Genomic DNA, 72,089 nt, shown 5'->3' with positions numbered 1-72,089 from the left:
GAGAAGAAATTCAAAGCTGAATGAAACCCGAACTTCATGGGTAAAAAAACGTCTAGAAGGAGAGACACTGGAAGTTCACAAGTTAGTAAGTGATTACACATTTTGTAGAGCCTATGAAAGTTCAGAGCAACAAGATCACTCCCAGCTCTGTGGATCAGAGACAGGAACGTGTGTAAGCCAAACTTTGATTCATGGGCAGAATTTAGAAAATTAAAGATAGTGCAGTTTAAGCAATTCCAGAGGGCGGTTAAAGTATGGACAAAGGTACACAATGAATAAATTAAAGGGGGAAAAAATAGTTTTCCTAAAGTACAATCTACTTTGAGACAATAAGCTTTGGAAGAAAATATCAAACTGAAACCAGACTGTGGAAGATGTTGAAAGTCATCCAAAGAGGTTTACACATAGTTTAGGAAGTAACAGAGAGACGTGTAAGGTCTTAGGACAGAAAATAATGAGATCTTATCTGTTTTCAGTAAGACTCTTCTAAGATATATAGGATGGGTTGGAAAGAATCTGGAGATAGCATCACAGTCAGTGAAGACAGATGTGTTAGTTTAGTTGGTTACTTGGGTCATGTTGGCAGACTTGGGAGCTATACGTAAATGTGAGTGATGACTAAATGAGATCTGATAATATATTATCTTCATGTGATATAACATTAATAATAACTATAAAGTTTACATCTGAGAGACTGACAGTATAGTATAGGCATAAGCAAAAATTGAAGATCAGTGATAGAAGATGGTAAGTGAGGAATTCATTTTTGACACATTGAATTTGATGAGCTGAGGGATAGCCAGAATGGAGGTATGTAACAACTGGCAATTTGGCTTTGAGATTTATTTTGGTAATTAATTGGGTGATTATAATACAGCAGATTGTATTGATTCCTATATATATAGTAATAGCTAATACTTATAGTGGACGTATACAGTTTGGCTATACCACCAAGGCCACTTAAAGTAGAGCACATGGGGCCCTGGGTAAATAGGAGTTCCGCATTCTTGTTTAATCTGGCTGCATGTAGCAGTGCAAACTTGACACAATTTACTTTCTTCCTTGCTCCTGGATCAAAAAGCTACAGGTGATCTGATAAAAAATTTATTATTTTAAATAAATGTGGATGTGTTTAAACTGATTTTTTTCAGCTTTATTGAGTTATAATAGACAAATAGGAATTGTATACATTTAAAATGTACAACTTCGTGTTTTGATATAGGTATACATTGTGAAATGATCACCACAATTAAGCTAATTACCATAGCCACCATCACACAGTTACCTTTTTCTTTCTTTGTGTGTCTGTGTGCTGAGAACGTTTAAAGTCTACCCTCTCAGCAAGTTGTAAGAACACTTTACAGACTATAGTCACCATGCTATACATGAGCTCGCCAGAACAAATTCATCTTACATAACTGAAACTTTGTACCTTTTGACCAACATCTCCCCATTTACCCCTGGTGTCCACCCCTGGCAACCACCATTCTACTCACTGCTTCTATGAGTTTGACTATTTCAGATTCCATATATAAATGAAATCAGATAGTATTTGTCTTTCTGTGTCTGACTTATTCACTTAGCTCAATGCCATCAAGGTTCATCTATACTGTCACAAATCCAGGATTTCCTTCTTTGTTAAATAAATATACTGGAATATCATTCAGCCATATATATATATTTTTTCACATTTATATATTTATATATATATATATATATAAATATATATATATATATATATATATATATACACACACACACATATATCATCCATCAACAGACGTAACAGACATTTAGGTTGTTTCCAATGCTTGATTATTGCCACTAATGCTGCAGTGAACATCAGAGTGCAGATATCTCTCTGAGATCAAGATTTCATGCCCTTTGGATATATATCTGGATTAAATGATAGTTGTATTTTTAATTTTTTGAGGAACCTCCATACAGTTTTTCATAGTGCCTGTACCAGTTTATATATCCATCAACAGTGTACAAGGGTTCCCTTTTCTCCACATCCTCATCAACACCTGGTATCTTTTGTTTTTGATAATAGCCATCCTAACAGGTGTGAGGTGATAGCTCACTGTGGTTCTGATTTTCATTTTCCTGTTCATTAGTGATGTTGAGCACCCTTTCATGTACCTGTTGACCATTTATATGTCTTCTTTTGAGAAATGTCAATGCATGTCCTTTGCCCATGTTTTAGATCAGGTTACTTTATCTGTTATTGAGTTGTATGAGTATGTATGTATGTATGTATTTATGCCGCACCGCATGATATGTGGTATCTTAGTTCCCCAACCAGGGATCAAATCCATGCCCCCTGCAGTGGAAGTGTGGAGTCTTAATCACTGGACCACCAGGGAAGTCCCTGTATGAGTTTTCAATATATTTTGGATATTAACCCCTTATTAGATATATGATTTGTAAATATTTTCTCCTATCCTGTAGGTTGCCTTTTAGTTCTGTTCATTGTTTTCTTTGATGTCCAGAAGCTTTTTAGTTTTATGCAATCCCATTTGTCTATTTTTGCTTTTGTTGCCTGTGCTTTTGGTGTCATATCCAAGAAATCACTGCCAATACCAAAGTTAAGAAGCTTTTCTTTTTGTTTTTCTAGTAGTTTCATAGTTTCGGGTCTTGTGTCTAAGTCTTTAATCCATCGAGTTGATACTTGTATATCTGGTGTGAGACAATGGTCCAATTTTATTCTTTTGTATGTTAATATATACTGTTCAGAAAATCAGACATACTTAAATACCTAATAAGTGGCATAGTAAGAGTAGCTATGAAAAATTAAGTTACAGGTACTTGATAAATACCTGAAATCATTAAACTGATAGGTTAATCATTAAATTCCATGAAATCATTACATTCATAGGCTCAAAAATTACAATGATGTAGGAAAAAATGAAAATAATAATGAAAAATATTTACTATTTTAGACTTTAAAAAATGGATATAAAATTGTTTCTAATTTTTGTTAAAAAATGACAGATTGAAAATATATTTATTGCTTCTCCCTCAAGAGACCATTTTGAAATAATATTAAAAGAATAAACATTGCATATATCCACAATAACAAAGATATTTGGAGAAGGGTCTTGAGTAAAAAAGATTTTTTTTTTTAATTTGGAAAACTCATATGTTGCAAGAAAAATGATCATGCATCAGGGCAGATGAAGCAGAATCTTAGACTAAAGCTTCGCAGTGGGGGAAAAAGGCCAAATATAGAAATAGAAATATAAAATATTTACATAAATATAAATCTCAAGATGTTCATAATATACTTGGTAAATGAAAGTCCAGAAAAAAAAAAAGAAAAAAAAACTTTAAAAGAAGAAATTATTGGAAAATAATGAAAGAAAATCTTCCAGATCTGAAGAACATAAAGCTCCACACTGAAATGATTCATCATGTGTCCAGCTTATTCGGTGAATGAAACAGAACCACACTAAGTAACAGCATCAAACTACTTCATGAATCCAGCAATAAAAACGTAAAGAAATGAGAATTATATGGTATCAGTCATCAGCAACATTTGATGGAAGCAGACTATGTAGCAATACTATCAAAATTACAGGGGAAAATGTTTTTCAACCTAAATTCTATCCCAGCCAAACTATCAATCATATATCCATAGGCAAAAAAAAAAAAAAAAATCCTACATCTAAACTTCCACTTTATATAAAAATGCACTCTAAATTGATCATAGAATTAAATGTAAAACATAAAAGTCTAAATTGTTTAGAATATAATAGGAGAAAATGTTTGAAACCTAGGACTTGGGGGAAAATTCTTAGAAACAACACCAAAAGCACATCCATAAAAGAAAAACAACATTAATAAATTGGACTCCACTAAAATCAAAAACTTTTGCTCTGTGAAAGACCCTAGTAAGAGGCTGAAATATTATTAGGAAATAATATCTGGAAGCTACATATTTGACAAAGGACTCATATCTGATATACATAATTCTCAACATTCAACAGTTTTTAAAAAATAAATAGTGGTCCAATTAGGAAATGGGCAAGACACATGCAGAGGTACTTCATTGAACAGGATATACAGATTGTAAATAAGCACATGAAAGGATGCACAACACTACTAGCTATTAGAGAATTAAAATTAAGACCATGATGAGTTATCACTACATACCTATTAGAACAGATAAAATAAAAAACAGTGACAAAACTAAAAGCAAGTGAGGATACAAAAATACTAGATAGCTCATATATTGCAGGTGGAAAATAAAATATTTCTCTGGAAATATTTTGCCTATTTCTTTTAAAAATATGTGTGTACATATGTATATACATGTATATGTAAATGTACACATCTGTACACATATATATATACACATGCACTTACCATATGACCCAGCAGTTGCAATCCTCAGCATTTATTCCAAATAAATGAAAGCTTATGTCCACACAAAAACCTGCACACAAATGTTCATAACAGTTCTATTTATAATAGACCAACAACTCTAAACAATCAGTATGTCCCTCAATAGGTGAATGGTTAAGCAAACGGTGGCACATCCATACTATGGAATACTACTCATCAATAAAAAGGAACACATAACAGAAGAACGTGGGTGGGTCTCAAGGACATTTTCTATGTGAAAATAACCAGTCATCACAGGTCACATGCTGTATGATTTCATATAAGTATGATAATGTAACATTATCAAAAAACAAAAAAGAGAGATGAAAGCAGATTGCTAATTCCCAGGGATTAGAGATGATGCAGAGGGGAGGACTATAAAGGGGAAGCATGAGGGAGGTCATTGAGGTTCTGTGTCTTGATGGCAATGGTCATTACGTGAATCTACATGTGATAAATGACAGAACACACATGTACCAATGTCAATTTGCTGGCTCTGACATTGTTTTATAATTATGTAAGATGCAAGCAGTGGGGACGACTGAGTGAAGGGTATATGGGACCTCTCTGTCCTACCTTTATAATATCCTGTGAATCTATAATTGTGTCAGAATAAAAAACTTTTTAAAAAGTAAAATAAAACATACTGTATGGTTTAAAATATAACTCAAAATTATATCATTAGTCGCGTGGAAGGAGTGAACTACTTTAACATATGGCTCCCTGAACACATTGTGGTTATAAAAAGATGGACTTCCTGTATATATAGCATTGTCTTTGGGTCTGCATGCCCTTTGCTAATCTAGGCTCTATTTTAAAACAGAGAACTGCTCATCAGAAGTGTAGTAGAAGACATATTTAGATTTAGAGACATCTGAGCTTCAATCCAAGATCCAGCCGTTATTAATTTAAGAAATTTACTACTTGTGTAGTCATAAGTAAAAATATTAATGTATGTTCTGAGCTTCAGTTTATAATCTTTAAAGCTCAGATAATCAATAGTGATTGTGTCGTTTTGAGGTCCAGATAAAACACAATTTATGAAGTGATTTCTACCAACAGTCTCCCATTTTAGTTTTCGAATTGAATGTTGGGAAAAACCGACATTTTTTCATAGAACAATGAGTATAACCTACTTGTATGATCGTATCATGAAAGGTCACCTAACATTTGTTTTTTTCTAATTTAGAAACTTTATCAAATAAAGAGAACAAGTGATGTCTAATTTATGCTGGAATATATGTAGGAAACTTAGGACTGACCCCACCAAAAAAAAATCAGGGAAATGCTGACAAGGGAGGAGATGTTGGAATAAAGAATGAGTTGCAAAATTCGGAACAGACACGAGATAATATATGGTACTTGTGGGTGTGTGTGTTTAGTTTACTAAGAGACCCCATGTAACTAAGGCATTAAATGTGTGAAATCATACTCTTAAAATTGTAAAAGAATACGTGCTCTATATCCACCCCCTTCACTTCCTTTCCCTTGTCCCACCAAGTTTGAGTTGATGCTAGGTTAGTGCTTCTTTTAAAATAAATCATAATCACTACTCCACTTATGTCATTGCAAAACTTGAAAGCCTGCCTAATAAGTCTGCATAACTCTTATTTTAAAGTTGTATTTCATATACTCTTCCAATTATATATTTATTACCATATCTGGGCCTACAAATAAGAGTATTCAGATATGATCCTGAACAAAACTGCTCATTGTATAATTCCCACAGACACAGCTTCCATTAAATAGTAATATCATAGGTCATCAGAATAATGCTTGATACTTTTGTTCCTTTAAACTTACGACAAATACCTTCACAGCAAAGGGTGAATATAATTTGAGATTTTAAATTACATGCAAGGAAAGAACATAGGTTTTGGAATCACTTAAGCCCATGTTTAGGTCCTTACCCCATTGCTTAAATCAAATGACTTTTGGAAAGAAAGAACTGAATTTTTAGCTTGTTTTCTCACACATAGAATGAGAATCTTAGAACTTGTTTAAGAATAAACTTGAACACCCTGTGTAAAGCTATATACACTATCTGGCATACAGTAGAGGCTTACTAATGGCAATCACTATCATTAATTATTTTATTTATTAACTGCCTCCTCATTGTTATTTGTGGGTTCTTTAATATTTTCAGTATGTCCCTTAGATTTACACATGGTTTCCTACCATATCCATCTCACTTCATTCTTTTTACAAATATTCAGGGAGCATTCTTAGAGGGCAAGGCACTATGCCATGTTCTGTGAGATGTACAAAACTTTATCTCTGCCTCAGACAAGAAAATAAGACTGGGACACAGAGTGTGACAAGTAGGAAACAGGATACTAGTAGCGTCGCAGTGCTACCAACTGAAGGTGAATGATAGGATGGTTCTTTGGAGAATACCAAAGGCTTCTACGTAAAGGCAAATTTTAAGCTATGCTTTAGTGATATTTCAGAAGACAAAAAATGGATAGAGAATTCCAAGTAGAAAAAAATTCCATGAAGAATAGAATGGATAGACTGCAGAGGCACCCTCAGGGAATACAGGAAATCAGTTTGCCTGAGGGGAAAAAAAAGTCTGTGTTTTAGAGAAATGGTTTACATACTGCCATGCTAAGGATTCTGGACTTACTGGATAAGCAAAGGGAAACCAGTGCTCTGGGAAGTATACTCATTGTAATATCATCTAGGTTAACAACTCCGTATAATATCCTTTTGTGTAAAGCATACTGTCTAAAAATCAATTGATTGAAAATTAATGTACATATGACATTTCTGAATTTCCTGTAGCCTTACATTTCCTGTAAGTAAAGCCTAAGCACCAATGATCAGAAGATTAAAAGGCTCAAGTAGTCAAAGTGATAAATTCAATGGAAGACATTGCTACTGTCTGATTCCCAGCAGTGCACACATTTGATGACTTCCTGCCTACTTTATAATATTGAAAAGAGAGTTCTTCCAGCAGTAATCTGCAAATTAAGAGCAACACATTCAGCCTGTCAAAAAATTAAATGGTTGAATATCATGAAGTACTTAGTCAGATATTTTACTAATACTTGCCACAAAGAGTGAGTAGCTTTTCATTGTCTTTTTTTTCCTTCTCCATTCTAGGAAAGGAAATTTTCCATTCTAGGAAAGGAAACTTTTTTTTAACATTTAAAAGTTAAAATATATATGGATATATATACGCATATATATATATGTATATACACACACACACATAGAGTATTCGTGAAGGCAAATTATTTTGCAAGGGGAAATATGTGATTAAGAAAAAAAATAAAAATAATCTTTTTATGTATTGAGGAAGAAACCTGATTGGCTTGGTGAGAATTTTATTTGCCATTTTCCTTTTTTTTTCTGGATAACTGATAAGTAGGATGGGTCAAGTCATCCCTAGTAGGAATTTGAATCTGGCTGAAATAAGAGAATTAAATAAACTTTAATTTATATCATGGCTTAGATAATTGATTCTAGTAATATATTATAAAAGAAATGAAACCATTGTCTTATAAAATAGTACAGGATATTGTATGCTATGCTTGAAATGTATTTGGATGTAACAGAGTTTCAGTTTAGACATACATAGCCCAAATTTGTGTTTCATCCTTTCTTTTTTAGAAATTAGTGCCCTCAGATACAAGGAGTACCTTAGCAACTTCTTTCTATTGTATATTTTAAAATTAAAATGTACAGAGAATTATTCTTCTCATTATGTCAAAATTCCGCTACCCAGACTGTGGTACTCCCTACTAAAATGTCTTGAATATTTTGTTAGGCCACAAAAAGTGAACAAAATATTTTTAGCCAAAGATGTACGTAGATTCCAGTTGAAATATTCTTTTTAAAACTATAATGCTTAGTTTTATTAATATCTCCCATGACTGCTATCCTGCCCTACCTATTTTTGTATTGAATACTAAACTCTATCAGATAGTGAGCAAAGGGAAGTTTAGCTCATTGGAAAAGTCAGATGCTGTGTGTACAAGATGGCAACACAGAAATTTGAAACACGAAGGTAAAAAAAGTCATTTCAATGGTTACTTTTCTCTGTGTTGTCAGCTAAAGAAAACTCACAAGGAATCAATTAATAACAGATATTATGAAGACTATGAGATTATAATGTGGCAGTCAATACTTTTTACCAAAGAAAAAAGAGAAGCTGATCTTTCGATTTGGAGAATACATTTAGCTTTACTCATTTCTATCATATATTCAAATTTAATTCTAAGTAATTAATTTAGGTATATGAATCCATTAAAATGTAAAATGGTATTTAACTTTTAAAACATAAAAGACCATTTTGCTTGCTTCAAAAGCTTGTAAACTTCTAAATATTTCACTTTATCGAGGCAGATGTTTCTTTGACTATCTCAGTGACTTGGTATTCTAAGATAACAAAAAAGTACACTTAGGACATACAATCATGAGATGTGACTAGCAAGTAATGTGACTGATTTGTCAACAAGCATACTAAGAACGAAATATCCAAACGAGCGTTACATTTCAAAGCAGCCACTATGGGAGATCAGACACATTTCAGTGGTGCTGCCACTGAGCAGCACATTTCAAACTTCTCCTTTAGAATGTTCTCAGAAATAATTTATGAAGCATACAAAGCTCAGGCTCATTGCTTTATAAATTGCACCTCATATAGCAGCGATTTGAAGCAAAGCAGAATTGAAATATGTAATTTTCTCTTCTCTTTTATTTACAAAAAGAAACAAATGTTAAATTATTAAGCCCCCAAATAAACTGCTTTCATAAGCCTATTATTTAAATCTAGAAAGACAATTGTAAAAATAATAATAAAAATCATGATCCTTCTTTTCCCCTTAGAATTTGAATAGGGACATAATATGGACCCGTAATCAGTGCCTCACTCATGAACCTCAAGCTTGATGGTACTTCTTGTTCTTCCAGTGACCACCTTGGCAAATTCTGGTATTTTATTTCCCCTCATTCTTCTCGACCTCTCTTTATCATCTGACATTCTTGATCATCCTTGTTTCGCCCCAACATGCTGTGAACAGTGTTCTTAAAGGAAATTCCATACCACTCTGTGTCCTTAGTCTTTCTCTGACTTACTGTGCTGTGTCCTCTTCCCCCGTTCATGTAAGCGTTGCTCTACATACAGAGTTACAAACATACTTAAATATTTATTGACTAAATAAACAGTTAAGCCCTCGGTTCTCTGCTCTGTTTTTCTGTGCTGTTTCCCTTGTTAAACGAAATGTTACATGTTTAACTGTCACCGCTTCTCAGATATCAAGTCCCACTCCTCAAGCTCGCTCCATCCATATCACTTTCTAGATATGCAACCTTGATCAGGTTACTTAACCTGAGTCTCAGTTTCCTCATGGGCAAAATGAGGATGAAACTCTTGTCTACCTCCCAGAATTATGACCAGAGAAGGAACACCTAGGAAGTTTCTGATACATTTCAAGGGTTCAATTATTTCAACTGTTATTGTTTTTTCCCCTAATACTTCATGACATCCTCACTTGGATGTCACACAATCAATTCAGCATATTTTTAAAAAATATAAACATCATCTAGAACTTGCACCAAAATAAAATGTTATTCTTTCACTTAAATTATGCAAGTACTAGAATTAAATTCTTATTTAATTATTTTTCTCCTACCTTTAGTAGTGAAGGGTAGACAGCAATAGTTTTCTTAAGTTAATAGAGAGGCTTCATACAGATGTAAATGCTCTGTGTTGTCTTGGGGTATGCTGTCAAAATGCTGTGACCTCCAACTGACAGGAAAGTTCATCAAAACTGTGTCAACATACTGTGTACCCCTAAACTTTCTTATCCTACTGACTTCCCTAAACTTGCTTTTCTTTTGTGATTACCGTGATCACACGTGGGAACACCATTCTTTCGGGCATTGGGTTTGAAATCTGGTCCTTTGACCCTCTCTGTCCCATCCCTTCTTCACAGGCACCACACTACTGATGCTCACTCTTCCATCCCTCCACGATCGCCCTTGTCCAAACCCTTGGCATCTCATTCATAGACCACTACGCTATACTTCTAACTCGCCCACCTGCCTTTATCCTCACATTCTATCAATTCATTCCACATACACTCATCATGTTAATTTTCCAAAATCAGTTTCATACTGTCTGAATAAAGTTTTATCATGCACATCATTTTGTACACCTAATACAATTTATTATACAATGTAAACACTCAAATTTGTACAATAAATCTCATCTCCTTACACAGAAACCCCCATTGATTGCATGATGGTAGTATTGCCCTAAGAGTCCCATACTGCATCTTAACTATAGTTCTGTGAATGTCAAGTAAGGGCAAAGGATATGAAACGAACATATACAAATACCATATGTAAGACGCCTTGGCTTAGTATATTTTCAGTTTAGTCTCACACAGTAACCTGTGATAAAGGTACTATCTCCATTTCAGTAGCAAAGAAGCTCAGAGACATCAAGATTACTGTTCAGCAGGAAGGAACCACACTTAGATATGAAGTCACTGTTCTGGCCTCAAAATGTATGCCTATTTTATTCCATTCCTACCTTCTTTTAAGCAGTGTTTTAAAGACAGAATTCCTTGGATACATTAGTTTCCTATTGCTTCTGTAACAAACGACCACAAATTGAGAGGTTTAGAACAATACAAATTTGTTATCTTAGAGTCCAGGAGGTCAGAAACCCAAAATCAGTTTTCCTGGACTAAAATCAAAGTGTTGGCAGAGCTGGTTGCTTCTGGAGGCTCTGAGAGGAAAATCTGTTTCACTGCCTTTTTCAGCTTCTAGAGGTTACTTGTATTCCTTGGCTCTTGCCCCCTCCTCACATCACACCAATCTCTTGCTTCTGTCCTCACATATTTTATGACTGGTTTGAACCCTCCTGCCCCTCTCTTGTAAGGAGTCTTGTTATCACCCTAGGCCCATCTGGCTAATCTAGAATCATTGACCTCCTTTTGCCATGTAGGGTCACATACTCACAGGTTCCAGGCATTAGGACATGGACCTCTTTGGGGGCCATCATTCAGCCTATCACACTAGGCATGAGCTCTGATAAGGGAGCCGAAATCCCCTGAAACCAAGAGCTGGTGATAATTAGATGTCCTAGCAATACCTATACATGGCAATCTTTTGTGAAGAGGTATTGAACATAATCAAGAATCATTTACCTAAGAAGACAATTTATTTACTCACCTGCTCATTTATTCTGAACTTTCAGGTTGGTAAATAAAATTCAATTTTGTTCTTCCCGAACAATTAAAAGAAGCTTGAGAGAAACGGGAAGGACACATTATATAACAATTGTACGTGTGGAAGGACTTATGAGAAAGAGTATACTTGCAACTGCATCGAACTCAAAATAGAAATGTCAATTTTTTTAAGTTTAAATGTAAAATCAGCCTACTCCTGACTCATATTTCTTACAGACTTAGCATGTTTTTTTACCATGAGGGTCTTTAAATTTGGACAGTTTATTTTTCAAAATGTAGTGTGTTCAAGCATATATTATAAAGTTAGTACTTCATTATTCCCCATCAGCAAAACAACAATTCTAAATATGTTTAATGATTCTGTTTTTGCATATCATAAGAACATTACTTAATGGTGCTTGAATTAACCAAATAAATGGAACTAACTGATGGCATCCCTTCTTAATGATACTGACTTTTTAGGCCATCTCTTCTGCTTCGATCAGTCTCATTAGCCCAGGGCCACTTGCCTATGACGTGCCCTCTGGCATTTCTGTAGGCTCAACGAAATGGGGATGCTTCCATGCTAACTCAGGGACAAGCAGCTTTTCTGTGGTCTTCTGACTATTTTTTTTTTTTTTAGGATTTTTTTGATGTGGACCTTTTATTTTTTTAAAGTCTTTACTGAATTTGTTACAATATTGCTTCTGTTTGATGTTTCGGTTTTTTGGCCGTGAGGCATGTGGGATCTTAGCTCCCGGACCAGGGATCGAACCCGCACTCCCTGCACTGGAAAGTGAAGTCTTAACCACTGGACCACCAGGGAAGTCCCTGACTCCTTTATTTCTTCTACCCTGAAAATCGTCAGTCTTTCAGGAGTGTTTAATTTACATTAAGGGTCATAAATATACACTGGTAGAATTTTGCTACCAAAGAACTCTGTCATATTGACATAAAAGCTTGATGAAGCATGTACAAAACTTTTACTACAAATAAAAATACCAATATAAGTCCTTTATCTTGATAAACATATTTAAGTATTATTATCTCAAACATCAGCACTGTATAAAGAAATATTGGCACAAAATGCATGGTTAAAATAAATTGAGAAATGCATGTTACTAAACTATAATAAATCCACAATTTTTTAAAAAGTGTGATGCCTTGTGTTAGAGTATTTTAGTCCGTGAATAAAGCTGTAAAAATCCTTAAACATATATACTTAAAATAAGAGTACTAAAAAAGAAAGTCTTCCTCAGACTTTCTGAAAATCAAAGAACAAAAGAAAATGACCTTTTAGACAGATTAAAGACCTAAAGGTGAATATTGAATTATATCTATATGTTTTTTCCTGAGTTGATTTAACCTCATGTGAACAACAGTTGTCTTGTAAACGGATGTACACGAACTTTAGAAACCAAACTTTCAAATGGAATTCATTTCAGTTATGCCACAGACTTGAGGTAATGTCACACTTATTCCAAGAGTTATTTGTTACTTAGAAGTTTAAGTGTTCTGACCAGTGAAAAGTTAACAGCAAAATGAAAAAAGCTGAGAATAGCATGATTTAAAGAATGCCAATCTGTAACCCCGGGGATAGGTATTTGCATACTAATTGTAATGTTCCTGCTGTCACATTCCCTTCAGCTTGAAGATCAGTCAGAAGGAGAAATTCAGCATCATCTGTGACAGACAGAGAGTGGAACAAAAAATGCCAATGAAGTGAGTTGCTGTTTAAAGCTATTTTTGTCTCAGAAGATGTACAAATGAAAACACTTGAGTCTTCATTAGTCTCGATGTTTTGTTTCCTTCATTTATGATAAATATGCTAATTGTTGTCTTTCCTCCTGATTTATTTTTTTCTCCTTTCTCCACTGATTTCTTCTTCTTTTCTAAAATCTGTCCACAATGCATGGCTTGCCTGTACAGTTAATTCTTTATACTTGTTAAGATAAAGAAAGGCTACAAAGTGGAGAAAACCCACTGAGCTCCCTTTATGTGAAGCTTTCCCAAATTATTAAATGTTCAGGTTAAAGACGTAAGATATATATGATCCTTGCAAAAACTATTCGTTGTTGCAACATGGATTGAGAAATTTGAACATAGATATTAACTGCTGGGTAAGGCAGCAGCTGTCACTTCCAAGGAGCACGCGGGCTCCTTGCGTGAATCTCTCGCTCTCCAGCAAACCGCTAATTGAGTGTGGAGAGCTCAGTTGTCAGAGCCCACATTTTTAAGTGCAATACAACTGGTTCTAGCGGGCACAATTAGCAAGATAACTAGTAGCTTTCACGCAGTTCCCATCTGGCCCGGCTCTTCTCCGGACACATAATATGGGGACTGCTGGCCTTGATGGCACTCGTTTAATGAAGGAAATCAGCCAAAGCCCCATGAAACACTAAGTGTGATTTTGGCTCCAGATAACACAAGTGAATTTTCATGGCAAGTCAAGTCATACACACACACAAAAATTATCCCGACTACGCACCACAATTTTACAGGAAATATATGCGAATACACAATGGAGAAGAGCCAGACAAAATCTTTGTAAAGTTCCAACTAAAATCCAAATAAAAGGGAAAAAAAGAAAAGTGAGAGAGAGAGAGAGAGAGAGAGGAGGGAGGGAGAAATACACTGTCCATTTATTTAAGGTAGCACTTGTCAAGTAAATTCAACCCAGTCAGTCCATTTTTAAATCAGCCACCCCTTCTATCCCCCAATTTTAATTCAATAGATTTTTCTTAACATTTATATAGTTGCGTTTCTAAAAATTTTAAACCTCTTTGTCAGTCACATCTAACATAAGAAATGTCCTATTTTTGTTTGATAATGCACAAAATTGAAGAATCACTGTCTTCTGAAAACTTTCTATTGAGTAGAAATTACTACAATTTAACTGTTATTTAGAGGAAATATTTGTGTGGCGTGTAATAAACTCTATTACAGGAAAAACACCCTAAAATTTATTTGAAACATTTATTACAGATGTTCCAAAACATGAACAAAGTATAAGCATATGTATATTGACTCATCCATTCCAGGAAGAATTGTAAAAAGAGTTTGGGTTACAAGCAGATACACCTGTGTTTGAACTCTAACTGCCTATTAATATATGTGTGATATTACACCAGTTATTAACTTCTGTGTCTTCTTACTCATTGGTAACATGGGATTAAAACAGACTGTCATTTTGAAGATCAAATGAGGTAAAGTATGTGACATGATTAGCACAATGTGGTATAGACTGTAAACATTCAGTACATTGCTTTTCATTTTAGTGCTATTATAAAAATTGTCTTTCAGTTTATTCATATATAGAAATCACTCTTCCAAAGAATTACAATCAACCTCAAATTTAAAAATTTGAACAGCAAATTAATACTGTTTCTTAAAATAGTTGCATCTCACCTAACTTCTGAAAAATGAATACTGCCTTACAACCAACCCTTCCATCATATCAGGTAGTCAAAATTGAACCTCTCAAGTCAAATTAGAAATCTATTAGAAGACAGTGAGCTGAGGGCATTCCAGGCATTGTCACACACCAGCAGGGGTATTTCTTCAGAGGGTTGAAGGACAACTTTTTCCTTTACAACAATGTCAGTATTTGGTGGACCTTAAATATTACTAGTCTATCCTAGTATCTCCACTGATATTCTATATCTATAGAATATCTATAATATTTTAGTATATCTCCCTAATTCAAAACATTAGGAATTTTCTTTTGTCCTTGGTTCTACACCATCTCCCAGACTTTGCTCTCTTTTTTCTGTTTTTTCTGCTTCCCTACATTAATGATGACACTAAGAATAGCTACCACTCATTTGAACACTTCCATTTCAAAAAAACTCCTTTACATCCAACAAGTCCTTCACTGAATATTCCTTTTGCTTTTGGCTTAAGCAAACTCTGGCTCTCCCTGAAGGACACGGCTTGCTTTGATGCCTTCAGAATGGATGTTGTCCATTTCCTCCAATTTCACACGCTCAGGATTGAGGGTGAGGTCCCTGGTCTGTCGCTGCCTAGTGATGCTTTTGCGTCATTTCTCCCCTTTCCTCACCCAAAACACACTTTGAAGTTAATACAATTCAACTACACCTTTAGTAACCTTCTTATCACGGTCATCTACCAGCATCTTGAAAGCCACTGCACTGCTTCCATTGAAGGCTTTAACGCCTGCCACTATTTGGGGTTTGGCCATTCAGTCATTATTTATTTACATGTCCAACAAATATTTCTTGAACCAGACACACTGTTCTTGGCGCTGGATAATAACATATTTTCCTGTCATCAGACAACTTACATACAAATGGGGGAGTACATGTTCATTCTTGAACGATTCTGCCTAGATTCTATTTCTCAGGGTTTTTCTTTGATGGCTGTTCCTTATTCAAAATGGGTGTACTGTGTGGCCAGACTAGGGATCAAAACTCTCTGCCCTCTTCATTAACATACATTCCACAGGTACCAAGTAGAAATTTGAGTACCATGCTAACCACCAAATTTCAATCTACAAATACACACAACATTTTAAACATGTGCGTTTTAAGCAATCATATAATTTTAGCACTATTTGATAGAATTCCTAATATTTGACAGAAGACCTAATATTTGACTCATATGAAATATAATGTAAGCATTTTACAGTAACAGTTTTCATAGTGCACACAAGCTCTTCTACAGAAAATTAGATCTTATGTCGGGTCCCATTCTGCATTTATGAAAGACGGAAATGCAACCTAAATCTTTTAAAATGTCCATTTGAATGAAAAAAAACACCATTTCAAAATGGCTTCACAGGAAACCTTGTGTCCCCAAGATTTAGTAGATCAAGGGAGACAGGAAAATCAGCTGCCTGCTATTGGGGAAGAAAGTAAAAGAAATGGGAGATAGGAAATATAAGTAATGGGAGATAGCAAGATGAGTTCCCCGTCAACATAGCCTCCCCGTGTAGCCTCTACAAGGACAGACATTACTATCTGAAAATATAACTAAAACTGCAATAGCAGAAGGGAGCAGAGTCACTCCTAACACAAATGATGAAAACTGCAGCAAATCACACAAAGTAATAGAATAAAAAAGCTTAGAGATCGAGTCACACTAGCATATTTAAGATTAGTCACCTTGATATGCAAATGTAAAAGTTTATAAGAATGACTGGGTGGGAGACTCTATTTTATTATCAATCATTTTAACAGAAACCTTCAATTAGACCATTCCTTTCCATAACGAAGTCATTTGCACGTCACAGCTACATTATCCAAAATTTTTCTTCTGGGTAGCCGATGCTTTCTATAGATGGGGGCTTATTTCATCAGGATCTTTGTTTATTAAGGGGAATAATGCATGATATATTTACATCTCAGAAAGTTTATATCTCAAATCTGATTTATTATTTCTACAGCACATCCCCAAAAGTATACCTTCTTTAGAAGACTTAAGTCAATAAATTTTTTGACTGCTTTGGAAAAGATATTACTCTGTCCTGACTGATTCCTAGACTTAAATAAATCAACCCAGAACTGGAAGCATACCAGTCTAAAGAGAAATAAAGGCTGTCTCAGAGTAGGGTAAAGACTTCTCAAAATACTATAAATAAACATTTTTAAAATCATCACATGTTAGAAATCCTTAATCAAAACTTCAAAAAAACTTTTTTAAGATGCATAATTATGAAATGGACAATTTTGTACACTGTGAAAACTTAGAAAATAGTTCATTCATCATTATTGCTATCATGATAACTCTTCAGGAATAGACTAGTGTAATGCCGCATAGATTAACAATTAATATAGCTGAGAAGAAATTCACGAGGCTATGTAGAACAATGAGCGATCTCTCTCGTGCCTTTATTAGAATTCAAGGATTTGTAAGTACTATTAACACTGTTGGCTAGATTAATAATTTGCTGATGTCAAATTACATCCCACTTTGCTTTGCTATTGTTCTCTACTGTGGAAAACATTATATAACTCTTGTTGACCTTTTGCAGTTTAATTCATGAAGCAAAGCTCATTTAAATGATATAATTCAACAAATACACATAACTCAAATATTACTATAGGTTATAGAAGAAAAAGATCACAATGCTATTGTCAAGGGTAGATGCTGTTTCCACAGGTCACCAACTACAGAAACAACAGTGTGGTCTGAAAATATGGACACACTTTTAACCAACCAAGGTAAGATCCAACTAATAATAGGTTTAAAAATACCATGATTAAAATAAAATCATTCAATTCTGAAAGTTGTAGTCATGTTATACACTATGAGTTTGATCAATATTTGAAGAATGAGATTCCCAAAAGTCACACAAATTTATACAGGCCCAAAGTTTAAATGGAATTAGGTTGGGTCCAAAATAAGACAAGATGATAGAAATTCCAAACGTTAAAACAAAAAGAAAATCCCAAATAGGAAGTGATAAAGTTGTCATTTTCTTAGACTCATTATCATTTGATGTACATCATGACTACCTTTGTTACAAATTGAAAGACACATACAGACTATTGAAAAGTTGAAAATTTAAATAAATCACTTGTTTTTCATGTCCTGCAGGCTAAAATAAAGTTTTTTAAGTATCAATATTTATTTCAATTGAGTTCTTACTTTAGTGAATACAAAAACATATTTAAATGTGTGTGTATATATTAATATGTACATTTTGGATATATATTTGTAATTAATATGATGGCTTAATAAGGTAATTTTGGTCAATTATAAATAAAACATCCAAGAATTTAATACAAAATAGTCATTTACAAAGATATGTAGAATTCTGCTTTTGTTATACATAATCCTGCTTTGCAGTATTTCTGTTTCATATGGGATAGAAATGACATTATAGAGACATACATAGAAAATGTCTGAAATGCAGTATTGTTTGTTCTAATCAAATGGCATTTCCAGTTTAAATTTATAAAGTAAATATCAGAATATTAGAAAAGTTTAAAACATGGTAAAGCTGAATAAATTCTTCATGGCTGTTTATTTATATACACAATTAGACTGAAATAGATGAAATTACACTTTCATTTTGTGATTCTCAAATAACTAATTCCCAAAGCACAGACATAAAATAATCCACAATACACCTAGAATCCAACTAAGGACATATATTAAAGATGTCAGGGATATGGAATTGCATTTTTGTAAGCTCCGAATGGCATGTCTCTTTTTTCCTTAAACACGTAACCAGCGGGACAGATCAGGTTTGCTAAGAGCCTCAGGAAGGTATCTCTGTGGGTAGAGAGTTGGCTGGGACGGCACCGCAGAACAGAGACATGGAAGGTGTTAGATGAAGGCAAATGCTTCCACCTGCAAACCTCCAGGGATTTTTGTACCTCATGCCCACATAAAGCAGAAAAGTCATAGATTCATCTGCAAAGCTGTTTGGTTTTTGCTTTTTATGAAACCAGAGAAATAGCTCCCATGCTTTTTCATGCTTTAAACGGTTAAACGACTTACCATATGACCTCCTTGTCTTGTGACCTGAGGATATGTCTCGCATGTATTAGTGTGGCTTCCGCCACCTATTGCTGACCTATTCTACCCATCAGCCCCTGTTGTGCCTAAGCAGTAGCCATTCCCCCCTGTAGAGAGTCCTCAGATGACATGATAGTGATTGTATGTACCATATTATTCCAAAGTCACTCGACAGCCTATGAACATTCAAATTGTACGTATAGAGTAGACGAGTAGGTCAACAATAGTGTGTCCAAGACAGAGATAACTAGCCCCAGTTTTAGTTGTTTATTCTGTTCCCTTGTGTCCAAACAGAGCAATAGGAGGAGAAAAGAAGGAAATGGTTGTTACTTTGATGTAGCCTTTCATTAAAATAGCAGGAGGGAAGAAAATAACAATAGTTTTTTGATCTCTAACTTCCTGTCTCTGGGATGCATTTAGATAACCCTCATTGGGAAAAAGCTTCATATGCCTTAATGACACACAAATAAAATAGTGCCAGGCGTGAATCTACAATATTCTTTCAGTATTATTGCTTAATCGCCTATATAAAATAGATTGTAGTCTAAATTCTGTTTAGACCTGTCAAATTCACCATTGTTTGGACCTCATGGAAAATTTTAACTGTGTTACTAAGAGGATTTTTATAACCCAAATATGTGTCACAGAATCTCAGAAGCTTCTCAGATGTATTTTTAAATGCAAGAAATGTGCAGTTAATTGAATTTTTTATAGTGCTCACATACTAACAACATCCACACTCTCCAATATTTCTACTGAGAATTTTCATTGGTACCTGACAACCCTTTGCAGTGACCTGTTATTTCAACTCTATTTCAAATAATTAAAAACTTGTCAAATCTATTTTTAATAGTGTTTTTAGACACTTTAATCTTGCTCCATGAAGCCCTTTTCTATTTTCTCTCACTAACCTTCACTTTCCTTCCAACCTGCAGCAACCTATGAACAGCTAACTTAGGCCCCTTTTCCATACAGTTTTCTCTGATATTTTCTTTTTTGCTGGTCAATTTTTCCTTTCCCCCGATTCTCCATCAATTTATTTCTCCCTGCTTTGCGACCTGAAGGGTCAGCCCTTCAGCACGCAGTCAGGGAGGAGCGGCTTTGAGCGCAGGCACGGGGGCCCCCATGGCAGGTGGAGGAGGAACCCACCAACGCGTAGGAAGGCAAATCCCTCTGAGCGACAAATGCGCCAAAGGGTGTTTCCTCCTCGGAGAAACACAGTCTCACTTATGATCAGACGCTGCCATCAGAAGGCGTCAACTGAAACTGAGTAACACGAACTGAAAGGACTGGCTTAGTTCAGGCAACTCTGGGAATTTGACAGTAATCTTTCTAACCTGCTACCTCTGTAGAGGCCCACTCGTAACCATCCTCGGCCTTAAAGGATTTATTAGAAGCATTACCTTCCCGAAGAAGCTCTAGGTGTGCCAAAGAAGATTTCGGGGCACATTTTAATGTGGAAACTAGAGAAAGGAAGAGTCTAAACAGGTGGTCACAAACTTTATTTATGAATGCAAGGAATAATAAATGTGTAAATTTGGCTGAAAATAAGATAACGGGAAGAGGTGGGACCTATGGGAATCCCAGACTTCAAGCACTACCTGTTATTATTCAATTTAAAAATGCTAATTGTAGAAATGCAGATATAAATATTTTATGTTTATGACTACTGATCCAAAATAAAGTTTTCTAAAGTTAAAAACTAAAATATATAAATGTTATATTTAGAGGGATGATAAATATTTGCCACTGAATCCTCAAATGCCCACCCTACACAACGTACTTGTTTTGGTCATATGACTGCACTGTGTGATATACAAATTTTTTCTCATATATCTTATAGCTGGTCTAGATGCTTTTCGAACATTCCTAAAATCAGAGTTCAGCGAAGAAAACACTGAGTTCTGGCTTGCCTGTGAAGACTTTAAGAAAACAGAAAGTGCAGAAAAAATTGCTTCCAAAGCCAAGATGATTTATTCTGAATTCATTGAAGCTGATGCCCCTAAAGAGGTGAGTGAAATATTCCACAATAGTGAATATTTATCTGCTAACAAATCTGCTCCCAATTGAAAGGCGCGAAGTCCATCTCGAGGGAAATTAAATTGTCACTATGTATTCAAACAGAAAATGTTGGTAAATTCGAAACGAAGTTCCTTACCGTGATCCTCTGGCACTGATTCAGCAAATATTTTTAAGCACCTTCTACGTGCTTAAAGGTTTCTGTTTTCTGAGCACAACACGCAGCCTCTTAAAAATAGTCTAATATGTCAAAAATTAACAGCTCTACAGAAATCCTACTTAAATGTGCTGCTGGATTTCAAAGTCACCTTCATTTTCCCTTTTGTAAACCACGGACGTCAATTTGGAATAAAATTTTTCAAATCAAAAAGGTATGTATGTGAGGGAAAAAACAACGACTAACCAACAGTGTAAATTCTTTATATTTACTACTTTGGAGACCCACAAACAGCATACAATAATGTCTTCCCTTCCAAAAGAGGGGTTTGCTTACCTTTATTTCGTTGATGGGTGTTGGGCTGCACCCCGCTGGCCTACGAGGCCTGCACTTGCCCAGCTTCAAGACCGAAGAAAGAGCCCGGAGTCAGCGAAAGAGTCATCAATGGTTTAATGGATGGCGGAGCTTAAATGTCTGAAGCACGGTCCTGGAGCAACACCCCACCATGTGTGGTGGACGGCGGGCAGGACGTGGCGGCCGACGTCGCAGGGGAGTCGGGGGGAATAGGGAGGTTCCCATTTATAGGGGGAATTGCCATCAGCTGGGCTCATCGGTTACCAGGGAAACCAGCCGAGGGGCAGGGCCCTCTTAGCCCCTCTGGCTAAGTACCTTCTCCAGGCAGAGGTCTTCCCTTATTAAACTATCAAAGGGGAGCCATTCTGATATAAAGATTAGATCACTAGCTGGGGCTGAGGGGCAAGTATGTAGAAAGGGCTTTAGAGAGAAACCTGCAATGACTCCAAGAATAGACCCCATAAAGTGTTTTATGTGTGTAACATCTCATTTATATTTGACTTCATTTCCAGAACCAAACCATGATCATCTCTGCGCACCCCCTTAATGTTTAACTACATATATATTTTAAAACTTCTTTGATTCCTCACTAAGTATAACATATGCAGAGAGTTTTAACGCATAAGCAGCAAACAGGAACCTATATGAAACTACTAGCACCAAACATAAACCACTAGCACAAGTCATCATCTTTCCCTACAGAGTTGAAATACTGATATCCTCCTAAGTGACAGTTACTACATTTTCTAATCCAAAATTAAAATTCATGGTATGAGAAGTTATTGTACTAGTGAGAACAGAGGACAGCATAGATGAAATGCAAACATTTCCGAAAATCTAGGGCATAAAGTTGCCGTATCAACAGTTCAAGTTTTAGATGGACATTAATTACTGTAGCATATATTGGTAAAGTATAACATCACAGACATGTGAAACAATTGAAGCTTAGCCTGAAATTCAGAGGGGGAAAGAGAAAAGAACATAACTCCTGTGGAGCTATTTCAACATTCATTTCCCAGTCACTATCTAAAAATCAATAAATAATTCCGGAAAACTGAAAATGTATTATATAAGATTTGTCAAGTTGATTAATGTCTCATTCCCTAAAAGGCTTTGAAATCATCTCTAGAGGTATCCTATTTATTGTGGTATTGGTTTGAAAGCCAGATGTTTTTCTTCTTTATGAATCCATCTACTGAATGATTATTTTAAGATAACATTCTCAAATATTATGTATAAAAAATCTTCTAGTAAGAAATGTAATCTTTTAATTATAGCTGGATTCAAAGTTACAATATATAATAAATTCTCAATTTGGACAAAATAGTTTTGTTTTTTTTCCTAATCGTCCCTTCCAAAATAAATTTATATGGTAATAATTTTTAAAAAATAGTACAGTTACTATTTTAGGATATAAAACTTTCATACTTTTTAATAATTTGTCCATCTAATTAATTTTTACTACATAAAATATAATTAAATTTATGGCTGCTTTTCAAATAATAGATTATACTGTCTCCTTGACGTGTCCAAAAAGGTTATTATTGGGTATGACAAAATTCTCATTGAAGACAAAGAAGTGTGTATATACATTTGCAACAGTCATTATCTTTCTAATTATTTGCCATTAATTATTTCCAATTCCAATTACTAAAGTGCATTTGTCTCTTATATACCAATTGCAGTCTTCAAGGTATCTCTCTATAGTCCATCAGTTATACGTTAAATATAATACGACTGTTAGTATGATTCATTAAAGGAATTTTTTTTTGAGTGCCTGTTCCCACAATGAAGTCACAGAGTAGAAGGGGAGATTGACATGTGATAAAAAACAGTCAAATACACAATAAGCAATTTAATAATTTAAATAATTAAAGTTTGTTATTAGCACAGTGGGAAAGAGCGATTAAGTCTATCTTGAGAATTTAGGGACCGATTTGCCGGGTGGTTCACATATGAAAAAGGTTATGTCATTAAAAATAAGAAATATTTATCAAGAGAGCAAATGAAAAAAGAATATTTCAAACTGAGGGCACAGTGTGTCGCCTGGATGTACAAAGCTCCCTAGCGTTTTCCAGAAATCACAAGCATTTTGATATTGCTAACGAGAAGCAGGGGGATAAGGCCAGACAGGCAGCAGTAGAGATAAAGAGAGGGTGGGAAGTAGCTTAGATTTATCTAGTAGGCGGGCTTCACATGACAAAGTGATATATTTGATATGGAGGTTGGAAAATATGATTTTCCTAAGTGGAAAATTAATTCAAGAATGAGATTCACATGAAAGTATTCTCCATTTTTCTATATTCAATTATAGTTGTAAAACTGACTCTCATAAAGAATCAAAATTATAACCAATTTCCTTGGTAGAAAACCCTAAAACAGAGAACAATGACAAGGTCACGTTATCCAGATGTCTATTAAATCCCATTTAGTTTCTTTTCAACTTTTTATGTCTTTATTTCCTCATCTATAAAATTACAAGCATGACAATAATTTTTAATTGATGCAAATAGACAATTTACAATTAGACTATACTAAATTTACTAAATGATCCCTGTCTATAAATTGATGTTACTAATGGTTCTCAGTTTCCTATTCTAATACACAAAACTGCACACAAAAATTGAAATTTCAGGTCTCTATGAGAGATGATAATAATCGCAGTGAACCTCATGCCCTCTCCCTTACAGTGTTACCATCTCTCTGGTTTCTACACTAATCATGTGATGCAGTGGAAAACCTAAAGGTTAGAGATACAGATTCAAATCCTGTAATCTTGTGGTGATCTATTTCACCCCTTTGAGCCTTAGTTTCCACGTCTAAAAACATATCTATGAAAAAGCATGTAGCCACCACACAGGAGAGATGAAAATGATGAATGAGATCAAGCGTCTAGTGTTTACATGGGGCAGAACAGTTTTTAAAAAGTTTTAATCCTTTTTTTTTTTTTTAGTTGGAGTATAGTTGCTTTACAATGTTGTGTTAGCTCCTACTGTTAATCCCTTTTTTCTTTACACAAGTCACTATAAGTGCTACTGAATCTACCTGAAAACATCCATTAACTAACTTCAAAGAACACTTGAGGAAAAGCCACTTTAAAAGACTTGATAAATGTATATACGTGAACACAAATTAGAAAAACATGACAGCAAATCATTAGTTTCAGATAGAAAGAGCTATTCATTGAATGGATTGTACCTAAATATTTTCAGAAGGTACTGCAGGAAAAAAAAAATAAGTGTGAGCCAGATATTTTGACTAAGTGATTTGAAAATGAGAAAATTATTAGATAAGCAATATATATTTTAAAGTGCCCTTACTTTGCACGCAGTAAGAACTTGTGAGTGGCAAAGAAAAAAAATTCTTAAACTTGTATTTATTCTTCCTTCAATTTGGACCACTAATTTCATAATATTTGGAAATTTTCAGAAAAATATTACTTGGTTTCAAAAGAATGTAAATCTTCAAAAAATTGAAATAATATTTTTATATTCAGCTAAGACACTGACATATTTTAAATATTTATGTTTTATTTATATCATTTATATACATTATGTTTGTATCATCACTCCCTTATATTAGAAAGAAAATTGGTCAGGATGGAAAATATGTGATTAAAGAGAAAACTATGTTGATTGTCATTCTGTGAGATTAGAAAATATTCCAAATCATACTACACTGTAATGTTTAAAACTTATATAAATTCAACTTCATAGTATGACCAATCCAGGAACAAATACATTGGCAGTTTCTTAAGTAAAAAATGTTAGTACAAAATATTTAATTCCTAAATGTATTTATTAAAAGTGAGGACATCATAACATGAAACAGAAGAAACTATAGTCATAAAGGAAAAGATGTCTTAATGGGTTGTGCAGGACACTTTTTAAAATACCTGTGTCTGGATTTTTTGCTTTTATTTTTATTGTAGTACAATGTTATTTATTAACTCGTATTTTTATTTCACATCAATAGGTGCTTATTCTGTGCCTACGATTCACCTTCATAAGATAAATTCCCTCCATTGGAAGGGAAGCTGGGTCTAGGCAAGAGAACAGGTAATAAACACAGAAGTATAATGCAATGTTTTGTGTGAATGAGGCAGCTCGATAAGGAAATGCAAGAAAATAAAACAGGTTGAAACTATGGTTTGGCTCAAAAGAAACTTTCAACCTAATTGGGTTAAAAAATGAAATTTCTAGAACTGATTTCTAGAACTAAATTAAGTTCTAATTTCTAGAACTTTGCTATTCTTTTCTAAGAAAAAAATAGCAAAGCAACAAATGATTAAGTGCAAAAAAAAAAAAAGAAAAGTAACAGGTGAAATTGTTTGCATTATACCTAAAAGGATATAATGATTGAATAGTTCTGAGGCAGGATATTGAGATAAGGCCTTTATTTTAAATGAGCTTAGTTTTAAACCGAGTCTTGAGGGAAGAGACAGATATATGAATTCTTGGTAGAGAGAAGCCCATGGGCATCTAGAGGCGTTTCCTGATATTACTGGAATGGCAATTTTGTATCCTCCATTTTGTATTCCTATTTTCTTTGCATTTTTTAAGTGTCACTTCCACAACGTGCTGATGTTATTTTGAGTCTTGGTCCTTCCCCACAAGTTGGTGCTTGCCAGCAGTGCCCCCCAACTAGTGAATCACCTCCAGATAAAATGCTTGCTTGTTTATTAATTTCCTAAGTTTTTGTACACTAATCAATAGATAGGTGTCTATTACATACCAAGCACCTTGCTGGTGCCACTAAGAAAAAGACAGTCTCTGAATAAATAAAGGTAACCATCTTGGTGGGAAAACTGTAGTTAAAAAAGATAATTACAATAAACTTTCATGAGTGTTGCGATAGGGAAATACAGGGGATGTGGTCGCATGCAACAGGAAAATCCAAGTCTAAGGGATCAGGAAATGTACCTCAAAAGAAGTTAATTAGTAAGCTTTGGTCAGAAATTTGAGTGTAGACAGAAACAAGACAAAATGGGAGGAGGGAAGGATGATAGTAGTGGAAGTGGAGGTCAACTAAAGGACCCACTGGTGCCTAGAAGGCTAGTCCAGTAGTGAAAGAAGCCTAGTACTGGGTGCCTCGGAGTATAAGTGCAGGCAAGAGCATCTCCTGCAACCCAGTGATTTCTGCTCCGTATTTATTTCACCTTAAACTAAAGGGATCTCTTAAAAAGGAAGAGAGAGAGAGACAGAGAGAGAGAGAGAGAGAGAGAGAGAAAGAAAGAGGAGGAGGAGGAGGAAAAGGGGGAGGGAGAGGGGGAAAGAAAGAAAAGCAGAGCTAAAGAAACCATAAGCCACATCTGTCCAGGGCTTTTACATGGACTATCTGATTTGATCACCATGTTCACTGCCTTAGGGAGGCATTACAATCATCTACCTTATACAGGTGAAAAATGAACTGAGCCTTAGAATGAAAATGATGGGTCCTACAGTCATTAAGGTACACAGCTCATGAGGACGGAGGTCTTCTGCCCAGGCTTTTACATGTTAAATTCCTTTCTTAGATCTACTACTTATTTTCAATGTTCATGACACAGACTGGGAACCTTGGTGTTTATGCTAAAGGCAAAAGCATAAAATTATCTTGTCACACAGAGTCTATCTTCCTTTCTATCAAAAGCTGTATTTCTCTTCTCATATTCCCTCTAATTTGTATAACTTCTTAAACTATAAAGCGAAAAATAGTGGCAGGAATATTTCTTCTAATAACCGGAAGTATCATTTTGGCCCTCTGAAAGAATGATTGCTGCATTTCAACTCAAAAACAAAATGCTCAGCCGTTTTTTTTTTAATTGAAGTATAGGTGGTTTACACTGCTATGTCAGTTTCTGCTGTACAGCAAAGTGAATCAGCCACAGGTATATATATAACCCCTCTTTTTTTGGATTTCCTTCCTATTTGGTCACCACAGAGCACTGAGTAGAGTTCCCCATGCTGTACAGTCACTTCTCATTAGTTACCTATTTTATACATAGTAGTGTGTATATGTCAGTCCCAGTCTCTCAATTCACCCCATCCCCCCTTCCCCCCTTGGTATCCACACTTTTTTTCTCTACGTCTGTGTCTCTATTTCTGCTTTGCAAATAAGATCATCTGTGCCATTTTTCTAGATTCCACATATATGCATTAATATATGATATTTGTTTTTCTTTTTCTGACTTACTTTACTCGGTATGACAGTCTCAAAGTCCATCCACGTCTCTGCAAATGACACAGTTTTGTTCCTTTTTATGGCTGAGTAATATTCCATTGTATATATGTACCACATCTTCTTTATCCATTCCTCTGTTGATGGACATTTAGGTTGCTTCCATGTCCTGGCTATTGCTTTTTGAATTTGCACACGTCCCTGAGCCACTTAAATTAATCTTGGATTAGCATGATGGGGTTGGTGAAGGACACAAGTCAATCTGACTCTCTTTCAGCTGCTCCAGATAACATTTGCTATCTACATCTATTTTTAACAATCCATATCCATCACGCTTTTATATGTTATGATCACATACATTTGGTTATTTTTTCCATTTCTCTTGTCCAATTTAAGGTATTAGTACTGCCTCCCAACTCGTGTCACTTATTTCTGTCTTTAAAACCAATCATAACAAAAAGATACAGTCCTGTACAGGATGGATTCCTTCTCGATGTTACAAACTTGGCTATTCTCAACTTTAATAGCCGCCCTTGAGAATATATTTCAGGATATTCGTGCGCCTTTAATGATGCCAAAAACGAAGTAATACTAGAGGTTTTAGTGGTGATTAAACAGAATTATGTAACCAAAAACATGATTATAGGCGGCTTTAATTTGAATAGTAATTTTTAAGCTCTGTTGTGAATGAGGTCTAGGAAGCTGCCTGCCCTATTTGAGCAAGGCGTTTTACATATGCATGCACACACTCTTTGCATAATGACAGTCTCCTGCTACACTATACATTCTAAATGAGGAAAAGTCTATCTCATTTGAATGTGAGAGCTCAACTGAGAACTTTTCATTCAAATTATGTAAAAATATATAAAGCACAGTTCAGGGTCACAAGAGAGCCAAAAGGTACAGTTTAAAATGCATTCTTCCTGCTAAAATAATTTGTTGGAAGCCAAAAGAATTTAAAACTGCTGGTATAGAAATGAGGAATTGGCTTGCATAACTTGCAGTTATCAAAATCACCTGAGTATTAAAATATCCCTGGCTCATTATAATAAAAACGTTTTTAAACAACCATCACAAACACCAGTCAGAAGGTAGTCATTTTAATGCAATGGATTGTTGTCAATGTCAGCTGTGTCTAGGCCTTTTCAAAACTGACAGGATTTAAAAGCTGCTAAACAGTTGCGATGACATCTCAGCTGTCATTCCATGAGAATCACAAGCCTAAGTCTTGTTTTCTGAGATTGGCAGTGCAGTGGTCTCAGATAGCTAAGATAATTCATGACCTTTTGAAAAATAAGCAAATTAAAGGTATTTCTCAGTATCCTTGAAACTTAAGTGTATCCATAGAAACAAAATGCAAGTGATTATTCACATCGGTAAATAATATAGATATAACTGTGTTTATTTCATCAGTCGATACGACATTCAGCCCATGCTCTGGACCTACGCATCTGAGATACTCAGCCAAGTCTAAGCTTCCCTGCAATTCCCAAGCAGCTCAGGAGGGACTCAAGACCACACAGTTGGAAGGTCTGCATCTCTAGAGGGTTACCACCTGATAAGATGCCTGCCTTCAATCTACGCCAAGATTAACATCTCCTCTGTTCTTACTTTTTGAGGTAGAAATTGATACGACAACTCAGCCAAAAGTCAAATTTGAGGTGAATGCAAAGTTGGGGGTGCAGTTCGCAGACATGCCTTCAAAAGTGATTATATTAAAGGAATGTATGTGTCAAAATATATATTAGGCCTAATATTTTCACTTTTGTCCTGATACTGAAATTTCAGGGAAGTCAAGAAGAAAAGACAAGGCACTTTGGGTAGACTATTCTCAAACCTCACCCGGATTGACTCCTCAGGATCATTTAACAACAGCGATCACCCTCTCTTAATTGAAATACTATCCTCAGTTGGCTTCTAGGACTCAATTTCTTCTTCTCTTACTGACTACTCTTTTTTTTTTAAATAAATTTATTTATTTTCATTTTTACTTATTTTTGGCTGCATTGGGTCTTCGTTGCTGCGCGCGGGCTTTCTCTAGTTGTGGCGAGCGGGAGCTACTCTTCATTGTGGTGTGCGGGCTTCTCATTGCAGTGGCTTCTCGTTGTGGAGCAAGGGATCTAGGTGCGCAGGCTTCAGTAGTTGTGGCATGTGGGCTCTGTAGCTGTGGCGTGCAGGCTCAGTAGTTGTGGCACATGGGCTTAGCTGCTCCGTGGCATGTGGGATCTTCCCGGACCAGGGCTTGAACCCGTGTCCCCTGCATTGTCAGGCGGATTCGTAACCACTGCGCCACCAGGGAAGCCCTCACTACTCTTTAACAACTTCTTTTGCTGTTGCTACTCATAACCCAGCACACACTATCATGAGAGGAGGCGGTTCTCCTCTATTACCTGCTTACATTTACTCTCCCGGTGATCTCTTCCAGCCCTCTGGCTTTAAGAGGGCATCTCAAACTTAAACACAAATCTGAGTCCTAATTTTCTTCTCAAAACTTTCTTCTACCTGAGTCTCTCCATCTCGGTTAATGGCAACTCCATTCTTTTTGCTCTGGCTAAATAGCTGATAGTCATCCTTGGTTCTTCTCTTCTGCTTACATGCCTTATCCAACCCATCAACACTTTGTCATCTCATTCTTCAGAATATTTCTAAAATCGAGTCATTCTTAAAGATTTTGTTCCTCATCCCAGCTCATAAATATTCAATCACAAGTTCCATCTATTCTACTTTCTAAATATCTTTGAAATCTATGCATTTCCCTCCATTCTCTGTGACACGACCCAGCCTAATCCACCATGATTGACCACTGGAATTTCTGGTATGACTTCCTAACTTTTCTTCCCTTTATCCACACCTAGTTGTTATACCACATAGCAGCCAGTGATATGTTTTTTCAAACATGTGTTTATTATCAGTACCGTACTTAAAATTCTCCTCATTGCTCTCAGGTTAATTAAAAATTATTTAACAAGACCTATAGAAGTCTATGTGGTCTGGACCTTCATGCCTTTCCAGACTGTTGCCCTTTTCCTCCTGAAAACCCACTGGGCTTCTTCCAGTTTTCTCTCCCATGTCCAAGTCCCTTCCTTAAACTTATATACCCATAATAATACCTTGATGATCAGCTTACAATCTCATTTCTTTCAAAAAGCTTCTTTTTCAGAAGGTATATTTTCCCCTTTGGATTACTTTCTCAAAATCTGTCTTCTTGACTGACTTTCAACGTAATCATCTTTATATGATCAGATCTTAGCGTAATTCCTAAGCACCCATTCAGTGAAATACTTTAAATGAATAAATTACAGAAATGACTAGCAAAAAACAACTACTTTTTCAGATGAGGTGGGGTTTTTTTCCCCAGAAAAATAGGGATGATAATACTATCCATCTTACAGGTGTGTGTGTGACATAAAGTAGCCATATAAAGACTTAGCACAACAGTAGTACTATCTGATGAATGTTAACTATTATTATTTACAGTTAAAGTAATCATCTTTAAACATTCTTAGGATTATTTTAGAGATAATGACATCGCTTAAATATTTTAAAATGGGAGAAGACAAAGTCACCAAGGAAAAAAACCCAGGAAGAGAAGACTTGGCCCAGAACTTAGATAATGCATATCTGCTCTGCTCATATTTTGAGGGACATGTAGAGAAAAAAGAATTAGTGAAAAAAATAGGGAAAAGATAGCAGATAGAAGACAGGTAAATTCCATGCCACAGGCTACTGAATTCCCTTTGTAGTGACAAATCTCTCTCTGATTATCAGATTGAATACTTAACATTAATAGAAGCCATTGTATCCAAATCTGTTTAAGCAAGAAGTCAAATTTCTTAAGATTTTTACATCAAAATAATGTATGATGATAAGGAAATTATAGTGACTTTCCGTCTGTGATCAGGGAAGGCTTCTTGGAGGATATTCAACTTAAGCTGAATCCTAAGGGATTTAGGATAATCTGTACAGAATAAAACTGTGGAGGCAAGAGGGATTTTAGATGGTGAAACAGCATAAACGAGGGCTTTAGATACAAAATTCACTTTTGGAACAGAAAGTAGACCAACTTTGTGGATATCACCAAAGATAAGTAGGAGATGATTTCAAAACAACACTTTGAAGTCCAGGTATGAGGAAGCTCAAATGCCAGGGTAAAATGTTTAAATTTTATGTTATAGAAAGTAATGCCTTGTCAGCTGAACATTCATACAATGAAAGTGATATTTTGGTGAAATTGATATAGTAATGCTGTCCACCGTGTGTAGAAGGGGAGGTATCAGGTAAGAAGTAGATTCCATGGTTTAGGGAAGAGATTACGTTATAAAAGGTTAAACTGGAGGGATAGGAGTGAGAATGAAAAACAGCATTGTGGAATTACAAAATAAACGGTGAATAAGGAAAGCATATATATATACACACACACACACACACACAGAGGGAGAGAGAGAGAGAAAGAGAAAGAGAGAGTGAGGGAGAGAGATCAGAGGGTAAAAGAGGTGGCAGAGATGATTCTTATGTTTCCAGCTTGAACAATTTGGAGAAAAATAATGACATTTATACAAACACGTGGGTGTGATATTTTGTCACTGACATTAAACTGAATTGCCAAGACACAGCTTCGAAAGACTACTGATTATCCCCTGGGAATAGTGTCTCTGCGAATCACTTAGCTATCAATAGCTGATGTTGGCAGCTTCTTGGTAGGAAAACAGGCAAATCAGAAAAGTGAGAGGGGTAAGTCAGAAGTACAAGCTTAGTATATCTGAACAAATAATATTAATTATCAGTATTATATTGAAATGGAATAGTCCTGCTTAAAATTTTACCATGATTTTTAACAAATGTAGAAGCTTTTTTCACTTTGTTTATACAATATGCATTTACTGAATCCTTACCCTGTGCAAGGCATAGTGAGGGGCAGGCAAAATGTAAATCTTATCTAAGTAACCCAAAGTCCTTTCAGAGGTCAGAAAAGGGGAAAAATCTACAAGTAAACCTCACAAGGTAGGTGCTATTTGAATGTAGTCTTAAGGACATAAAAGATTGTGAAAGACTTAGGTGAGAAGGAGTGATTTTCAGCTAGACTGGGATGGTATGGGAAAATATTCATCCGTAACAAAATATAAGAAATTTGAGGGGCAGTGTCTACCTTAGTGGGGATACAGGGCACACGGAGAGGAGAAAAATGTATAGGTTTGGACCATATTGTATAGGTCATGAATGCCAAGATCGAGGCTTTGGGCTTTTTAAGTAGGGAATGAGGAGCTACTGAAGGTGTTCAGTTTGATTAAAATAATAAGGCAGCACTCTGCACCAGGCACACACTGGCCCTGCTATCAGTGAAAACTCATCCAATGACTGAATGCCTAAAGGAGTTAACTTGCTATATTACCTCTATGGGGGATATAAAGTTCAACAAATTGCAGACGACACCATTAAAGAATGAACAGCATAGCTGAAGGAGGAAACGGGCAATATATATTCTCATATCCCCACAACACAAGATAGGATTTATGAAACAGATTATACTAGATGTTCAGAAACCACTACAAGATCTTGGTAATACCCACTACTCATTGATTCCGTCCATGAGGCAGGCACTATACTAGATTCATGACATGTTATCATGCCACCTCCCCGCTCAGAACACTTCAGTGTCTTCCCATTGCTTCTAGTAGACAGAACCCCTTACCAAAGCACATAAGCCCCCCAAGACTTGGCCTGGACCTCCTCTCCCAACCTGGTCACAGGAACTTTTTTCTCACACCCTGCACCCCTGCCATGCAGGTACGAGGCTCTTCAAACACAACCAATTCTTTCTTGCCTCAGGGATTCTGTATTTGTTTATTCTGCCAGAAATGGTCTTCCCCAGATTCTTAGAGAACCTGCTTCTTCTCATCCTTCAAGTGTAAATATAAAATAATACTATTTATAGTATTAGTATAAGACTACATAGAAAGTATATAGTATTTTCTCCAAATATAGAAAGCACCTGGCACATAACATACCCCAAAATGTTTGTGGAATCAATGATTGTATGGATCATCTCACTTTATTTCTTGTAACCACTCAGTCATGAATGGCCAAGCTTCAAGATAAAAGAGCAGAGCTTGAAAATATGAAAGTAACTCACCCCAGGTCAGCAACATCATAAGTGTTAGAGCACAGATTGGAAAACTATCCTAAAATCTTACCTGTACCCCACACCATCTTCCTGTATAAAGAAGCAGAAATTGATTCCTTCGAGGAAGTTGCAGCATTTCATCTGGAACTTTGATGGAGGACCTGAAAGGATGATCAAAGAAATACAAAGCAGATGTAATCTGGATCCCTGAGTAGCTGAAATCCCTAAAGAAAGAAAATATCAGTGAGCAAATAGTGGCCTTTGATGATTCTTTTCAAAATAAAGTTTTTTTCTTTTGTTCTTTTCCTACAATAATAATACTGAAATAGTTTGGTATTACTTATCTCATTTAGTCCTTAAAACACTTTAAGACAGATGTTATTATTATCCTCTTTTACACCATAGAAATCAAAAATTGAAGGAAACTGTAGAACTTGCTTTACTCATATGAATAGCAAGTAAGTAGCAGAGGAGAGATTTGATTGAAGGTCTACCTGCCTATATTTTAACTTCAATTCAATAAACATAAATTGTCATTTATAGTCTTTTACCAGACCCCCAAATTCTGGCATTTTTATAGTCTCCCCCATTTTACCAAGAGACATTATAATTCTAGTCAACAAATATTTACTGACTGCCTATTATGTGGTAGATAATTGGCTAAGTGCCAAGAAATAAAATGATAAATAAGACAGATATAGCACCTGCCTTTGGTGAGCTTTGAATTTTAAGATTCAAATCTCTTTCGCGCTTCATGAATATTTTCAGTTTAAGTGAAACAACTTGGATGTGACATTTTCTGCTTCTCAAAATATATCCTGGAATATGGGTAGAATTGGACAAGTATCTCCACAAGGTTTGGGGCATTTTACAGATTTGCAGGTGAATGGTGTGTTCAGTATAACAGATCTCTATTAGACCTTGCTGAGAATAGTTACATGTGGTAGTGCTCAAGGGACAAGAATATACATACAAACACACACATGTATATATGTATATTCCATGGGAGGCATGGCGGTCCGTGAAATGGGGTGTTATCTGGTCCATTTTGGCAAACAAAAAGAAATACAAATTAGGATGAAAAGCAGCAATATGGGAAACAACACGGGGAGGTATGGAGAATGGGAATGGATTGGTGAAAACCATCCTAGTAAATTCTAATTATTGCTCTGCCTATGAAAAGTACATTTTACATATTAAGGTCAAAGTACTAGAAAGAAATAAAGGATGGGAGGGAAAAGAAATCTAAAATCATAAAATATCTTGTTTGCCTTTCATTTTGCCATTTTTGGTAATCTCAAAATAAGGCTTGACCTCTGTTCTCTGTCAATGCCAACTCTCTGAACCTAGGAAATGTAATTAAACTGAGCATGTGTTCTGCATTTCAGAAAATGAACATGTGACCTCTCTGTTGTTTTGCATCAGATTAACTTTGTGTTTAGAAAAAAAATTCAAATCATATGTGTATCTACCATCTGTTTAAACCACGCATTCTTTGATTAAACTAATCTAATGCGATGAAATTTGTTTCCACACATTAACATTGACTTCAGTACCAGGGACCTCATCTCAAAGAATATTGCAGAACCAACTCTCACATGTTTTGATGAGGCTCAGAAGTTAATCTACAGTCTGATGGCCAAGGATTCTTTTCCTCGATTTCTAAAGTCAGAGATTTATAAGAAACTGGTAAATAGCAAACAGGTTGGAAATCATAAAAAATGGCTCCCTTTCTTGTAAAGAAGGTAAATGACAAACTAACAATCAGATTATAATTAGGGGGAAAACAAGTGATAGGATAGATCAACTCAATCACTATACTTCAAGGCTAGAATGTTTTAAATATACAAACACAATGTAAGTTTTTTTAGGGTTTAGAATTCATGTTTTACTCCAATAGAAAAATAATATTTTATATCTGAAGACTGAATGTTTAAGTCATTTGTTTAGAATGTGTTTATCAGGTACTTAAAAATCTCCTACTGGGACAGTACAAAGGAATTTTATAGACATATAGTACACTCAAACCATGTACTATAAGTGGATAAGTGGATATTCTTATGACATTATAAATTCAAGAAACTATATATCTTCATGTTGCTGCATGGGAGACTGTTTAGCATCATATAGATGATTTTAAATACCATTTGCATTATTCAAAACCTCACTTCTGTAAAAAGAGAAATTCTGAACCAAAACATAACCCTTCATTTAGTGTATCAACTATTTCTTTTCAACCAGGATCTGATAATGTGGTGGTTATCTAAACTGGTATGGCCCTCAGATTAATGAAAAAGAAAAATGGCATATATATATATATATATATATATATATATATATATATATATATGCCATTGATCAAACTGTCAAAATAGATCACTTGGTTTAATTCAATGGCACACATAGGCATGTATGAAAAGGACCTTGAGGGTGGGGAGGATTGGTTTTCTTAGATCAATAAAAATATAAAGACACGAGGAGGAATAAGGAACATGGTTAAGTCCTTATTTGATGAACTGCACAGCAGTGACTATCCCATAAAATAAAAAATTACTGCAATATTATCTACCAAAATAACTGTGGAGTTAAGTTTCTATTCACCCTTTCAGCACTGGAACTTGTTTATAAAACTCAAAGAGATGTTTTTAAATGCAGTTATTTTGAGATGTTCCTAAAATTGTCCTCTTTCTACATGTAAATGTCCCATGATAATTACGAATAATTTCACGTTAATATGAAAAGCTATAAAGATTCAACAGATCTTCCATGCTTCCATTTTATTTTCACAGATTTATTTAACTTTGTTGATATCTGTATTTTGCAGATTATTTGAACATTAGAAAATGCAGGAAAAATAGCAGGATTTATTTTATGTTTCTACAAACCATTCATTTGATAGACAAAATTTTGTCTCCCCTTTGTGTTGAAAAATAAACACATGCAAATGGAGCATTCCCTGGACACTTGCAAATTCTTTAAAGGAAGACATTATGCACACTGATTGTGAATATTCAGTCCCCCTTAAGGCGCACTTAATGGAAGAGTTATATATACCCTTTTCAACATTTCTTTTGAAGGTTCCAACCTTAATTTAGTCTCTACTTAAATAGGAAATTTAAAAATTATTCCTAGAGATGAAAAAAAAACTTTAAAAGACAGAAGGGACCTTAGAAATTAAAATCACATCCCCTCCTTTTAGACGTAAAACACCAAGATCTCGGTTATTTCTTAAGGGCACGTGCTGATAAGATATATCAGAGCTGGTAGGAACAGTGCTTTTCCCACGGGGCCACAGCCAACACCTTGTTCTCACAGCAGGAGAGTAATCTCCTCCCCATTAGAACTGCCCGGGCCTGAGAATCTACTATCCTACTCATCCTCAAATACCGGGCACTGTTCCTTTCATTGAATATGCAAATTGACCTTTTACCGTCAGTTTGCAAATTCCTTCTTGTTGTCATAGAGCAAGACTTCCTGTTCAGAGATTGCCTCTCAGGTTTTCTCTAAGAATGAACAGTCAGTCACAAATCAAACTTTCACCACCTAGAAGCAGATGATTGGCAGGGGGTAAAAATACAGTGGGTGTCAAAATGATCTGTTAAAAAATTGGATGTTGAATGACCTCTAATAGAGCCCAACCAGAGACCCTCAACTGCAATCCTTCCCTCTCACCTCCTCAACTCATTCCCCATCCCAGGCTATAATTATAGATGTTCTGACTTAATAGAACAGAAAAGAAAACAATCGCAAGTTTTGGGAATAAAATCAATTTCAGGTTTTTGGAACACTTGGTAGTGAGGAATTTCGGTAAAATATCAGATGTATATCTTTCATATGTTGTTCTCTGTATGTCTCTTTCACTCCATATGTTACTTTATTCATCAGTTATCACTGATGAGTGATTTTATGGATGGAATTTTTAAATAAAAGATTAACTTGCAAAAAAAATGAATAACAACATTAACACTCCTGTTAACATACTTAAATATTCATTAATTGTGTAATGCCATTTTCTAAAAATATTTACATCGGTTTTAAGAAATGAAGTACTTATATTAAAAACTAAGCTAAGCAGTAAGCAGTAATAAAATTACAAGATACTGACATAGATATGATCTTCAAATTATAAGAAGAGTTCTCCCAAGCACAGTGTTTTCTATTTCCTGACAGAAATAGAATATTCCTACAAAATATATTTTAAAGCAATTTATGTTTGCCCTCCATTAGATGAGACCTAAAGAAATCAAACGATATACATATTCCAAAAAGAATTTTAGCTTCTTTAACAATCCAATGTGGAGCTACAATCCATGAATTTATCTAAAATCCTTTTGAATTTATTTAAATATCAAATAGTGAAAATTCATCAAAAATGAGTACTGATTCCTATAAGTTTATGCAAATACTTGCATAGGAAGGATATATTTCAGCCTCAAAATATAATCAATAGATTTTTTTTTTTTTTACTAATACTATATTATAAAAATCTAAAACCTTTAGGGCATTACAAACATGAGCTAGTGTCAAATTTTATTTTCCCAAACTTTTTTTTAGTCTGTGTTTATATAGAATTCATTCTATTCACCTTCACTGTTTTACTTTTTTCTAGAGTTTTCTAATTTTGTGTCATGTAGTAACTAAGCGTATCCATAATTTTCCTGATGAGAGTACATGCTGATATAATAAAAGCAAAAAAAAGTGTTTTTCTGTTTCCTTTCTAATATCCTTTCTAATAAGCTTAGTATCATCTTGGCTTTTAAACAAATAGTAGCATTCTGGCCCATAACTTTGGAGAATAGTCTGGATTTATTTTCCAATATTTCAAGAAAAGGTCAAATCCATTATCCAGGACTTGAAGTTTAGATTAAATGGATCTTCCTTTCATTTAAATGGAAGCTGATCAGCTAATCTTCCAAATCATACACGCCATGTCCTAACTTAAGTAATCAATACGAATCATTGTTAGATAACTAAAGAGATCCATTAAAAAAAAAAAAGAAAATGCTCTTTAAAAACAAAAACAATTTGGTCTCATACATTTATTTCCTGTGCAAAAATTCCATTTCTAACCTTCACCCACAAAATCCCTATATCAGTTTCACCCAATTATAGCTAACGTGGGTCTGATTTGCTTCCCAACTACACAATCTTGTAATTTATTTCATGGTGATGCCAATTAATTTAAAGTGAACTCTTTTCACAACTATGTGAAAAAGGTGGGATGTTATCACAGCAGTAGTCAATTATTATATGAATAAAGAGTCACTTGCCCTGTGTTCCCCTTATTGTTTTGTCAGATTTGCCATTGCATTTTAATGGGAGAGCATCGGGGAATGAATATTAAAGGAAAACTATTTGCTTTAGCTATGCCATTTCAGAGGAATTTAATATGTTTTATTACAATTACTATTTATAGTGTGCATTTGAATGTAAAATATATATGCATAATTAATTATAATCATAAGTGAATAGATATTAGTGTGTTTCCAAGTATAACAAACAGAAGGTGGGAAAATAACATTTTTTAAATGACCTCATTTCTTTAAGAAACCACATCATTTTTTTCTCCTTATTTCATTTAAGATACAAAAATTGGATTGGATGTCTACTAGAGAAAAAAAAAAACCCAATGAAGTTTAACTGGGTTATTGTTTAGCCATTGAATATTTATGCCTTGTGTTGTATCCAGATTAAAGTCAGCAATGAATATTTCTGAAAAATAGAAATCTGTCTTGTTAAATTCACATTTTTTCCTGGGGTGATGATTGTTTAACTATTCCTGGATATCTCACATAAAACATCATTTCATCGACTTCTATTTTTACAAATAAGAATTTTGAAGTAGTTAATTTTTAAAAAATACGGTGTGGTTTCCTTATTCTGATACTTTTATTCATTATGTGCATTGGGGAAAATAAGTTGTAAATTAATTTTGTGAATGATGATGGCTTAGATATAAAATATAATAAATATCTGGTTCTTTTTAAAAACTGATAAGAAGAAAAAATTAAATTTTTCATAATGTAAGTATATTAAATATTCTTGTATTTGTTTCACATATTTTAATTAAAATATCTTACTTTAAAAGTTTCAGTTTTAGGTCTTTAAAAAAGTAAATATTTTTGTGAATAATTCCTTTGAATTATTGTTTTTGTTCTTCTCTCCAAATATGTCATGTTTACCACAAAGACATAATCATGAATCAAAACCATAAGACTGGTTTTCCTTACTTCTTATAAACGGAAAAGACATAGGAAATTCCTATTATGTATTAGAAAAAATATATTTTGAAATTAATTATTCAAAGCAGTATTTGCTAAAGGTCTGAACATGAATCTTTTATGGGATCATACCAAAATCCATTATTAAAAACCAAGAGCACTTTGAGGGAGATTTAAATGTTGAATTTATGATTGAGCTACTAAAAATTTGCTTTTAAAGCATGTTTATTGTCGAACAAGTCTATAGATTCCTTTACAGGATTTTCTTTTTTTGCTAGAAGCAGTCTTTTAAAACGAGTAAATAAGCACCAACACTAAAAGATTAAAGATTGATTGGAAACTTCAAACGATGAGCCTTCACTGTGTCTTAAGCCAGATAAAAGCCATTTTCCCAAATGTAGTTTTTATATTAAGTGGTAGAAGCCAATGAAGAGTGAAAAGTATCATTACATAATGGCTTGGAGTAAATTTAGGACTTCATTGAGAAATCTAAGGTTACATGAATACACTAACATATACATATATCCACTTAAGGAACCCTGTTTCTGTCTTTTGAAAGCATTAATTACTTATTTCAACTGGTCATTTTTAAGCTCATATAAACTGTTTCATAATACCTCCATTTCAAATAGGAGTAAAGCCTCAGAAAAAATAAAACGCAAGTATTAATCAAATTAGAGTATCTATTTTCTAAATCAATAACTTTGAAAAAAGAGGCTAAATATACGCAAAACACATTTATTTCCTCATTCTGTAATTAAAACTAAAATGCAATTATTAGCCCTGAAACATAAAAGAACATTTCTTCAGTCAATATTGAAAGACCATAACAGTCTATTTATGTGTTTAATTCCTACTGTCTGATCAGGTGAGTTTTAAGAATTTCCCATTGAATTAACAATTCTGAGGTAAGCAGTGTGGAAAACACAAGAGGTTTTTTAAAGTCTTCAAAAAGTGTACCATAAACTGAAAGACAGTAGAATTGGGACAGCAGCTCATAGCTTAAAGCATTTTCACAGAGAAAAGTAAGTTTTTGCTTTGCGCAACATAATATACAATTAAAAGAACTATGGTATAAATGTTAACTGCAGGATAATGTACAGGCAGGATACGTGTTGATAATTACTATCACGGTATACAAAATATATAAATATAAAGACATGGACGAGTTAAAACGGGGTCAGCTGAGACTTGGAAAAGAAAAGCTGTGGACCAATCTGTGAAAACGCAGGGCCCACCTACCAGAGAGGAGGGCAGGGACCGCGCCCGAAACCCATGGCGCAGGCGCACTGAAGAGAGCCGGCTGGGAGAGAAACAGCGAAGATCACCTGTGGTTGACTAAACAAACGTAACGAAGGTGGATTTCAAGATTTGGGCCTTGGAAGAATGGAGGAATAATGCTAAAACTAACAGAAATATCTTGTAGGAAAGCAGAATGACTGAAGGAAGATGACTTAGACTTCATGTTAAAGGAATTCCATTCAACAAGTGAAGTTGTAGGACTGCCTGTGTCCTGTGGTTTTGAAGGATGTAAAAGAAGTGCATGCTCCTCCTCTTTCAGCTTCCAGCAGCAGTTACAAACGCTCAGGTCTTCCACTTTGAATGAAACAGCTGTATCTTATTCTTCGTCCCTGCTCTATTTCTACCATAGTTTATACTCTTCACCTCCAAGCATCATGAAAATGTGTGGTCTGCACTGTCTTCACTTGCTCCTCTTAAATTCGTTATTTAACTTAGTACAAGAGGGGCTTTCGTCACTGGCGCTCACTTTTCCCTGAAATGTCATGGCTGTTTGAGATTGAATCTGGTGACCAATTCCCAGCCCTCTCATGATGGCCGTTCTGTGGAACTGAACACCGTTAACCGCTTCCTTCTGAATACTCGACTCACGAGATCCTGGGACACCTTTTTCCACTAGGGTCCTTGTTTCCTAGCTGCCCCTTTTCCATCTGCTTCACAGGCTCCTCTTTCTCTGCCTGCTCCTTAGTTTCCCAAATTTAGGTGTCCATTCTCGTTCTCCTTCCCAGTCCCTCAGGACACTCTCCTGAGAGCATCCACACCCCCAGTCTCCGTCACTATCAATATTCTGACTCCCGAGCAATTCAGATCCCGTGAGGTCCAAAGCTTATACCATATGGAGGGTCCTCTTTAAGAAACGGAACACAGAATTCTGAATACAAAATTAGTTTAAGAAGTGGATACATACTTAGAACAACAACAACAAAAAAAAAAACCCCACAATTTTTAAAAGGGTGACAAATACCACAGTATCATAGAAACCAAAAAAGTAACACATTTTCATTAACTGTCTGACCCAACTCTATATTTTACTCCATTTTCATTAATTGTTTGGTAATATTATAGAGAGACTAGACAGATAAATCAGTCTTTCATCTGGTGTGGTTAGTCAGCTGTTGTTTCTTATTACTGATATTTGGAATGCAAAAAAAACCCATTAAGACCTCTCACCCAGATGAACTTGCTGTGTGTAATCCTCTTATAGGTTTGTGTCCAATAAACGGAGGAATTCAGATAAAGTTCATTTCTTAAATTCCCTTCAAAAATAATTATGCATTTATAATTATGTTTCAGTATCAAATATATTCATGAAAGAAAAGAACTTCTACTTTGATGAAGCATTAGTAAAAGCCACATCTTTCACTCAAAGTTTTTCACATCTGGATGATTCTAAGAGTTTTCCACAGAACAGCTCGTGGTTCCATACATTCAGACTTTATTCCTCCTCTGTGACCCACATGTTTCTACACCAGGCAACCCGGGACACTTGGCCCTGCCCCTGCACGTTGTAACGTCAGGTGAGTTGGCACAGAGGACCGTACACGTGTGCCTGAAAGCCTTTCCTGAACCAGTATGGCTAGCACCAGGATTGTGAACCTCCCAAACACTTTATTCTAAACCCAAACTAGTGTATCATCATTGCCTTTCGGGCAGATCCCCAAACTCACCCAGCCACTGTCAAGGCGGAAAGTGTGGTGGAGGGAAGTCAGAGTAAAAGGGGCAGCAGTCTTAGGCAACTGTGGTTAAAATATCTTATTGTTGCAAATTTTACAAGAGCACATGACCTTGTGAACCCGTTGTGAGGGTCCCTCCCAGAGTCATGCCAGTGGGGTGGCCCAAGTTTGTCTAATCCGGATGCACAGCCCCACCTGGCTGTTATGCAAACATCTCATCATTGAAAATGATGTGGCAGCCTTACCTCCAGGCAATAAGACCTTCGCATCCTCTAGTATTCCTTCCATTACTAGTCACCCATCATTGAGATACCTGAGTCTAAAGGCAACGAGTCATTTTAACAGTTCTCCTTCGATCTCAGATCTAATTAATTGATAAGTGCTACTGATACAATTTATTTCGATCACCACTGTCACTGCTATAAATCAGGGTCCCATCATTTTTTCTGCCTTTCCAACAGCCACCTAACTGGCACCCACTTTGCCAGTCTTACCTCACTGTGACTCACTTTTGTATTCTGCCAGAGAGCTTTCTGAATTAAAAATCCTAACAAGACACTCTCTTGCTTAAACCGTTAATGGACACTCATTATGCACAATTTCCAAGCTTCTTACTCTGGCATATAAATTCCTTCATAACATAGTTCCGGCTTTCTTTTTTTTTTTTTTTTTTCATCTTTATTGGAGTATAATTGCTTTACAGTATTGTGTTCGTTTCTGCTGTATAACAAAGTGAATCAGCTATATGCGTACGTATATCACCATATCCCCTCCCTCTTGCGTCTCCCTCCCATCCTCCCTATCCCACCCCTCTAGGTGGTCACAAAGCACCGAGCTGATCTCCCCGTGCTATGCGGCTGCTTCCCACTAGCTATCTATTTTACATTTGGTAGTGTATATATGTCTGTGCCACTCTCTCACTTCGTCCCAGCTTACCCTTCCCCCTCCCCCTCCACGTGTCCTCAAGTCCATTCTCTACGTCTGTGTCTTTACTCCTGTCCTGCCCCTAGGTTCATCAGAACCATTTTTTTTTTTTTAGATTCCATATATATGTATTAGCATATGGTATTTGTTTTTATCTTTCTGACTTACTTCACTCTGTATGACAGACTCTAGGTCCATCCACCTCACTACAAATAACTCAATTTCGTTTCTTTTTAGGGCTGAGTAATATTCCATTGTATACATGTGCCACATCTTCTTTATCCATTCATCTGTTGATGGACACTTAGGTTGCTTCCATGTCCTGGCTATTGTAAATAGTGCTGCAGTGAACATTGTGGTACATGACTCTTTTTGAATTATGGTTTTCTCAGGGTATATGCTCAGTAGTGGGATTGCTGGGTCGTATGGTAGTTCTATTTTTAGTTTTTTAAGGAACCTCCATACTGTTCTCCATAGCGGCTGTATCAATTTACATTCCCATCAAGAGCGCAAGAGGGTTCCCTTTTCTCCACACCCTCTCCAGCATTTATTGTTTGTAGATTTTTTGATGATGGCCCTTCTGACGGGTGCAAGGTGATACCTCATTGTAGTTTTGATGTGCATTTCTCTAACGATTAGTGATGTTGAGCATCTTTTCATGTGTTTGATGGCAATCTGTATATCTTCTGTGGAGAAATGTCTGTTTAGGTCTTCTGCCCATTTTTGGATTGGGTTGTTTGTTTTTTTGATATTGAGCTGCATGAACTGCTTGTATATTTTGGAGATTAATCCTTTGTCAGTTGCTTCATTGGGAAATATTTTCTCCAATTCTGAGGGTTGTCTTTTTGTCTTTTTTATGGTTTCCTTTGCTGTGCAAAAGATTTTAAGATTCATTATGTCCCATTTGTTTGGTTTTGTTTTTATTTCCATTTCTCTAGGAGTTGGGTCAAAAAGGATCTTGCTGTGATTTATGTCATAGAGTGTTCTGCCTATGTTTTCCTCTGAGAGTTTTATAGTGTCTGGCCTTACATTTAGGTCTTTAATCCATTTTGAGTTTATTTTTGTGTATGGTGTTTGGAAGTGTTCTAATTTCATTCTTTTACATGTAGCTGTCCAGTTTTCCTAGCACCACTTATTGAAGAGGCTGTCTTTTCTCCATTGCATACTCTTGCCTCCTATATCAAAGATAAAGTGACCATATGTGCGTGGGTTTATCTCTGGGCTTTCTATCCTGTTCCATTGATCTATATTTCTGTTTTTGTCCCATTCCATACTGTCTTGATTAGTGTAGCGTTGTAGTATTGTCTGATGTCCAGGAGCCTGATTCCTCCAGCTCCATTTTTCTTTCTCAAGATTGTTCTGGCTATTGTGCTTTGGGTCTTTTGTGTTTCCATACAAATTGTGCAATTTTTTGTTCTAGTTCTGTGAAAAATGCCACTGGTAGTTTGATAGGGATTGCATTGAATCTGTAGACTGCTTTCAGGAGTATAGTCATTTTCACTATGTTGATTCTTCCAATCCAAGAACAGAGAATATCTCACCATCTGTTTGTATCGTCTTTAATTTCTTTCATCAGTGTCTTATAGTTTTCTGCCTACAGGTCTTTTGTGTCCTTAGGTAGGTTTATTCCTAGGTATTTTATTCTTTTTGTTGCAATGGTAAATGGGAGTGTTTCCTTAATTTCTCTTTCAGATTTTTCATCATTAGTGTATAGGAACGCAAGAGATTTCTGTGCATTAATTTTGTATCCTGCTACTTTACCAGATTCATTGATTAGCTCTAGTAGTTTTCTGGTAGCATCTTTAGGATTCTCTATGTATACTATCATGTCATCTGTAAACAGTGACAGTTTTACTTCTCCTTTTCTGATTTGGATTCCTTTTATTTCTTTTTCTTCTCTGATTGCTGTGGCTAAAACTTCCAAAACTATGTTGAATAATAGTGGTGAGAGTGGACAACCTTGTCTTGTTCCTGATCTTAGAGGAAATGGTTTCAGTTTTTCACCAGTGAGAACGATGTTGGCTGTGGGTTTGTCACATATGGCCTTTATTATGTTGAGGTAGGTTCCCTCTATGCCTACTTTCTGGAGAGTTTTTATCATAAATGGGTGTTGAATTTTGTCAAAAGCTTTTTCTGCATCTACTGAGATGATCATATGGTTTTTAATCCTTCAATTTGTTAATATGGTGTATCACATTGATTGATTTGCGTATATTGAAGAATCCTTGCATTCCTGTGATAAACCCCAGGTGATCATGGTGTATGATCCTTTTAATGTGCTATTGGATTCTGTTTGCTAGTATTTTGTTCAGGAATTTTGCATCTATGTTCATCAGTGATATTGGCCTGTAGTTTTCTTTTTTTGTGACATCTTTGTCTGGTTTTGGTATCAGGGTGATGGTGGCCTCACAGAATGAGTTTGGGAGTGTTCCTGCCTCTGCTATATTTTGGAAGAGTTTGAGAAATATAGGTGTTACCTCTTCTCTAAATGTTTGATATAACTCGCCTGGAAGCCATCTGGTCCTGGGCTTTTGTTTGTTGGAAGATTTTAAATCACAGTTTCAATTTCAGTGCTTGTGATTGGTCTATTTATATTTTCGACTTCTTCCTGGTTCAGTCTCGGAAGGTTGTGCTTTTCTAAGAATTTGTCCATTTCTTCCAGGTTGTCCATTTTATTGGCATAGAGTTGCTTGTAGTAATCTCTCATGATCCTTTGTATTTCTGCAGTGTCAGTTGTTACTTCTCCTTTTTCATTTCTAATTCTGTTGATTTGAGTCTTCTCCCTTTTTTTCTTGATGAGTCTGGCTAATGGTTTATCAATTTTGTTTATCTTCTCAAAGAACCAGCTTTAATTTTATTGATCTTTGCTATTGTTTCCTTCATTTCTTCTTCATTTATTTCTGATCTGATCTTTATGATTTCTTTCCTTCTGCTAACTTTGGGTTTTTTTTGTTCTTCTTTCTCTAATTGCTTTAGGTGTAAGGTTAGGTTGTTTATTTGAGATGTTTCTTGTTTCTTGAGGTAGGATTGTATTGCTATAAACTTCCCTCTTAGAACTGCTTTTGCTGCATCCCATAGGTTTTGGGTCATCATGTTTTCATTGTCGTTTGTTTCCAGGTATTTTTTGATTTCCTCTTTGATTTCTTCAGTGATCTCTTGGTTATTTAGTAGCATACTGTTTAGCCTCCATGTGTTTGTATTTTTTACAGTTTTTTTCCTGTAATTGATATCTAGTCTCATAGCATTGTGGTCAGAAAAGATACTTGATATGATTTCAATCTTCTTAAATTTACCAAAGCTTGATTTGTGACCCAAGATATGATCTAGCCTGGAGAATGTTCCATGAGCACATGAGAAGAAAGCGTATTCTGTTGGTTTTGGATGGAATGTCCTATAAATATCAATTAAGTCCACCTTTTTTAATGTGTCATTTACAGCTTGTGTTTCCTTATTTATTTTCATTTTCAATGGTCTGTCCATTGTTGAAAGTGGGGTGTTAAAGTCCCCTACTATTACTGTGTTACTGTCAAATTCCCCTTTTATGGCTGTTAGCATTTGCCTTATGTATTGAGATGCTCCTATGTTGGGTGCATAAATATTTATAATTGTTATATCTTCTTCCTGGATTGATCCCTTGATCATTATGTAATGTCCTTTTTTGTCTCTTGTAAGAGTCTTTATTTTAAAGTCTATTTTGTCTGAAATGAGAATTGCTACTCCAGCTTTCTTTTGATTTCCATTTTCATGGAATATCTTTTTCCATTCCTTCACTTGCAGTCTGTGTGTGTCCCTAGGTCTGAAATGGGTCTCTTGCAGACAGCATATATACAGGTCTTGTTTTTGTATCCATTCAGCCAGTCTATGTCTTTTTGTTGGAGCATTTAATCCATTTACATTTAAGGTAATTATCAATATGTAGGTTCCTATGACCATTTTCTTAATTGTTTTGGGTTTGTTTTTGTAGGTGTTTTCCTTCTCTTGTGTTTCCCACTTAGAGAAGTTCTTTAGCATTTGTTGTAAAGCTGGTTTGGTGGTGCTGAATTCTCTTAACTTTTGCTTTTCTGTAAAGGTTTTAATTTCTCCATCGAATCTGAATGAGATCCTTGCTGGGTAGAGTAATTTGTTGTAGGTTCTTCCCTTTCATCCCTTTAAATATGTCCTGCCACTCCCTTCTGGCTTGCAGAGTTTCTGCTGAAAAATCAGCTGTTAACCTTATGGGGGTTCCCTTGTATGTTGTTGCTTTTCCCTTGCTGCTTTTAATATTTTTTCTTTGTTTTTAATTTTTGATAATTTGATTAATATGTGTCTCGGCATGTTTCTCTTTGGGTTTATCCTGTGTGGTACTCTCTGTGCTTCCTGGACTTCGGTGGCTATTTCCTTTCACATGTTAGGGAAGTTTTCAACTATAATCCCTTCAAATATTTTTTTTTGAAAATATTTTGACCCTTTCTTTTTCTCTTCTTCTTCTGGGACCCCTATAATTCGATTGTTGGTGTGTTTAATATTGTCCCAGAGGTCTCTGAAACTGTATTCAATTCTTTTCATTCTTTTTTCTTTATTCTGCTCCCTGGCAGTTATTTCCACCATTTGATCTTCCAGCGTACTTATCCGTTCTTCTGCCTCAGTTATTCTGTTACTGATTCCTTCTAGAGTACTTTTTATTTCAGTAATTGTGTTGGTCATCACTGTTTGTTTGCTCTTTAGTTCTTCTAGATCCTTGTTAAATGTTTCTTGTATTTTCTCCATTCTGTTTTTGAGATTTTGGATCATCTTTACTATCATTACTCTGAATTCTTTTTCATGTAGGTTGCCTATTTCTTCTTCATTTATTTGGTCTTGTAGGTTTTTACCTTGCTCCTTCATCTGTAACATGTTTTTTTGTCATTTCCTTTTTTTTTTTTTGATGGGTGGTGCTCTATTTCTGTCTTACTGGTTGTTTGGCCTGAGACATCCAGCACTGGAGCTTGCAGGCAGTTGGACAGAGCTGGGTCTTGGTGCTGAGATGAGGACCTCTGGGAGGCCTCACTCCAATTGATATTCCCTGGGATCTGAGGTTCTCTGTTAGTCCAGCAGTTTGGACTCAGAGCTCCCACCACAGGAGCTCGGGCCCGACCTCCAGCCTGGGAACCAAGATCCCACAAGCTTCATGGCGCAGTTTAAAAAAGAAAGGGAGAAAGAAAGAAAAAAAGGAGCAGTACAATATCAAAGAATAAAAAACAAAATAAAATTAGAAAGATTAAAAAATGTATTAGGAAAAATAAAACTATAATTGAAACAACTACAGCAAGGTAAAATAAAACCAGAAGAGAAGAAAGAAAAAAAAAAGGGGGGGGGGAACAAGCCAAAAGGAGAGAACAATAACAATGTATAAAGAATAAAATAGGGTTTCCCTGGTGGCGCAGTGGTTGAGAATCTGCCTGCCAATGCAGGGGACACGGGTTCGAGGCCTGGTCTGGGAGGATCCCACATGCCGCGGAGCAACTAGGCCCGTGAGCCACAACTACTGAGCCTGCGCGTCTGGAGCCTGTGCTCCACAACAAGAGAGGCCGCGATGGTGAGAGGCCCGTGCACCGCAATGAAGAGTGGTCCCCGCTTGCCACAACTAGAGAAAGCCCTCGCGCAGAAAAGAAGCCCCAACACAGCCAAAAATAAATAAATAAATAAATTTTAAAAAGACCCTGATTTAAAAAAATAAAATAAAATAAAATAAAATTAGAAAAATAAAAGATTTATTAGGAAAAATAAAAATATAAAAGAATCAACTACAATGAATCAACAAGGTAAAATAGAACCCCAATCTAATAGGAAAAAAGAAAAGAAAAAAAAAGCCTTGGCTATGGAGGTGGAGTTTAGGTGGGTGTGGAACTTAGGCAGGGGCAGGGTTTAGGGTGGGGCAGGACCTAGGCGGGTGGGGGGAGAAACGTTAAAGCATGGGGCGGGGCCTCTGCTTAGGACCTGTGCGGAAGGGGAGAGGCAGCATGTGGAAAGGCAGGCCTCTGAAGTGTGGAGTTCCCGAGTTTGGAGGTAGGGCCCTGAGTGAGTGTGTGGGTGGAGTTTAGGCCCAGTGGGGTTGGAGGCGGTCTCAGAGGGGGGTCTCCGAGTGGAGAGGTAGGGCCCTGGGTGGGAGGGAGGGTGTAGGGGCGGGGTTTGGGCTCTTAGCGGCAGGAAGGAGGCTCCGAGGGCAGAGGATTAGGCCCGGGAGCCGAACAGGCCTCCCAGTGCCCAAGTGGACAGGGAAAGCACTGGCCCCATCCCTTCTGTTCCTTCGCACCCCTCCCGCACTGTCTCCCCCATCCCTGCTGGACCCCTAATCGTGGGTGGGCCTCTCTGGGTGTAGGAACTCCTCCCCTCCCCCAGCCACCCCACAGGAGTGCCAGTCCTGGAGATCCGGCCTTTACTTTTGCTTCCCCTTCCCTCCCTCCCACTCCCTCAGGACCCATGTGGCTGGAGGGGGCCTAGGTGGGCAGAGGATCAGGCCCGGGATCTCAGCAGGTCCCTGGGGGCCCAAGTGGGCAGGGGAAACCTGGCCATGCTCCCTTTTGCTCCTCTGCCCTCCCAGTGGTTCCTCAATTTTCCCCTTCGGGCGTGGGATCCCTTCCCCTCCCCCAGCCGCCACTCAGGGGCGCCAGTCCCGTTCCGCTTCCACTTCTCCTCCCCCTTCACTCCCCCCATGCCCCACGTCCTACCCGGTTGCTGGGGGTTCCTCACGTCCCCTTAGGTGTCCGTGGTCCCCCACCGGTGCCTGGTAGGTGCCCTAGTTGTGAGGAGATGTGAATTCCGCATCCTCCTAGTATGCTATCTTGACTCCGCCTCTCTGCTTGCTTTTTGAGCCTCACCTCTCATCTACTGTCTACCCCTCATCTCTACACCATCCTACATTCCAATAATACTAAAATATTATAATTGGCTACACCATGCTCAAGTATTTATATCTGTTGCTCCTTCTGCCAGAAATATCACCCCCTGAACAACTTGGTTAAACTCCTCTGGTCTTTTGACTTCCTTTCCAAGATACCTTTTTTGACCACTGACACCACTCTTTACCCCTCTAACCTGAATCAAGACTCACCAGGTGAACCTATTCTGTACCTTTATTAGGGTATGAATCATGTATTATAATTAATATCCATATTCATATTAAAAAATCCATTAATAATCCAGCTTTGGTGGGTGCAAGGCTCTGACACCTGGAGAGGACTGTGACGGTTTTAGGTTTGTTGTATAACAACAAATATCTTGTTAAATGTTCCATGAGAGTTGATAATAATCTCGAATTTCCCATGAAGGCAGAAGCTATGTAACTTTCATAAATTCAGATTTTTTTAAATCTCAGAGATCATCAGAATACCTGCTCAAATATCTTTATGCTCTTTAAGCTCCTTATTTGACTGCAAGTCATCTTGTTCAACAAGATCAGGAACAAAGTGTGGAATCATAAAAATAAATACATAAGTAAAAAAGTAAGTATTACCTAAAATATTTTTTCTCTGAGTATGACTCTGTGATTTCGATTTCAGCTTTGTCACCTTTGTCTTTTGACTTTATACCCACCGTAAAAATTCTACAAATTACAGTTCCAGTTTCTTTAAAGTGAATGAGAACTAAAAGAAATAGTCTGAGTGCAGAAATTCTTCCAGATTTTTATTTTCCAAGCATGGGAGCCCAGTCTAGTTGTGGGGTCATCACACAGACTATTGACAGTAATTCCCCACATTTTCTGACCTTGGGTAAGGACAAGTTCAGCTATTTAGAGCAACAGGCACACCAGCTTTCCTGTGGTGCCCTCCTAATGCCTCTCAGGTGACCCTGGATCTGTGGGCTCTGGGTTAAGAGAGAGGAGTCTCCTTGTGACCGGCTTTTAACCCCAATTAACTCCCATTAGCCCCAGCCCCACCTAAGAAGAAGATGTAACTACCCTGTTATTACCATCACACAAAAGGTAATAAACTTTCTAGTCATTCTGAGCCATAAAGCGTAAAGATGTCCACATTTAACAGAGGGGGCTTGACAAGCAGCACAGGTGTTTTCAAAACTGGGCACTTCCAAGCAGAGGCCTGGTCATAGCCAAGCATGCCAACCTTTGGCTACTGCTTCACCCAGACTTAATTGCACGGCACCTACTTAGCAATTCATCTTTGTTGAGTCTTTTTAAAGCATTCAATGTGGTCTTCATTGAATCAACTCTCTATTCCTGCCCTGATTTTATTTGTTTGTGTATTATTTAATCAAATAATGCATTAACAATAATAAGTAAAACTTAAAGAAAAAAGGAAAAAAATCTGTCTCTTCATAAACATACAGCTCTTTTGGTATGAGGAGATGAGCACTAGCAACAAAAGATTCAATATTGCAGACATTAGACAGTATGTTAAAAAAATAGAGAAAGTGGAAAAACTCATAGAGGGCTTTGATTGGAGTTCTGTTAAGAGAATATCTAGACTGACTTTTAAGATGACTTTTAAGATAGCGAAAACCCACACGTAGTTATCCGACATCGTGTTGTATTAAAATCCTGAAAGAACTGAGAGCTAAATAGAAAAGATGGAGGTGGCCCACTTATCGTCAAAGCATAAATTTCCAAGAGTTTAAAATACCATTCAAATGCAAATATAAAATAAACACATATTGACAAAATCATTGTACTTTTTAATAAGGGAACGAGGGCTTCCTGGTGGCCCAGTGGTTGAGAATCTTCCTGCTAATGCAGGGGACACGGGTTCGAGCCCTGGTCTGGGAAGATCCCACATGCCGCGGAGCAACTGGGCCCGTGAGCCACAACTACTGAGCCTGCACGTCTGGAGCCTGTGCTCCGTAACAAGAGAGGCCGCGACAGTGAGAGGCCCGTGCACCGCGATGAAGAGTGGCCCCCACTCGCCGCAACTAGAGAAAGCCCACGCACAGAAACGAAGACCCAACACAGCCAAAAATAAATAAATAAATAAATAAAGTGTAAAATTCATAAAAAAAATAAAAATAAAAAAATAAGGGAACCAGCAGGTTAGTAAAGCTTTTTCAAAAGAGAATGAGAGAGCCTGAACTACTCATAATCAATTAAAGATGCTAAAATATAATTACAAAGTTATATATGAAACTAATTAATGTCCTAGAGAGTACTACAGCCATATTCTTTTCTTCCAGACACAAATCCATTGCTTCCCCAAAGGACAAAATTCATTGGCAATTTATCAATCATCTACCTTCACTGAGTCTAAATCCTGATCAACAATAGGTAGTCAATCAAACAGTGGTTCATTCCCCCAGAGCAGGGGTTGGCAAAAGTTTTCTTTAAAGTGCTTGATAGTAAATATTTTAGTATTTTTGTGCCATATAAAATCTCTGTCACATATTGGTTTCCTTTTCTTACTTTTTAAAAATGTAAAATCCATATTAGCTCAAGGGCTGAACAAACAGGCCTTGGTCTGGACCTCACCTGTGGGCTTTAATTTGCCAAATCCCTGCCCTAGAAAATAAAATAATCCTTGAATGAACCTGTTGCACAAGCTCTAGTGTGACACTGAAAAAAAACTTGCAGTCTTCCCTTGCCTTTCTTCCAAGATTTGGGTAATTTGCTAATCATAGAAATGAGGTAGCAGAGGCAAAAAGAGTTGATCAGCCCAAAGCTCTAACGCAAGATGCACAGCTGGGACTGCACTGTGACTTCAGTGCTCTCATCTCTCGTAATCACGTATATGCACACAATACACACACACACACACACACACACACACACACAATGACAGTTTTGATAAACTATTTTTTAAAGACTTCATTTTACTTACTCATTTTATAATGTGATCCATAAGATGTTTAATAAGAAATTCAGTTGGCATTGTTTTCCATATTGCTATATTGGGTAGTTGTAATCATAGTCTATTCTACATGCAAAAAAAGTTAATGCCAGTTGAAGGGTCAAAGCTAAAAGAGAAGAGAGAAGAACCAAGAAGGAAGGAATAAAAGGAAAGGAAGAAACTCTGACTTGGAAAGAGCAATAAAGATATTTTATCCCTTCAAGAGAGTTGTCAGGGTCTAGTAGGGAAAACAGAAACAATTCTGGGTAGGTTGAAAAGAGGAAATCTAATACACAAAACTAGTTATCAAAGTGATGTCTGAGCTGAAAAGCTAAGCAAAGGATGGTGATGAAACACAGAGATTAACATCAACTAGAAGTGCTATTGTCTTAGGGCTAGAGGCACACAAGAGGAGGGGTTGTTAACAGATCTCAAGAGTCCGAAGTGTCTGTTGGGGCCAGAACACCATGTGAGGGTTGACTGGTAGAAGTTGGAACCACAGAAGGAAGGCCATGTTTGGAGGCATGGAAAAGATGCAGTCCCTGATGGAGACACCACCCAAGACAGAGAGGGGGAAACACTCTGGAGTCTCCCCTCCCCCTCCCCCCACCAATCCCTGTCTGTGGCGCCCATGGACCAACCCTCTAAGTGCATTAAAAAAAAAGAAGAAGGAAGGTAAATATGGATATAGAAGTAGGGAAGAAACATGAACCAAAGAGGAATTAAGAGAGAAGAAAGCACGGTGCACAATAAAGCAAGATTCTTGAGAGTAAGCTTTCATTTCTGCACGATAGAAGTTGCCAGCCCCTAATAAACCACCCAATTTAATCTATGAAAGACAGGGTGTTAAAAAAAGAAAATAAAGACTATAAAATATACATAACTCACTAATGTCAAACATATCTATCACTACTAACATTATAATTATCAGACACTATTAAAAAATCTAAATGTGCATAATGAAAAAGAATACTGTTATATGTCCCTGAATTTGCATTTTCAAGTAATTCTAAATCGTAAGTATAATAACAAAATTATTATGCTGAATTACTTTTATTAAACCTACAGTATGAAATAAAAAGGTATTTAAATCCAAGTAAAGTGCTTAATGAAAATTCTTATTTTATGAAATGCATCTATTATGAAACTATATTTGAGTTATTTAAAACCGTTGTTTAAATTAGGCTTCTTAAATATTTTGAGAATGCTACCGAACTTATACACAATTATAATGTCCCATGAATTTAAAATAATATTTAGCAGTAATTAAACTATACAGATTTTTAAATATAACCATTTTTGAATGTGAACAAACTTAGCGAGTTTTATTAAGCAAGCGTATTTCAGAAACATGCCTGGGGAAAAATACAATTTCTTGGGGACATGAAATATAAGAAAATAATTGAGGAACTTTTAGAAAGTCCCTGAAAAATTTTAACCGTATAACTCTTTTAACTTAAGGTTACTTTTCTTTCAAGATTAAAATGTTAAACTTAGAAAAGTAGCAACTTTTCAACAAAACATGCAACGCACTGGTTGTGAAGAGCTATGCTATACATTATGCAAATTTAATTTTACCCTTGCTGTAACACTGAATAAATGCACATACTGTGTCATAATGAAGCATTTCTTCTTAGTACTGTTCTAAACTTACCGTACAACTCAGCCATCAGTAAAGCGTTATTTAATATATTACAAGTTACAAGTATTTGTTAATACCAAAGGTTTAATTAATTAATTCTATATCACAATGCTTAAAATAATATTTCTTACCTCACTGTTTTCACATACTGGAAGGATATGAGATGTTATCCTATTTTGAAGTTAACAAGTTGGCCTACTATAATCCCATAGATGACAGAAGACACAAGACTCCTGAATCTGAAACAAAAGATGTTATTACTCATAGTAAAAGCAGTAGGCAAAGTATCAGGATCCTTGAGTCCCCCCTCCCACAGTTGCAGAGAGCTGGGTGACACCTGCATACTCAATGGTTTGTGTCACAAGAGAGAAAGCCTGAGCTTAGGGAACCTGAATCTTTATAATGGGCAGTAAACATGCCTATCCTTTGCTCTGGAGAGAGACACACTATTTTCCAAGGCTGTTTGCAAAAACAGTCAGTGCTTCTGCTTACAAGCTGGGCAGAAATGTGAGAGGCCCGTGGAGAAATGTCTCCCAACAGCTACCCAAAGCCTGGAAAATAACTAGTCTTATTACAGGGAACACAGGGAAAATGCTCAGACATCTTTGCTCTGTGCACTGTGAATGCAGAGCTGCATCTGAACTTGCAGGAAGCCATTCCCTGAGAGCAGGAGGTAATAATCAACAGAGAAAAGATAACAGTCATCTTTCATCAGAGACGATACTCTCCGTAAAAGTAAGTCAAAGTATATTACTTTGTATCATGGGATTTTTCTCTTTGGAAGCTCTTCAGCAAGCTGCCTACAAATGGATAAGAGAAGCGCCCTAGAAAAGAGGCCCATGTTTTCTAAAGATGGAAATACTTGGGGTTAAACAGATGGCATTTAAAATAAGTGTCACAAGTGAGATGACTCAACTGAAACTTCGCTGCTTGATCTGCTGTTTGCTGTCTTCTAAAAAGAAGTCATCATTTCAGATCTTAAATGTACCAAATATAGTTTCAGTTGTGTCACACCCCTTGCAGCTCCATATTTCAGTTATGCAATATTGCGGTGGAACAATGCTGCCCACTTGAAATTCAGCTTCATTTACTGTGTTGCTGTAGTCCTGAGAACCCTCTGAGTAGACATCAAAGCAATCATTCCATTTCTGCTTAAATCAATGTGTGTCTATTGGGAGTAATACTAAATTCTGGTGCTATACAAAATTTTAAAATAATTAAACACAGTTTCCACTATAAGTGGCACAGGACACCTCCTATGAATCCACTAATTCATCAAGTACACAGATGTAATTTATGCACACAATAAATAAACTGTATAGTTAGAAGTTTTAAAGAAAACCATAATCAAAACAATACATTAAAATCACTGATTTTTCTTTCTCTTTTTTTTTTTTTGGCCTCATTTAAAAAAATTGTGCTACCTCTACTCCAACCCTAACAAAAATCTCCACAAAATAGGGAAATATCTTAAGTAACCTGATATACTGTTGTATAATATAAATGTTTAAGACTGTGCACCAGACTGCTTACTATAAGAGTGCTTTATTTTGCTTATTATTTTGCTATTAATTCCTTCCTGCAGAGTTTTTACTCTCATCTACCTAATCTATTGTTGGAGTATAAGAATCATCCAAGTTGACAAGATAAAGTAAAAAAGCAGTTAATGCTCCAATTCATCATCCATCAATCCATGCATCCATCCATCCATCCATCTACCCACCCACCCATTTTTTCCAGTCATCTATATAGTAATCCTTTCAACCATTAATTAATCCAGCAAATAATTACCTGTTGAGTTGCTTCATAACTGTGGTTCATAGAAAAGTGAGTAGGGACTTCTCCCAATGGGTTAAATAACATGTTGTTTTCACTGATCACATAATAGGGAAATTATTACAGGAATGCAATGATAGAAGGCCCTGTATGTGAGTCAGCTGGGATAGAGCAGAGAGTTTAAGAAAGTGAGAAAGAATGTGTGTGTGCATATGTGTCTGTCTGGAACAGGAAGAGCCTCAAAAGAGGTTAAGACTTAGCCTTTCAATGCAGGGCATGTGGGTTTGATCCCTGGGCAGGGAGCTAAGATACCCCATGCCTCGGGGCCAAAAAACCAAAACATAAAACAGAAGCAATATTGTAACAAATTCAATAAAGACTTTGAAAATGGTCCACATCAAAATAATCTTAAAAAGAAATCTAAGGAATAAGTTAGGCTTAAACCAATACTAAAAACCTACCAGATAGGGTGATGGGATATAAAAGGTGTGGGGGAAAAAAAAAGCGGGCGAGCGAGCACTGTGTGTTTAGAAAACCTCAGGGCCCAGCCAGCTCCATGCTTGAGTGAATGATTTACAGTCTCATCCTATCTCTATTCGCAAGGGGTCTTCAAGGCTAATGGTCTTCTCATTTCTGTGGCTGAATCTGAAAATGGAGACATATGGCAGCCCCAGAAATTCTACCACTCCTCTCCCCAACCAACACCTAATAAGCCAAGGTTGTAGGGCCACACAGAAGAGGAGTAGAACTTCTCCTTTTGGCTTTGCTTTGTTGCCTGCTGATGTGCCACAAGTTAGAGGTATTAATATTCACACATTTCAGAAATGCTTATTGAATACTTGCTATGAGGTATGCAAGGCACTAGTTTCTAGGGAGACAGAAATAAATAGGGTGGATAGAACACCTGCCTCTTTGGAAAGTACAGCTTAGCAGCAGAGAGAAAACTAAACAAGCCAGGGGCTTCCCTGGTGGCGCAGTGGTTGAGAGTCTGCCTGCCAATGCAGGGGACGCGGGTTCGCGCCCTGGTCTGGAAAGATCCCATATGCCGCGGAGCAACTGGGCCCATGAGCCACAACTACTGAGCCTGCGCGTCTGGAGACTGTGCCCCGCAGCAAGAGAGGCCACGACGACGGTGAAAGGCCCGTGCACAGCGATGAAGAGTGGCCCCGCTTGCCGCAACTAGAGAAAGCCCTCGCACAGAAATGAAGACCCAACACAGCCAAAAATAAATAAATACATAAAATGCTGGCTTAACTCCTAGAGAGTTTCAAAAAAAAAAAAAAAAAGACTAAACAAGCCCAATAATATTTTCTATTAAAGGGAAAGGATAGAGTTCATAGAAGGATATGTCAGTCTTTGACAGGGATGGAGAGCTCAAATAAATCCTTCCAACAGCCATCTACCATTCTGTGTGCCAGAGTGGGGAGGAAGCTGGTCAAGGGGTTTAAGCAACAAAGAAACAAAATTAAAATTTTCTTTTAGAAAGATGCCTGAAGTGTTGAAATGCCTTGGAAATGAACAAAACTTTCACTTCTAGGTGTTAAATGTTTATGTATAATCTCATCAACGTAAAAGTGTTCACCCAAATAGTCTATAACTTTGATCTCCTTTCTACATGCAAGGTATAAGCATCTTTAGGGCAAGAAACTTCCCTTTCACCAAGTAGGGGGACAGAGCTTCATACACAGTAAACACATTTTAAATACTCTTGTAATGTCTAATCCAAACCCAGAAAATACAACACACTGAAGCTGGCAGTGTCTGTTTGCTTTCCGTAGACAATAAATAAGTTCATCACAGACCCTAAAAGTGGTTACAAATATGGTTGACATGATTATAAGACCTTGATTTTGTAAGACTTTCATGTTTCATATGCCACGGAATTTAAAAATTATGTCAAAGTTTGACTAAAATTCTGTAACCAGCTCCTTAAAAATATCAAGCAACCTCCCTTCTGACTATTTCCTTGGTCTACACTGGAGGAAGGCGGGTTCGTGGATGGGGAAATCAACTAACACTTTTCACAGAGTAAACTAGAACCTCTCCAGGTCATCTTCAGACGGAATTCTGTGGCACCCACATATGTATTTTAGAATGAGGACAACTTCCTACCTGACTGCGCCACATCAAAATTCATACCATTGTGGGGGTGGGGGGCGGAATTCACCTCTGAACTTTCACCCAGTTAAATGTATAACTATGGCAAGAAGTGAAAGAGCATCTGGTGGAAAATCAAGGCTTGCTGCTAATTAGCGTCTCCACAATTCCCCCCATGGGAGTCGGGTGGCCAATTAAGCTTAATTGCTGAGCACCAGGCTATGGGGTCTGGCTCTTCCAAAACTCACAGCTGTAGCTGTGGGGACTTCTTCGCCCAGAGCAGGGTTTCAGCCCCACACTAATCTCAGTGACACTTTACCCTAACGCACTAAAGCCAAGAGAGGGTAGATCCACCTTTAGAATGTTGCCTTATTATTTAGGATTGATTTTCAGTTAATTTTCTTTTCTGAATTTTATCATATTCCCTGGTCTTTGCTACTTATTTGGTTTATGATGAATAAGATTAGTGCTGGGGAAAAACACACCTGTGGGAAAACGTGAGTGCAAAATTTTCATTAAAAAACTCAAAATACACAATTTAATAAAATTCAGAACTCACTACACATTTATGTTTTGAATTTCACACACAAAAATTATTCCCTGCTTTGAATTTAGAAAAAACTCCAAAAATTGTCGGTTATAGAAATCTCAAACAACCTGAAGATGAGTGTATTTTATATCCCCGCCTTTGTAAAGGTAGGGTTTTCTGTCACTATTCCTTCTCTAATGCTTTTTCTCGGGATCCTGATAACTAAGATTTTTCAGGATATATTCTCCATCTGACATCGACAGGTGTGAAATCGCAAACCTGTGCCTGACTCACTTTCTTTTCAGGTTTATTTTTATAAATAAGTAAGTTGTTATGCCTCCTAGTCACCATGACAGCTTTCTGCAGTGCCGAAAACACACCCTTTCCCTCTGACACTCTTGTCCTACTCAGATTCCACGATTTGCATTGAAAATGAACGAATCCTGAATGATATTCTTATTCCAGGCCTTCTGCAAATGGGTTTGCATCCAGGTTGCTGCTGGAGTGTGAATAATTTTCCATGCTGCATTCATTAGTCATAGAAACAAGCAAAGAGGATTTATAGGAAATTATGGAATCTGGAGGCTAATCTTTTTTCTCTCTGGTGGTATTATTGATTTCTTGACATCCTTTTATTTTTCTCTAGCTCTAGGAACACAAATGATAGGCAAGAAATTTTCTAAAACATAATTAAATAATTATCATCTTTCAAGAAAAAATTGTATGTGAATTGGGACAAGAAAAGTGTATGTATTTGAGAGAAATATAGAAAAAAGACAAGCAGTAATGCTCAGACAGGTAGGAAGGATGAAAAAAAGGAAGAGGCCAGAAAAGTGAATGGCAGTTATGTAAGTACTACATCAATGATGACTATAAAGAATGTAATGATTTTTACTTTGCATCTTTTGATACAAGTGCCGTCACAATCTAGTTACATGTCGCATTCATACATACTGTACCTTGGCAGTTTCTGATTCTCTAAAATTCTCTAAAATTGTGTGAATGTTTAAAAAGAGAAAAGTCAGCAGAAAAGGAAGTGACATTATGGAAACTATTTTAAATGAGATCTTTTTAAGCTCCAGTTTAACTGAATAAATAACATTACAAGTAAATTCACGGGACAATTAGGAAAAGAGGTTTAAAAACAGATGCATATAAGAAAATTTCTACTAAGCAATGAATGAAATTCTACTCCTTCAATCTAATGATAGCCTGAGTTAGGGCTTCACCAGCGAGTTTTGGTACCACAGTGCACGGGGTTCCCATACCAAGGAGCCCGGGACACTCCCCTTTTCTGTCCCCGACCATTCTACCCACTCTGATGCAAAAGGCTTTGGGTTCCCAGCAGGAGGCTGAGCCAGGGACCTGGCCCTTTTGCCAATCTTTATCCTGGTTAACCTACTTAACCACTGCCCAGCAACTGTAGTTCAGATTTCCCATGGTAATCTTTGCCTACCTTCCAGCTTTAAATTTCTCTAAACTTGGGTAAACAGAGTGGACTTGTTTGGGCCCCTTTAATGTTGGGGACAAGCAGGGAGGTCCCTCTGTCCTGCCCAGCACTTGGCAGTGTTCTACTAAAACTGTGATGTAACCCCACCAGTGTTCTTTTTATTGATCTCATTTCTTAACAACTGTGTAAGATCTCCACCCTGCTTGGATGATTTTAGTGACCTTCCCCTTTCTTTTTCCTCTTTTTTTGCCCGTATCAATGTTTCATTTATCCCTTTGTTTTTTCTTTTTCTTTTGGCCTCACCTCACAGCTTGCAGGATTTTAGTTCCCCAACCAGGGATTGAACCTGGGCCCTGGCAGTGAAAGCGCCAAGTCCTAACCATTGGATCGCTGGATCACCAGGGAATTCCCTATCACCTTATTTCTTAATAATAGTTTAAAATTTTCCACCTTTTGGGAAAGAGTGCCTCTCCCCATTCTCTTCTGAATTAATCTAATGTCTTTATTAGCATTTGTATGAGCCATGGGGGGAAACTGAGGCAACAAATTCAATAAAGCTTCCAGAGCTGTCCCTCGGTTTGCAGCAGTAAGGGTACACGGGGTGCCCTTGTGAAAAGGACCCTCTGAACCACAGCACTTACCATGACAGGGTAACTGGCACATTCAGTGTATGACTATCCAGGTCATCACAAAGCCAGTCCCGCATGGCTCGCACACAAAGCATATCAGCTGCTTCACCTAGGGTGTTCCACTTGGCATTTATGGGGGAGATGGTCAGTCCCCCTCCTCAGGACAAGTAGACCTCACAGTGGGTTTTATCCAGTCCACAACATTGACTGTTCTCTCAGGAATAACCTCCTGTGTGTCTGGATCATGCATCTGTGATCGTTCACTGGTGAGCTTTGTGTAGTGTATCAACCCAAACGTGCCCTTCCACCCTGAATCATTAAAACAAAAGACACAGACCCTACAGTAACCACTCTCACCATCCATTTCACTAAAGGTTCTAGAGGAATCTGATGATACAGATCTACAAATGAGACAACTCTTTTACACTATGCCCTTTGGTCCATAGTTTCTTGGTTTTGCTCTCTTGCACACTGACCACCTTCTTTTTTTTTTTTTTTTAACATCATTATTGGAGTATAATTGCTTTACAATGGTGTGTTATTTTCTGCTTTATAACAAAGTGAATCAGTTATACATATACATATGTTCCCATATCTCTTCCCTCTTGCATCTCCCTCCCTCCCACCCTCCCTATCCCACCCCTCTAGGTGGTCACAAAGCACCGAGCTGATCTCCCTGTGCTATGCGGCTGCTTCCCACTAGCTATTTTACGTTTGGTAGTGTATATATGTCCATGCCACTCTCTCACTTTGTCACAGCTTACCCTTCCCCCTCCCCATATCCTCAAGTCCATTCTCTAGTAGGTCTGTGTCTTTACTCCCGTCTTGCCCCTAGGTTCTTCATGACCTTTTTTTTTTTCTTAGATTCCATATATATGTGTTAGCATACTGTATTTGTTTTTCTCTTTCTGACTTACTTCACTCTGTATGACAGACTCTAGGTCCACCCACCTCACTACAAATAACTCAATTTCGTTTCTTTTTAGGGCTGAGTAATATTCCATTGTATATATGTGCCACATCTTCTTTATCCATTCATCTGATGATGGACACTTAGGTTGCCTCCATGTCCTGGCTATTGTAAATAGTGCTGCAATGAACATTTTGGTACATGACTCTTTTTGAATTATGGTTTTCTCAGGGTATATGCCCAGTAGTGGGATTGCTGGGTCGTATGGTAGTTGTATTTTTAGTTTTTTAAGGAACCTCCATACTGTTCTCCATAGTGGCTGTATCAATTTACATTCCCACCAACAGTGCAAGAGGGTTCCCTTTTCTCCACACCATCTCCAGAATTTATTGTTTCTAGATTTTTTGATGATGGCCATTCTGACTGGTGTGAGATGATATCTCATTGTAGTTTTGATTTGCATTTCTCTAATGATTAGTGATGTTGAGCACCTTTTCATGTGTTTGTTGACAATCTGTATATCTTCTTTGGAGAAATGTCTATTTAGGTCTTCAGCCCATTTTTGGATTGGGTTGTTTGTGTTTTTGATATTGAGCTGCATGAGCTGCTTGTAAATTTTGGAGATTAATCCTTTGTCAGTTGTTTCATTGGGAAACATTTTCTCCCATTCTGAGGGTTGTCTTTTGGTCTTGTTTATGGTTTCCTTTACTGTACAAAAGCTTTTAAGTTTCATTAGGTCCCATTGGTTTATTTTTGTTTTTATTTCCATTTCTCTAGGAGGTGGGTCAAAAAGGATCTTGCTGTGATTTATGTCATAGAGTGTTCTGCCTATGTTTTCCTCTAAGAGTTTGACAGTGTCTGGCCTTACATTTAGGTCTTTAATCCGTTTTCAGTTTATTTTTGTGTATGGTGTTAAGGAGTGTTCTAATTTCATGCTTTTACATGTACCTGTCCAGTTTTCCCAGCACCACTTATTGAAGAGGCTGTCTTTTCTCCACTGTATATTCTTGCCTCCTTTATCAACGATAAGGTGACCCTACGTGCGTGGGTTTATCTCTGGGCTTTCTATCCTGTTCCATTGATCTATATTTCCTGACCACCTTCTTGGTGACCAAGGTCTTAGAGGTACTTTCTGCTGTCCCCTTTCTGGGTGGCTTTGAGACTAGTGGCCAAATCTCTGACTGATCAAATTCTGAGCTTGTTCCACCAGCAAGGCCCAACTCAGCACTTTCTTTTACTTTCCTTGTAGCTCTTATGGGTTAAAATAACCAAGAGATCGTATATTTAGCTTTTCTGCTATTAGTTTGCATTCCCTTAAGCATGCCGTGAACCAAGCCCTACAGCTGGCTCCAACTCTAAATTCCATTGGTAACTTTTAGTAATTGATGGTGCAGCTACTTCTCCATACTGTGGTGACCACGTGGCCAGCCAAGAATCAAGGTTCCTCATCCCCCACCCTTTCATCCTTCCTCCTCCCAAACTCTACATTTCCATGAGGCAAGGCTGTTCTAGCAAATCCTACTTCTCTGACTCCAACTAAAAGAGAAATACTTGTTCCTATACTCACACAGCAATGCTTCACTTCTGACACCCAATGTAGGGGTTTTTTCCTGCACCAACCAATTCTCAACTCTCCAGACACCACTGGCTGTCCTACAGTTCAATTCTGACACTACCGACCTGGAGTTAGTGCAGATCCCACAGGTTTAAGGGCTCAGTTCCACAGGACTGCCCCTCGTCCAATACCAGTCACAGGTACTGGATTCCCAGCTTACCCACACTTCCATCAAACTTGGCTGACAAATCAGGAGTTCCCATGACTCCTCTTCCGGTTCGGATAACTTGCTATAATGACTCATGGAATTCAGGAAAACACTTACTTTTACCAGTTTATTATAAAGGATATGACAAAGGATGCAAATGAATAGACACTAGAAGAGGTACATAGGGCAAGGTCCAGAAGGGTCTCAAATGCAGGCGTTTTTGTCCCCGTGGAATTGGGGTGCACCAGCCTCCTGGCACATGGATGTGTTCACCAATCCAAAAGCTCTCAGACTTCATACTTGGATATTTTTATGGTGGCTTCATCACATAGGTATGATTGATTATTAACTCAATCTCCAGCCTTTCTCCACCCCCGGAGGATGGGGAGTAGAGTTGAAGATTCCAAGCTTCTAACTGTGGCTTGGTCTTTCTGATGACCAGCCCCACCCCATCCAGGAGCTATCTAGGGACCCCTACCTACTAGTCATGTCAATAGCACACAAAAAGATGCTCTGATTACCCCAGAGTTTCCAAGGATCTTAGAAGTTCTTGGTGTCAGAAACCAGAGTCAAAGACCAAATTAGAACAAAAGATGCTCCTAGCACCCCTATAACTTAGGGAATCATAAGGTTTTTAGGAGTTCTGTGCCTGAAACTGGGCGAAGAGGTGAAATAATTCTTATTAAGTCACAGAACCATTGCTGAACATTAGTATGAAGAGCCTACTGTATCAGCCTGGGTCCAATCAAGACAGAGAAACCACACAGTTAAGACAGGGAAACTTTAATATAAAGAATTATTAACTATAGCAAGGGATTAGAGTAACACAAGGTTGGCTAGTAAGAAATAAAGAGAACTTAAAGAATCCAAGATTTTCAGGTAAAAGGAAGAGCCGCTACCTCGAGGGTTAAGGGTTAAGACAGAGCACTCCAGGTAGAGACACTGCAGGGCTGAGATCCAGAACCTGCAGCTCTGCCTCATTTTATGGCAAAGAAGTTGCTCTATCACTGCACCAGCAGAGCTTGCTAAGAATATGTCCTTCAGGACACCAGGTAAAGCTGTTCATGGGGAAGGTGTCTCACCAGAGTCTTTCTGCTACAAAATCTCCCAAGATAGTACCAAGGGGGAGCTGCTGGCTGCCATGCACTGCAGGAAGCAGCTCCTGTGCGCCCTCTACTGGGTAAAGCTGTGCACCTTCTACTGGCGAAGCATCAGCGCCAGCTGGCAAAGAAAATCGATTTAAAGGGTCCATGCCCATTTTCACTGATCAGACAAAAAGCATGAATTTAGAGCTAAGAGACAATAAATCAATAGGCAGTACATCCACCATCATTGGATGCAACGGTCATTTACATATTAAGGTTATTCTATTCTTTTCTTATTTGGCAATAAAAACAAAGTGCTACTGACTCACAACTCCTTATCCTCAAGCTTCACTCTTGAGAATGATTTGAAAATGATTTTCATAATTTATTGATTGCAAAATCTGAGGTGATGTAACAGAAGAATATTTATAACCTTTATCTCCCACTTAGTTGGATATACACATTTATCACTGTGTTGATTTCAGGGCTCTGCCCCACCCCACCTGGAAGTTATATACTTTGCAGTGTATGCACCATGTTACATTTCGCAAATCTAAAATTACGAAAAACATCTGGCCCCAAGGGTTTCAGATAAGGGATTGTAGACCTTACTACTTGGAACCGATTTGATCTTAAATACAAAAACAGATAAGGGGAGGTAACATCAGTAAGATGGAAAAATAGGAAACCCCAGACCTCATTCCTCAACAGAAACACCAACTTAACAATATACCATTCAAAAAGCCTTCATGAGAACTCCAGAAACCAGTTAGGAAGTTGCAGTGCCAAGACCAGTCCCATTGAAATGGGCAAGAAGCCAAGGTCAAAGCCAGGACCAGTCCCATTGAAATGGGCAAGAAAAGCCATTTCATTTCAACTACATCAGTGCCTCCCCTAAGCTGGCACAGCTTGTGACCAGGAGCAAAGCCCAGCTCCTCTTGGGATAGGAAGAGAAGAGTGAATCATTAGTCCAAAATTCCAGCTCTTCAGGAGCCTGCCTGAGGGACTGGTTCCTGTCTTGCCTGGTTGGAGAGCTGATGGGGAACCAGCATACTTTGGATGCCTGGGCCTGCTGAGGCAAAAGAGAAATCACTGGCTTGTGGCAGCATCCGCGAATCTTTAATACTGTAGACAGAAGGTGATAGCTGTCATGATCAGGAGAAAGCACTCAACTTGTGACCCTTTTGGGGGAGCTGCCCTAAGGACTGCTTTTTGTCTTGCCTGACTCAGCACTGATAAAACCAGCACACCTTCAATGTCTGGGGGCCATGGAGAATAGTACCTGCAGTACCACAGAAAAACAGCAGAGAGAGCAAGATATCACCAACTCCTGAAAGGGAAACCATCAAATCTCCCTAATTGGGAAATAACACACAGAAGCCCAGAGAAGACCCATAATGATAAAAGGTTTGAGAGGTCCCCAGAGTCTCTACCCAAACTGGTGAAGGTCTTCCTCTGTATCAGGCCAGGCTATATAATGACTGGGAAAAGTGTCTATTTTTTTCAAATGCAGAAATCCTGACCAAAAAAAAAAACAAGGCACGTGAAGAAACAGGTGGCCTAATCAAAGGAACAAATTCTGCAGAACATGACACTAAAGAAATGGAGATCTATGAATTACCTGACAAAGAATTCAAAATAATCATCTTATGGAAGCTCAAGTACTACAAGACAACACAGATAGACAACTAAATGAAATCAGGAAAACAACGTATGTACAAAATGAGAACATCAAGAGATAGACACTATAAAAAAGAACTAAACAGACATTCTGGAGCTTAAGAATTCAGTAACTGAATTGAAAAATTTACTAACAAGAATCAACAGCAGAGTCAATCACGCAGAAGAATACATGAACTTGAAGGCAAGTCAACATGCGACAACATGGATGAAACTTGAGGATAGGAGGAATCCAAAATAGTCAAACGCTCAGAGACAGAAAGTAGATGGTGGCTGCCAGGAGCTGCGGGTTAGGAGGAAAAGGGGAGTTGCTCAATGGACAGAGTTTCAGTTTTGTAAGATAAAGAAGTTCTAGAGATACATAGCACAACAATGCACATTTGGTTAACTCTACTGTACTGTGCACTTAAAAATGGTTAAGATGGGGCTTCTCTGGTGGCGCAGAGGTTAAGAATCCGCCTGCCAATGCAGGGGACACGGGTTCAAGCCCTGGTCTGGGAAGGTCCCACATGCTGCAAAGCAACTAAGCCTGTGCACCACAACTACTGAGCCTGCGCTCTAGAGCCCTTGAGCCACAACTACTGAGCCCACGTGCCACAACTACTGAAGCCCACACACCCTAGAGCCCGTGCTCCGCAACAAGAAAAGCCACCTCAATGAGAAGCCCGCGCACCGCAACGAAGAGTAGCCCCCGCTCGCCGCAACCAGAGAAAAGCCCGCGTGCAGCAACGAAAACCCAACACAGCCATAAATAAATAAATTAATTAATTAATTTTAAAAAATGGTTAAGATGGTAAATTTTATTTGATATGTTTTAAATAATAATAGTAATAATCAAACATATAGAAGCACTGAAATGGCCTCACTGTACTCAGTAACAACATGATTCAGAAGATGCTTACATTATTTTTTAGGTATCTGTGTAAATGAAATTTTTAAAAATTAATCTTTTCTCATGAGGAGCCACAGTCCCTCCTAGGATATTTCCAGAATCTGGGGAGTTGCGACAGGGAGAGTGTGGAGGACACAGATGGGGCGCCTTCATACCCTAATTTGAGATACCCAGTGTATGCAATTAAGTCAAACCTCGTATATGAAAGAGTACAGCTTTAGACACTGCTTAATTGTCCCTTCAAATAACAAATTGCCAGGAAGAAGCAAAATACATGGTGCCAGCACCCAGAGTTAACCCTAACCCTGACGGTAACCTTAGCTTCAGTGAATTCTTATATGTTTTTGATAAATAATAAAAAAATCTTTGTAAATGAAACTTGTTGTAAGTGGGAGCTACAATGAGTAAAGCCATTTCTAATAACAAGAAATTGGCCTGCTCTTAGCTTAAATCTCTATCACGATCTAAAAATTTCTAAACATTAAGCAATCTGGTAGTAGTTTCTGAGTTTCATTTCCTTTGGTTGCCACTCATTATTATTCTGAACTATACTAAATGTCAATACACTTGCTTCATAATTTCTATAATTATGGAATTTTATATTCTAAAATTTCATTTTAATTGAATTTAAAAGTGTGAAGCAATCTGCTTTTTATTGAAAAAAAAACCTCCATCCCATACAGTCGTCATAGGTTCAGAGCACTACCATTTCACCACCAAACGTGCAGAGCAGACATTGTTCATTTCCTTTATATATATCTTTATCAAATCCATGGCTCCATTCTTTACTGTAAGTGCTAGTATAGAAGAGTATAATATCAACTATTATACTTGTGCTGAGGAGACCTGATTGATCAATTTAACAACAACACAGAAATCATTCAAGTCATGTCATTCATTCATTAAATATTAGCCAGGCAACAAGATACCTCATAACTGTAATTCAATAATTTAACTAAAATAACCATATGAAATAAAATAGTGGTCACAGACTTGGAAATAATTGAACATTAAAGAAAAGATTTAATAGCCATCTAAAGGATGAGCTTCTTTATTGCACATCTGGCAGGTAAGTGAAGACAATAACATCCCCAGCTAATGCTCAGATATGAGCATTATTAGCACTGTGATATTTGCAAAGATGGCTCAGATAATTGCCATAAACCACTGAGAGTACATATCGTTAAGCATTCACGTACCTGACCCTAAGCATTTAGAAACACGTTCCGCCCTTTTAAAATGTAACTGGCTAGGATTGTGGCCATCTGTAACTAAAGTACAAGTGTGCTATTTGAAAATTAAAATACAGGTCCATGCATTGTTATAGATTAATATTGTTAACCCATTTCATGAGAAAGTTTAAAATAATGGAAACCTCAAATAATTTTAAAGTTCAGTTAATAATGGCAAAATTGCAAAGTTGGCAAAATTACAGTTGACCCTTGAACAACATTGGTTTGAACTGCCCTGGTCCACTTAGATGTGGATTTTTAAAAATAAATATACCGTCAGCCCACTGTATTCCTGAGTTTGGCATCCGTGGATTCAACCAACTGCAGATCTAAATTTCCATCCGAGGCTGGCTGAATCTGCGGATGTGAAGCCCAAGGATATGGCAGGTCAACTATGAGACTTGAGCGTCCGCGAATCTTGGTATATGTGGGAGCTCCTGGAACCAATCCCCCCCCGCACTGTAGACTGAGGGATGATTGTATAAAGTCTGCTTAAGCCCAGGCCTCCCACAGAGACAGTACTTTTGCAGATAAACAGAAACACCCACTTCTAAACTTTACAGTATCTTGTGATCCAAGCCATTGTTTATACACATAGGAACTTCTACAGATGATTATCGTTACCACTGCTATTATTTTAACATAAAATAACATAAATCTTTTTTAAAATTGTAATAATAGTATGCAAGCATTCATCAAGTGGCAATGATAGTGCTTAAAATCAATAACTTTGGAATCGAATTTTTTTAATATGGAAAAAAACCCCACTATGAAGATAGGCCAAAAACCAGCTTGATTCACTGTGCTGTTAATTTGGGAAAATGCACTATTGTTGCTTGAGAACCTCCTCAGAGCTGCCTGGGTATGATCTGAAATCACCCCCTGGTCCCCGGACACAGAGGGCAGGGAGAGACCAAAGAAAGGGGCAGATCACCCCAGATTGGGAGGTGGCAGGTTTACTAAACAAAGGAACTTGAATGTGAGGCTTGACTTGAGCAGCTGCAAGATGAGTAGCTCTCCGCACACATCTGCCAGAATCTTAAAAGTTTATAGAGAGACCGTAACAGGGTTCAGTCATGTATTTATCCTAGGTGGCTTCAACACCACATTTCTATTTCAAGGCTGCACGCTTGGAGCAGCTTCTGGGGGTGGGGAAGGAAGCACAATGCAACTCCCAAGGACAGGAGCGGGGGCCAGCTTGCGGGTCAGCTGGAGGTCATGTCCTTTGGACGGTTTCCTCCAATGGCTCTGTGCCATGTTAGAGGTAAAGCTGAGAGAAGAAATACACCGGTAAGCCAGGCACACCTTTAAGCTTGCCAAAATCATAACATCCCAGGCAAGAAAAACAGAGAAAATGCAAGCAAGTTGTTAGCACATGGCTGCAAGATGAACCTCTCCTTGTAAAGTGCCCTTGAGTTTAGTCCTAAGGGAAACAAACCTGTCTGGTGCCCCAGTGGGCCTCCACATTCCCCTCGGGATGACTTAACTTTATACTCCAGGCCCCTGACCTCCTTTTTTCTTAGAGCATTTACCTGAGAAAACTTGTGATGGCAAATCCATTCTCTGCCTCTATGAGAAGTAAATTTTTTTTTTTTTAACTTTTATTTTATATTGGAGTGTAGTTGATTAACAATGTTGTGTTAGTTTCAGGTGTACAGCAAAGTGATTCAGTTATACCCATGGAAGTATCCTTTCTTTTTCAAATCCTTTTCCCATTTAGGTTATTAAAGAATATTGAGCCAAGTTCCCTGTGCTATACAGTAGGTCCTTGTTGGTTATCTATTTTATATAGTGTGTGTGTGTGTATGTTAATTTGAAACTCCTAATTTATCCCTCCCACCACCACCCTTTCCTCCTGGTAACCATAAATTCGTCCTCTAAGTCTATGAGTGTTTCTGTTTTGTAAATAAGTTCATTTGTATCATCTTTTTAGATTCCTCATATAAGCGATATCATATGATATTTGTTTTTCTCTGTCTAACTTAAGAAGTAAATGTTTTTGTAAAGCCTCTTGTCAGTTTTACAACCAGAATGTCTTTCTCAAGGACCTTGGAGCCCTTCCTTTGGAAGGTGAGCATCATGGAAGACAACACCCTCTCTCCCAGACTCAGTGGGAAGGAGGGAGTCTAACTTGCCTGGACACTTGCTTCAACTTGTGAAACTCCCTCCTCCTGTCATGATGATAGGAGAAAGCTTACATTTCCTTTGGTGAAGGTCAATTAGCAAATGCAGAAAGCCTAGAGCCTCCACTCCAGCTCTTGGAAACACCCGCTTTGTTTCAGTGGTGCTGGTATCCCACTTGGTCTGCGCTCAAGTAGCTGGAAATAGTATCAGAAAAAATCAACTTCTCTCCGCTCATCATCTTGTCTGGTGCACTTTTTTCCTTTAACTGGTGAGTTTTAAGGAATATCTCGTCTCACACAGACCATGGCCTCTGCATCCTGCAGTGGTGGGAGATGGAAGCTGAGCAGATAATACAAGGAGCTGGAAAATGGTTCTGGAAGAGAGTAGAAAGTCTCTGATTGTCAAGGGTTTAACCTGTCCGCACCAGAACTAAAAAAGGAGGTGGGGGAACTGAGGGAAGATTGTGGCTGAAATAGTCTAATTCCACAATTCTGGAAGCTGTTCTGTCTC

The 72,089-nt window shown here is 37.2% G+C and overlaps 1 protein-coding gene across 1 annotated transcript; it reads left to right on the top strand.

Moving 5' to 3' along the window:
- Window positions 1-13,281: 13,281 nt before the first annotated feature.
- On the top strand, window positions 13,282-35,605 carry RGS21 (regulator of G protein signaling 21). The gene is made up of 4 exons (XM_061185293.1): window positions 13,282-13,292; window positions 17,676-17,752; window positions 20,899-21,065; window positions 35,402-35,605. Exons 1-4 carry the CDS (start codon window positions 13,282-13,284, stop codon window positions 35,603-35,605), a joined length of 459 nt encoding a protein of 152 aa, XP_061041276.1.
- The last annotated feature ends 36,484 nt before the right edge of the window (window positions 35,606-72,089 follow it).

Source organism: Eubalaena glacialis, chromosome 3 (assembly GCF_028564815.1).
Source record: "Eubalaena glacialis isolate mEubGla1 chromosome 3, mEubGla1.1.hap2.+ XY, whole genome shotgun sequence".
NCBI lineage: Eukaryota > Metazoa > Chordata > Mammalia > Artiodactyla > Balaenidae > Eubalaena > Eubalaena glacialis.
Note: the sequence above shows the minus strand (reverse complement) of the source record. Positions and strands in the feature narration are given on the sequence as shown.

Bases quoted from the DNA above. Each gene is read 5' to 3' on its own strand.
- RGS21 (XM_061185293.1), top strand. The intron at 17,753-20,898 runs GTAAGATCCAAC...TATATCTTATAG, and splicing joins CACACTTTTAACCAACCAAG to CTGGTCTAGATGCTTTTCGA. The intron at 21,066-35,401 runs GTGAGTGAAATA...TTGTTTCCACAC, and splicing joins AAGCTGATGCCCCTAAAGAG to ATTAACATTGACTTCAGTAC.